This window comes from Furipterus horrens, unplaced genomic scaffold (assembly GCF_987537825.1).
Source record: "Furipterus horrens unplaced genomic scaffold, mFurHor1.1.pri manual_scaffold_10, whole genome shotgun sequence".
NCBI lineage: Eukaryota > Metazoa > Chordata > Mammalia > Chiroptera > Furipteridae > Furipterus > Furipterus horrens.
Window position 1 is genome coordinate 80059533 of NW_028327180.1, and position 72089 is coordinate 80131621.

The following is a 72089-nucleotide window of genomic DNA, read 5'->3' on the forward strand; positions in this document are numbered from 1 at the left end:
TTAATGCTACCTGGAATCATATTCAGTGCCTTTTTGATAACGCACTCCTAGGCATAAATTTACAAATCCCTCTTTGTAGTGAAGAATTCACCTTAAGTGACTCTTTTCTATAAACACAATGACAGGGTTCAACTAGCTGGTATGAAGCCTGATTAAGACCAGCTCTGCCCAAATGATTCCTGGGATTCCTCATTATTACATCACTTCCTTCAACTGCTTCCCCACTGTCCTTGCGATGGAGGCCGGAATCTTGACCATGGCTCCACAGTCTGGACCCGGCACGTCTCTCAACCCCATCTGATGCCCCGCTTCCTCTTTGCTCCCTGCCTTCTGGACACTCTAGACTTCTCTAATGAACATGCCTTTCTTCCTCTTGTCTTGTGACTTGTGCACACGGTGGTCTTTTTTTGCCTGGAATGATTTTGCTACCTCCTCCTCCAGGAACTGTGATAACTCCTACACTTTAAGTCCCACAGCAACCATCACTTTAAGGACATTTTTCCTGACTTCACTCAAGAGGTAAAATACTCCAACCCCTCCTTATACACTCTTATAATAACATGGTCCTTTCCTTAAGAATTTCCATCATAGTTGTGACTTTACATGCATTAGTTTGATTCTTTATTTTTTAATCTCACTCATGAAACTGGACGAGGACAAAAACTGTGTGCATATCGGCTCCCCGAACCCCGGTATCTGGCACAGAGCCACATCCATTTAAGACACTCAGTAGTTACTTGTTAAAATATGTCAATGGAGGAATAATTATTAAAATAAAGAAATAAACCAAAGAATCGCAGTTTTGGTGTCTAAGGGTCTCAGTCATCTTTGAACAGAATATCATCATCATCCCATATCCAGAGCTTTTTAAACCGATTATTTCCAGGCTCCCAATATGATGACATGTCCCCCAAATACGAATCATGCATAATTCGCATGTGATTTTCAGCTTTCAATGAGCTTTCACTTTCATTTCTACATTTCAATCAATGTACTGATAAAGGATCTGGAGATCAAAATGCCACATAGTTAACAAGACACAAAGTTAAGCCTAAAATTCTAACCACACCAAAACTCCCACAAAATATAAAAAGGGAAAGGTGAGGAACTGGAAATTGGGTCCTTATTCCAAAGGCCCAGGGGAAATGTATCTAAAAATATATCTCTCCAACTTCATACATATACCAAGATTTAATTTATTAATAGGGATGATTTCATTAAAATTGAGTGAGATTGGGCCACATATCTATCTTACCAGGGAATATATCTGGTATGAAAGTATAAAAACTCAATCATTCCAATTCATGGCTTAGACAACAATCTGTACCAATTTCTTCTTTGTATATCTGCTTTGTGCTTATTTGTTACACTGCATAAGCACCAACTTAACATAGACTCTCCTATTTTCTATTTGTCTACTGTGCAAGTTAGCACACCTTTTAGTGGCTCTCCACTAAAATAGAAATAGATAGGAACTATGTCTTAGAATAACTCAGTGCCCTGTCCTCAGAGGCTTAAGGACCATTTGAGCCAACCACCTCTTTTTACAGAATTCCCTGGGCACCAGTCAACCTCAGAAGAGTTGACTGAGAAGCTGAGCAGAGATTTTTGAGAGCGTTGAGTTAGAAAGACAAAAATGGGAGTCCTGAGGACACCAAGGAAGGGGAACCCTGGAAATTCCCCAGGCTTTGGTTTGAGTACCCATAAAAGGGCAATACACAATACATACATAAATCTTGACAATGGCAAAGTCCTGCTTCAAATCATCCCATCCTCAGATTTAGGTGAAGGTTATCCAAGACTTGTAGCGGCCCTAGCTTCCTGCTAGAAGCAAAAACATACCCTCTCTGAAGGAAGACCATCTTCGATCTCACTTTACCTGACATCATTTTTCAAATAGTTTCTGGAATTCAACAAGAATTCAACCAAGCAGAAGGAGAAATAATACAAAGGGGTCACAAACAGAAAAGAAAAATACAATGTAAATAAACTCTCACGGGATGCAGATAATAAAGTCATGAGACACAGAATGTTTAATATGATTAAAAAGATAGTAGGTATAATGGAAAGTTACACTGGGAGCTGGAAACTATTACAAAGAACTAAGTTGAAAAAGACATAACTGAATAATACAATAATCAAAATGAAGAACCCCAAGGTTTTTAACAGTACAATAAGTCCAGTTAAAGAGAGAGTTAAGGAACTGGAATATAGGTCTGAAAAAAACTATTGAGGTTAAATCATGGCTAAACTAAAGGATTTCATTTTTTAAATAGAGAAGAACAAAAACCATCCCATCATATTACAAATGTATGGAAGGGAAAGGTGCTGAGCTAAGTAACCATGGAAATGAATGGAGTCTGTGAGACTGAAGGCAGAAGAAACTGTGCATAAGTGCTGTTCTGTGGTCGGTACTTTGTGTCCCACAGGATACAGGTTAACATTCTGAGTTTGCTGTACATGCACACGGGAATTGGGCAATTAAGTAAATGAATGGCAGACAGCTGGAACAGTTTTCTCACTATTGCAGAACAAGTTTACAGAGAAGCAAGGGAAAATCTAACAGATTAGAGACCCTAGTAAGAATTCATATTTAGCTTAATATAGAAATAGCTGGGTATGCTATGTTTATGGTATTTATATGTATACTGTTATTCTTGATAGATACACATATATACACAGGTTAGTGTACACACACATATGTTCCTGCTCTGTCAGATGGGACTAGAAGCAGTGTCACATAGTAGCAATGGGCATACCTAGCACCCGGGTCTTGATTTCTAATACCATTATCCAATAAAAGAAACCAGGACTCCTTGGCAAGTACCATTTCTTATTCAAAGGTCCTGATCCTGAGGTTTGTTTACTTTTCATTTGAAAATAAAGATTAGTGAGGGCTTGAGGGGGTTAAAGATAACCTAGCACTAAACTGAGCTTCTTTTTGTAATAATGAAAAATACTAAAGTAGAATTGAAAAGGAGATCACAGTGTGAAAACGTGAATCTATGTGATTTCACCTTGATGCCCTTGCTACTTAGAATCATTGTGTATATTATGACGTCTCCCATGCTGTGAGGAACCATCAGATTAAAGCAGCTTCAGCAAATGGAGTGAGTACAAGGGTCTTCTAAGAGACCCCAGAATTAGAAACTTCACTATTTTGTTCATAAGGCTTCACAATGTTCGCCGGGGCGCGTACATCCTGGTTCAAGCCCAGCCCAGCTTTACACTGTTGTTGCAGCACAATCGTTCACCACAGTCCCTTTTACAGTCCAGTGTGTCCTCGTTGGGGACAATCCCCTGTATGGTCACAGGGATGATGATTCAGCTGTCCCTCGTTTTCCCAGCACCTACTCTGGACCTGGCTTTCTGATAATGATGGGAAATACAAAGGTGAACGATGTAGTTCCCAGTCCCCAAGACTCAGGAATGGACGATCAGGGCAAGGAGGGCAAGGGAACCACTGAGTGACAATACGAAGCTACGAGAGTCACATGCAGGTCTATGCCATATGCTGCTGGGGTCTCAGGAAAGGTGACAGATGAACCAGAGGACCATGGCATGTTCCTTGTGCCCAGGGCAAGAAGATCAGCTGATCAGTGACGTGATGACAAGCAATCAGCTCTGTAGAGGCAGGGAGGGCTTTCCCTTTGGAAACATTTGATTAATGTGCGTTCCCACATGTTCAGGGCATTGAGATGGTAAGGCTCAAAGTGAGAAAGACACACAGTTTCCACCTTACATTTCTTCAGGGGAGCAGGGGAGGGGACAAGGGCCCCAGGAAAACAGTCCACGGAGATGCAGGATCCCCTCCTGGCGTGAATCCCGTGCAGACAGCGCTGCAGCAGCTCGCACACCTCTGTCGTCCACCGGACCAGGTCCTGTCACTTGCAGGGTCTGTGTCCACCTCTGGTGCTGTGGCCGTCCACAACTTTAAAAATTATGTTGGCTTGACTCTTGTCCTTTTGCAATGGTGTTTGTGAGCACATACATTTCATGAAAAACCTGAGGATCCTCCTAGCCACCCCTTGCCAGCCCTGGCTGGGCCCTGAGGGAGAGTGGGGGTCCCATCATCAGGCTCTGCATCCTGGAGGTGGTTGTCATCAGTGGTTCCTTCTGGGGATCCTGCAGTGTTGCTGGTGGTGTTGCTGCTGGGGCTTGGGGTGGGGGCAGTGCCACCAGCATCACACTGGAGGGCTGGGCTGAGCGGGCTGTCCTGGTCTCTGGGCCCGGTAGGGAAGTGCTGGTCCTGGACACCAGGCTGGGTGCAGAAATGGTCATCCTCTCTTCCAGGCTGGATGAGGACATGGTGGAGCTGGGTGCTGGTGGTGGTTTGATGGTAGGGCAGGGTTATGGTTAGGGTTAGCGTAGAAACTTGATTGTTTGTATATAACAATATTTTGTTTTTGAAATGAATATATATGTAGCTCAAAGGCAAAGTTGGCTTATTTTTATCCTAAAGATTTCTGCAAATAGCCACTATTTATTCATTGTGTAAATGAACATAGTCTGATGATTTCTTAATGCTATGTGGAATTATATTCAGTGCCTTTTTGATAACACACTGCTAGGCATAAACCACGGAATGACACATACTTACTTTCACATTTAGAGAGGATTAAAACTAATTTTTTCAGAGAATCCTGTGATATCCTTTGGAATAATGAGAAGGATCCTGCAGTGTAACAGAAGCAGAATTAGGAAAGAATTGACTTCTATTGTTGCCTTGGGGATGTGTTTCCTGTACAAATCCAGTTCTAGAGAGGTCAGGAAAAAGGGGAGAAATCTTGGAAAGGCTGTAAAAGAACAGGGCAGAGTCAAAAAGTAAATCCTCTGAAGGAAAAAATAGGGCGGTAGAATTTTCTTTGTTGTTCCTTGCCAGCAACCTAAACTGTTTCTTCTCTGCTAAAGTTCAAAGTCCAGATTCAGAGGCAGGTCAAGTCCCCACAAATTCCAGAGTGAAATTTTCAGCCCACCCTTCTCATTTAATATTTTCATAAGCGTAATCAGGACTTTAAATGGATACATCAGTTTTTGTGGATTCTGGAGAAACATTGATGAGAATGATAAGCAATATGCACTTCATTCTCTCTGCCTCCTCATCCTCAGTGACTGGGTTACCATGCCATGGCCTGGCATTTCAAGCCTTCTCGAATCTCTCTGTGGTAGGCAGTCAGGCATAATCAGAGTGAGGATGATGGGCCAGGAACAGAAGGTCACCAGGGTGGAAAGCCTTGGTGCCTATCAATGGGCAAAACTGTGAAAACAAGGATCTCATCCCCCAGGGCAACCTCTTCTACCCTAGTACATCACTGGCCATGTGGTTTAACCCCCCTGAACTTTCAAATCACTATCATGTTGTTTGGAAGCTCTCCTGACCTTTCACGTTGCTGGTCATGCTGTTTGGAGCCTCCCCTGATCTTTCCTACCCAGAATGTCGCTAGGAACAAGGGGTCAAAGAGTGGCTTCATGCAACTCCCATGAGGGCCCTTGCACGACCAGTCCCTTAAGCATCAAGGCTTAGGAGTAACATCTAGGGCCTCAGTTGTGGTTCGGCTCCAGGCACAGAAAAGCAGCAAAACCAGACAAGTGATGCCTGACTGACATCAGGACCAGATGCATTGACCAATGATCCCCCTGCCTTGGCAGTGATCCATCAGTGGAGACCATGATACTGAAAGGACACATTTGGAAAACTGATGAATATTCCATCAAGATCCTCCCCGAGACTTCCCAAACCACAGGGAGAGATAGCCTTTAAGTATTCTCCTAGAGAGCTCCAGCTGAGCTCTTAGGGGGGCCTCTAGCCTGAATTGCCAATAATGCAACATCCATTTGAGCCTGACGTTAACTAGCCTCAGCTGACATCTGACCTCAACCTGAAACTGCCCAGCTGTGCCCCGTCAACCCACAGAATCATAACAAATTGTTTTAAGCCACTACATTCTGCAGTGGTTTGTTATGTAGGTACCGTAATGATGTCCATTTTCACCTAACAAACCTGGAGGTGAAATGCTTGATTGTGGTCTCTGTGCCAGTTAAGTGGAGGAACTCCTACTTGACCCACCTCCTTCTGGCCCCAAACTCTGCATTGCTGACCACTAAGTACAGGTTCTCAGTCAATACAGCTGTAATCGCAGAGTCGTTACTACTGTATTTCCCTGGCGTCAGACTCGAGCTGCTTCCGGCGCAGCGACACTGTCACGGGACAGGACTGCCCCTACCCTCTTCCTAAGCTGCCACTCTTAACATGGTGGCCGTGCGGTGACGCCTGCGTCCCACACCCACAGGGTCCGGGTGCGGGCCCAGCTCCGGGTAACAACACGCCGGAAATGCCCGGGCGGCGGCGGAAGCGGAAGCGCGCGGCGGTGGAGGCCGCGGGAAGCGTAGGTCGCGATTTTCCTTCCTACCGAAGCACAGATAACAGACGGAGGGCCGGCGTAGGTGAGGCAGCTGCCGGTGGGCCCGCGAACGGGAGGCTGGCCGCAGAGCCGGGGGCGCGTGCGGCGGGATGAAGGCGGCTCGATCGGACCTCCGGGGCTCCGGGGCTCCCGGGCTCCAGACGCCTGAGCTGTCGGTGTCGGGCCCCTGTCGGGCCTGTGGCTCCCGGGAAAACAGGGATTGGGTTTGTGGTTCTTGGCATTCTGGGCCTTAGTTGTGGGGTTTGTTTCCTTGTCTGAACCTGGCCCAAGATACCAGCATACGGAACACGCTCTTGCTCTCGATTTCTTGAACAAAATCGGGGTTGTTGGCCTGAACACATCGGGGGACCCCATCCCATTCCGGGCGTCACCAATACCACGATGTTAATGTTAGTTAAATCAGTGTTTAAGCCAGTCAGTTGAAAAAGGCCTGTACTCAGAGTACGCAGGGGATGTCCCTAAGCCGGACCCAACGGATACATCCTGGAGAGGCGGCCAGCCCTGGGATCCCGGGCCCCGAGTTCTAGTCTTGCCTCGTCCACCTTGCCCAGGTCCATTACCTTTTCTGTGGCACAGTTTGCTTATCGGTGCAATGAATGTGTTAAATGCTTCTGATGTCCCTCCTGGCTCGGAATCAGATTCTTCACTCCCTCGCAAAGAGTCTTTTCCTTGGAGACAGACCTAAAAAGCATGTGTTTCTAGCCAGGAGGTCACTGATGAGAGATGTCTACCTTGTTTTTCCCACATGCCAAGCCGGCGAGGGCAACTGGCACTTAGGACGGTTCCTGTGCAGTAGGAATCTCTGCCCCGAAGACTTTGTTTATAAACCAATAACAGCAATGTAAAATACACTAGTGTGAAAAGTAGGAGACCTTTTTTGTTTGTTTGCTTGTTTGTTTTTTCTGTCTTAAAACTTGCTCTTAACTTGTTGGTTCCCTTTGGGCAAATCTCTTTGTGAATTTGAGATTTTTAATCTGGCAAATGAAGGTATTGGATTAGGTCACTGGTTCTTAATCCACTTTCCCATGCACCTACCACAACTAAAGAATGAAATAATGGTTTTGTAAGGCCATGATTTTCTAGGGGAGGGGTAGGATGGGGATTGGAGGGTATATATGTAGTCATATAGATTAATCTGTGCTTGTAATTTTCACCTTTCATTTTTGTCAGTTACTAAGACTCTTTCCCTCTAAAATTTGCACTGCTGTGAGTCTTCTGTCCTCTTTAGGTGAAGAATATAGACGGGTGTGTGTTTGTTTAAATGACTGTGCCCTGGGGGTACACACTTTAGTAAAAAAGATACTAGCATAGAATGGGACAAAAAGAGCAGCTGTATTTCAATAAGGTAAAGTGACAGTGAAATAAAATTGGACGTGGATCCTTGCTTCATTTAGAAGTGGTATTTTCTGACTTTATGGCTCAGAGCAATACGGCTTACCTCTCTGGGCCTCGCTTTCTCATCTGGAAAACGAAGGGTTGGACTGGATGATTCTTGACCTTTTCCGCACTGTAATGGTTTTTGTTTTTGTTTTAAATGTGTGTGTGTGTGTGTGTGTGTGTGTGTGTGTGTGTGTGTTGTGTGTGTGTTGATCTAAGCAGCTTGGTGGATGTGGTGTGGCATTTCTTTAGGAAGGAGAGGCGATCCTAGGTAGAAGACATTAAAAATTTTGATGTGAGAAATGTGGCCAAATTAAGTGACACACAAGGTTACTTTACCATGAGTATGCTGAAGCCCATAGAAACTGAAGAAAGACATTAGAAACCTGAAGGGTAGGGAAGCCCTTTGACCAGATAGGATATTGAGAACATTGGGAAGTTTTAAATGGGAGAAGGTATTTTTGATGAGGGTAGTGAAAAGTAATTTATCATAATACTTGAAATGACTGAGTTGTAAGATACTGGTGGTAAAACTCTTAACTCCAGTTTGAGACTGTGAGCTTCATGGGAAGAATGACTGTCACCACCTAGCACTTAGAAGGATGGATTACTTAAATGAGGGATGGACGGATAGGTAGTAGCAATCAAGAAGGGGATTTCCACAGAGAGTTGTTATTAGTTAGATGCAGAATGAGAAATTGATATGCAATGGTGAACATTTTGTAAAAGAAGAAGTCCCCAAGTTTTCTGGTTAGTTGTAAGGTGTTTACCTCTGTCCTGTAAAGGGTAGAATAAGAGACAAACACATATCCTGGAGGGTCTGGTTGATTGAGGAAAGGAGTAATTAGAATAATTTAGGGATGGAGGAGGATGTTGACAAATTGAAACAGGGATAGGAAGATATTTAGTTGTGACATTGAGAGAATAAAGCAGCGAGTTTATGTGGGTCTCTTGTTGATGTCAGATATTGTGAGGATTGTGAACAAGAGCTAAAGCCTCTGTAATGGAAGTAGAGGGTTAAAGGGAAAAATAAGCTGATGTTGTAAGCAAGGAAATGTTGGTTCTCCTCTACAAGAAGTGGAGGTAGCCTTGAGGGCTAAGGATTAAAAGACTGGGACAAATTTGGGAGCAGCCAGAAAGAATTGAATGAGTAGAGAATAGTGTAGTTTTGTTTGGGATCAGAGGAGCTTTGAACTGGCAGATTGGAAGAAGACCATGCACACCTAAGAGAAATTGTGTTAGGGAAGGATCCAAGTTTAATGAGTACTCACAAATAACACAGGGTTGATACATACTTGGAATGTACCTGGGCCACCAGGACAAAAATGCTGCTTCCTGTGGCTAAGGTCGGCTAAACAGCCAGCCGTAGAAGTAGGCTACCCCGGGCAGTTGTAGGCTCCCGTGTGGAAACCTAAAGCAGATGGACCCAAACCCAATATGTGAAGGAGGATGCAGTCAGCAGCAGTTCTATCAGAGCACTCAGAAGTCCACCTCTTAGCATTGGGGTGCATCTCAAAAGCAGGGAGACGGCTGAGGTGCAGAGGACTGACTTGATAGGATGTGCAGTGTGGGTTGAGGAGTCTTAATCCCAGCCTGAGCTCTGACACTTAAACTATGCCCTCAGCAGGTGATTTACCTTCTCTGGTACTATTTGTCCATCTGACAATTGAGGATGCCAGTCTTGGATAGGGACCTCTGGGTGAGCTTCGCTATGTCTGGGAAGTCCCTGAAATTGTATGTATGTAATTCAGTGTACATGGGCCTGGGTATGTTTTGTTTTTCTCTTGGGGCGAAGATGTACAGCTTTCATCATAGTCTCATATAGGTTTAGGGCCCAGAAAAAATTAAAAACTGTGCATCTAGGTAGACTCTGAAGGCCTCTTTGACTTTTAACATCCCGTGATTCTGTAGTTCTGTCAGAATGACATTTCTTTGAGTTTTAGAGATAAGCCCCCAGAACCTGCTAACTTTGGAAATACCCAGTGCTGCACACTCCAGAGTCTCCACATTTTTATACTCACCTGTTGTTTATACTCAGCTCTCCCTTACCCTCCCTGACTCCTCTGCAGGCCAGCTCCCATGTGCATCTTTACTGCTGATAACTGCAGTTTCTCTCCTTTCCACTTCCCCTTTTAACCTGCTGCTGCTTTGACCTTTCCTACTTCGTTTAGTTTCTCAAGTGGCAAATGGTGATGCTTTGGAGATGAAGGTAGGAAGAAACCAAGACATAGAAAGCTACTCACGACAAATTTCTCTTCTCACCTTGCTTATATCTCTTGTTCCACTGCAATAAAAGCAATTAAGAGAGGGCGTGCAAGTGCAAGAGAGACACCTTCATCAGTTGGGACTCTGCGTGCCTTGCACACAGGGGTACCAGGCCTCTGTTACTCCGTGCCTGGGATGAGATGCTTAGCGTGGCTAGTTGATATTTCACATAAATGAAGATGAAGCTCGGGTTAGTTGAAACAAGTTTGGTGCCCTTTATAGAGTTTTAGTGGTGGCAAGGGAAGTCTTTTAATGTAAGGAAAGATAAGTTAGTTTTTAATGAGGAAGCTTTTTATCTCCTGGACATTTGCAGGGGCACCTAATTGGACTGGAGAGGACTGATGGCTTAGAGTAGGGGGGCGAGAGGGTAGTCACTGCTCGACCTACTGCCAGGTAGGTAGCTCACGTGACCAAGTCTTCAAGTCTAGCTACATGACCAAATCTTTAATTCTAGGCATTGTGTGGGAAATACACATACAATTTTACCTAATCTTTTGTTCGTCCTTCTCAGGTAGGCCCTTCAGTAGTGTTAGTGCCTCCTGTAGGTTAAACAGATTTTTGTGGGCTTGCTGAACCTGAATGTCTGTATCATGTTGTCTAATGGCATATCTGCAATTAAATGTTTCTCTAAGTTTCAAACAAGTGAACTTTTATCAACTCAGTCTACTTGGTTTAAAAATTCAAATGTAGGTTGTTTGCTGGGGCTGCTAAGTCTGATGCACACAAAACCACAGCCTTACAAAATAAAAAGGAACAATAAAAGGTGGAATCATAGATGAGGGTATAAATTATAAGTGATGTAGATTTGGTGAAGAAATAGAAGGGAGAAGGGCTAAGAAAGATTTTATTTAAAGGATGAAAACCCAAGAACATAGTTTCTGTGAACGGTTAGAGTTGTTAAGATTCTTAATGCTGAAATGTGTTAAAATATGCTAGCTAGAGAATTAATCCATGCTTGGATTGCTCTATACTAGTTAATAGTCTTGTCGAGTCATTAACATGCAGGGTAGCTGTTTGTGATGTGTCCTTACTGGAATAACATGTGATTGCATTTTTGCCAGGGTTAAGGCTTGTAGCTGCGATCCTTGGACGCTGTGGTAGCAAATAGGAACAGGAAATGGTCCTTAGGAGCCTTGGTGTGACTGGATGCATATGGAGTAGTAATGAGAAGACTAATGAGTATTCATACATCAGGCACTTGAGGATTTATTATGAGCAAGAACTTGTCATCACCCAGAGGCAGGAGGCTGAGTTTCTTTTCCTTTTCCTGGCAGAGCCACGATGTATAAAATACTATACAAGTTGCTATAGAAGATGCTCCTGGGGAGCTCAGAAGAGGGGGTGAGTAGGGGAAGTTTTCACAAAGGACTTAACATTTACACTAGATTTTGAAGGCAGATTTATAAAAAAAGAAAGAAAGAAAGAAATAGTGGATTTTTAGGCAAAAAAAACGGGGGGAGCATTCTAGTGAGAGTCAGGAGCTTCTTATTAGGGTTGAAAGATAATGTTTGGGGGTACTGAGTGTCTAGAGGAACAAGTGGTAGGGTTGAAAGATGATTGGAAAGGCGGCCTGAGACCAGATTGGAAAGATTTCATCCTAGAATCTGGGATTCCTTGTAAGCTCATTTGGTCATTGTTTGTTTTTTAAGATATATACATGACCAATCTAAAATTTTCAAACAATGGAGAAGAATATGAAGAGTAAACCTGTGTTTCCTACTTTCCCGAACCTCTATTCTCACTCTCCAGAGGTAAACACTGGTGATATTTTATCAGACTTCTCAAAATGTCCCATGCAAACATAAAATATATATATATTTTTTCTTTTATGAAAATCCAACATCTTGCTCTTTTCACTTAGCATGCAATTAGAGGAATGTTTTAAAAAGATAACCCTAGCTGCAGTGTGGAGTATGGTATGGTAAGCATTTATTCAGCAAATTCCATCTTGTAGGCCTACTGTGTGGCAGGCTTTGTTCCAGGCCCTGGGGATACATGGTGGACATCATTTAGGAAGCCATTGCAGTAGCTCAGGGAGGGCTGACAGAAGCCTCAAGGCCACTAGGAGTGGGTGCAAGAGCAATATTGTGGTAAAATTGAGGAGGAAAGCAAACAAGTGACTGGGAAGTGAGAGGTCTTACCTTGCATGTGAAGAAATTGATGCTTGGTGAAATTGAGTGAATTGTCTAGGAGTACAAATTAGAAGCCAGAACTCCTGGTTCCTTGGATTTTTGCTCATTTTAAATAATTCAGTTTCATATTTTCTGCTCTTCAGAAGATGGTCTGTGCCTTTGTGTAATTATTTATATTAATTTGAATGCAGTCTGTACTATTGTAATTACCTTTGTCCGTCTATATTTTAAAATAAGTATTGTTTTACCTAGGTTTTGTAGGGGTAATTTCTGCCTCTGGTTTGCTGCTTTAGTCTACTCTGTTCTCTGCTTGCGTTCAGGTACTTTGAACTAAAGTAACCAAGAGGGGGGATTTGCTCTTTGATACTGGAGGTAACGCAGCAATGGGTCCACGAAAGAAAAGTGTTAAAACGTGTCTCGTGAATAATGACATCGCTGAAGAAACAGCATCAGATGAAACGAAGGACTACATGAATCAACTTTCACATGAAGTGCTTTGCCATATTTTTAGGTAAGATTATTCCTTTTGTTGCAAAGTCCTGTTGGACAGCCATTCTCTAGACTGTGTTCACATTCTAGGCTTCTTGGAGTTGTTATTGACTGAAAGATTGTTGACTTCTGCTATTACAGACTGTGTGTACATAACGTAGTGTTTCTGACTTTTTCAACTATAGCCTACAGTGAGAAGCACAATTTTGCTCAGTAGACAGATATATGTAAGTGATTGAAACAGAAGTTTTGTGAAATAATACTCATCATTGCCATATGCTGTGCAAACGTGAATGTTGTTTTGTGGTAAACTTTTAAAAACTATTTTTTAAAATATATTTTTATCCAAACTGCATTATAACAATGAAGAACAAAAAAAAAAAAGAAAGAAAGAATGAATGAAAAAGAAAAGAAAACTGTCTTTCTAGTTTCCCCTGCTCTTTTCTTTCAGTCATTATCCATTCAGTAAACGAATCCTAATATAGTTTGTCTCTGAAGTTGGAGACCTGAGTTTGAATCCTGAGTCTCTCATTTACTAGCATTGAACCAATGATAGATATAAAGATGTTATAGTAAGGATTCAATGAGATAATGCTTTTAAAAGCACTTCAAACACTGCATGGCCTAAATGCTTGGTAAGTGATGATAGTTATGATTATGTTCTGCCTTTTTTATATTGCTCCATGGTCTTCATAATTATCACTTTAGTCCTATGACATGCTAATTAGCTTTGTCCTTGTTTTCTGACATCTGGATTGTTTCCAGTTTTTCTCTTACACAATTAACTTTTGTAAGCCTCTGGATATTTGATTATTTTAGATTATTTACGAGGGGAAATTTTCATATGAAGTTCTTAGAAATGTTTTGAAGTTTTAAAAATTATTGAATATTTGTAAATTAAGACTTTAAAAAGTAGCAGAGCTACTTTAGGGAGCCATGGCCACTTTATTTTTTTTTCCTTATATAAATGTGTATTAGTCTTTATCTTCTTCAGCTTGTTATTCTGTGACATGGTGTAGTTTTTGTTAGTTCAGTTCTGTTTGGGAATAGGAGGTCCAATTAAAGTAACAGATTTTTTCTTAAACATAACAAAATGATATTGAAGTTCATCTTACAGAAAAAAGTCTGCTAGAGTAGCCAAAATTTTTTGGAAAAAAATTTGAGTATCCTACCAGATACTCGAATATATTCTAAAATATTCAATAATTAAAGATTTGGAATTGGAGAAGCTATCCAGACAGTTGGTTAAAATAGACAAACTCCATATGTAGGCTTCATATGTAGATTCAGATATATTTGGGGATCTAGTTTATGATAAACTTGGAATTTTCACCAATGAGGAAAAGCAATGTGGATTACTCAGTGATGATGTCACAACCCGAAAAGCATTTGGAGAAAATAATAAAAGCATGTTCTTATATCTGACAACTAAATTTTAAATGCGTCAATGAAATAAACAATAAAGCTATTAAAATTCCAGAAGAAATCATAGGTAAAATTGTTTCCAGGCATGTGTGTTAGATTGTTAGATGTTTGTTGAGTGATAGGAGGACATACTATGAACAGATTGGACCATTTTTTGAATTGAGAGTGGATCAGATAACATTTTGCAGTTGAAACAATATTCAAGTGGAAGAGAGTCAAGCAGAAAGATGTTACTCTGGTTCTAATGGAGACTGCCAGAATGTAAAGAACTGAACTAAGCTGAATGCCTTAATTTTGTATAAGCTATTTATTCTTTAAAAATGTTTATTTTTAGGCTTCTAAAGTTTTTATCTGAGCACCTATGTATTAGTTTTTTGATAACTACTTAGCATGCTTTCATGAAAGAAGAAAAACCATGGTTTCCTTAAAGGAAACCTAATCTTTGCTGTGTGTGCCATGTTAAACACATCTTTTCTAAAATGTATTTGATCTGCCTTTTGAACTCAGCCCATTGACTATCTTATCTATGAAGAAAAAAAGAACTACTTTTTCTAAGGGTAAATGTGATATAAGATAAACTTCATGTGATTACTGATCTATTTGTATTTAAAGGGAGTATGATATTAAGTCAGGCAAATTCTTTGGATAACAATGATTTGGGGGAAAATGTTTTAGTGGCAAAACTTGATTTAGAAAACAAATTCAGTAGTTTTCATTGTTTATAAAATGTGTAGTTGTATAGTTTCTAAAAAGTATCCTATTATAGCTAAGTTATGGAGCCTAAATTAAGTTAGCAGTAATACTTTTATTTATTTATTTATTTATTTATTTATTTATTTATTTATTTATTTATTTTACTGTGTGGTTGCCTCTCACTCGCGCCAATACTTTTATTTAATAGAGAAATTGATTTGATTTAATTCTCTTTATTTAAATAGTTTTAAAGGGGAAGGGAGTGGAACCAGAGGTAGAAAAAAAATGGAGTAGAGAAATATTCAGCAGACACACATGAACTTTTCTTTTAGAATTAGCTTAATTTTTCGGAATTTAGACTCAGACCCAACTGTATGGGCATCTCTGCTCTTCCTTCCTCTTACCTAGCTGTGGACTTTTTGCAGGTTAACTTTTCTGAGCCAGTTTAACCACTTGCAAAATAGAATAATTATAGCACCTACTTTATCAATGAGGGTTCCATCAGGAAACAAGATACAGGCAGTTGGAATTTGAAGATAATTTAATGAAGGGACTATTTAGAGGTGTGGGTAGGGTTAAGGGAATCAATGAGGGAAGTTGAAGAATTCAACTAGGGGATTGACCAGAAAGAGCAAAAGCCTTTGCCTGGGCCTGACATTGGCCAAAGTCAACTGATAGCAAGAGGGGTAGAGAACACAGCAGAGCGGAGGAGGGAGGAAAGGCTGGGGGCGGGCTGGGTGGCAAACACTGAACAACCTACCTTGTAAAGTTGTGAAACAGTGACTTCTGTGTGTGACACCATACCAGCTCAATGAAGAGCAGTTTTCACGTTTTTTAAAAAATTAATCTTGTGTGTGGAGGGGTGTTGAGAAAGAGAGAGAATGAGATTTTCTGATCTTCAAAAATACATATATTAGTATTTCTAAAGACAGAACAAAAGTAGAGGTTAATTGAAAAGTTCAGGAAGGAAAAAGAGTGGGAGGTTGGAAAAGAGGAAGTTGCAGTTCAGGTGATGTGTTCTCACTTAATGCTTATGCAGTACTTTTATCCGAGTGTGTGATCTAAAAGGTAAAAGATCTAGGAAAACTGTATACTGGAAACCCAGTGTGCACATCTGTTGGTGGAGAAAATAGGTGAGTTTTTGCAGGGGGTGGGTGTTGAGGGAGCAGAGGAATTTTCTAGCCACTACAGAATATGGATTCTGTAAAAGCTATGAAATAATATTGGCCATGTTCAGATCTATCAGTACTCTCCATCTTCCCTTATCATCTTGCTTGGAAATGCACTGAGTTTTTTTTCTTCCTTTTATTTTTTATTTTTATTTTTAAATTTTCTTGGTCCTTAAAAACTTAAAAGGAGAAAGGCAGGTTCCATCAAATGCCCTATGGAGGAAGTGCAATACTTTATTTGCATACTTGAGTATTTGCTGACTTAACTATTTTTAGTAAAAAACCATATATGTATGTTATTCTTAAAACCCTATGAATATTCATTCCTAAGGTCTTATTTCATTTAAGGAGTAGGAGAATGGAAGAAGGAAAATAACCCATCAGGGAGAAGAAGTACTTAGCCAATTGATAAATCTGAGTTTCTTTCTCTCACAAAGGTACCTCCCTCTGCAGGATATCATGTGTTTGGAATGTCTTTCCCGGAAGCTAAAGGAAGCGGTAACCCTGTATCTGAGGGTTGTGAGGGTTGTGGATCTCTGTGCAGGGCGGTGGTGGGAGTACATGCCGAGTGGTAAGTGCATTTAACCTGTAAGTTTAGTTTCCTACTGGAGACTAACAGTAATGTTTCCATCAAAGGTTACTTGTCATCAAATGTTATGTGTTGTCTTGAGACAGGCAATTGGAATCGCCGTGTAGGTAGGGAGGCAGGGTTTTGTGTGAAATATTTTTCAGGGTTAGTTTGATAAAATACATTTTGCCTGATGCATTACTGTCTCAGCAGCCTCTTTTCATTTCCTGTTTCCTTAAGGAGCTGTATCAGCCTGTTCCACAAATATATGATCAGAGAATGTTATTGAGCCTTTTATTAACTAAATATATGCTGATCACATTAGACAAAGTGTCCTTTGTTTTATGATGCAGGTTTTCATAGTTTTCCTGTACCCCTTGATGGCATCTGCTGGTTAAACAAATGTTGACCAGTTCTTCTAAAGCTGCTCTAGTCAGCCACATCTGGAACTTGAATTTCTGAAGTACTTTTAAAAGGCCTGTACTAGGTCTTGGATATTTTCAAGTAGGGCATTGGCCTTGCACGTAAAGAAGTCAGAGTTAGTAGCCTGACCACAGCAAGTGGACCGCAGATAAAGAGACCACGAGGAAAGAAAGCTCATGATTTCAGTTAAGCAGAGTGTACCTGAAAGGGAAGAATTGAAATTAAGGGCCAGTCAGGCATTTTTTCAGTTAACATCAGTCCGTTAATTAATGCCGTTTGGTTACTGTTGTTTAGCAATTTTCAGTGTCTTTTTTAAATGTCAACAATATCCAGATCCTGATATTTTGAAAATGTGATGGGGCTGGGAACAGGGAGCCTTACTCAATGCGAAGGGCTGAGGAGATAATCATCTTGCATTGTCTTATTATGTGGAACAGGAGAGACTACCTCTGGAATATTGGAATATTGTACAGCTTGGGGTACTATATCCTTTTAAGAGCATCTTCAGTCAACTGGTAACTTACCAGTTGGCCATAGTTAGTTAACAATATATACTTTTTGCCCAGCAAAGACCTGAGGCTAGAGTTTAGCTTGGTAGAAGGCAAACCACAGTTGTTTTTAAATACTTGAAAGAAACCCTCCTAAGGGAAAAGGATTCATCTTATTCTGGGGAGTGATCATTTATTGCAGGAAAGAAAAAAATAGGGCAGTGTGGAAAAGACTGCTATTCCTTCTATTAGATCTGCTTTAATGGAGGTTAGGCCAGCGGGAATTCTGGAGTTGGGATCGATGCACTATATAAAGAAGCAGCATAGGAGAGCTCGCAGTGGGTACAGTTTCAGAAGAATTTGTATGCACACTGCTGACTTCTTTCCGACTGTGCTACATACCTGTGCGCTCAAGGCTTCCCATTCCTGCAATGAATGTAAAAAAAGGGTCAAAGCAAACCGTCTCTAGCTTAGAATAGGCTTTCACTCACTGCTTATTAATGCTATCCTGGGCTGTTCTCTGGTGTTTAAACCCCAATTCTTTATATAATAATGCTAACTAAGGTTTTATATCTTGATAGTGCATTATGGTTTTTATATGTGATCTCTTTGGATTCTCATACCATCTCTGTCAAGAAGGTAGAATTTTACCCACATTTAGTGCGAGGCAATGTGTAATGTACAACAAAGGAGGGTGGGCATTGGCAATGGTCAGATTTAGTTCTGCATTTGGGCCCTGCCACTTGGTAGCTTTAAAATTCTTTCAAGTTCATTTTTTTTACATTTGTAAATGGGGTGATAACCTTTTTCATTGGGCTGTGATAATAGATGAGAAAACATGTAAAATGGTTAACACATTGAATGGCTCAGTCAGTCGTCGTCGTCGTCGTCGTCGTCGTCGGCAGCCGTCCGTCTCGAGAGACGATGGTGTAGCTTCTTAAGTGTCTATCTGCACCGCCGAGAATGGCTGTGCAGTCCGACTCGGGAGTGACATGGCATCTGTCTCCTCCCGTGTTGAATTGACATCTTGCGATGACGCTGGAGTGTCCTCTCCAGTGGAGCTGAAGCTACAGAGCCTGGGCAGGGTGATATGGAGGGTCTGCTGTTGCCCATGCAGCAGACCCCCCCTCTCTTCGCAGCTGAAGGGTCCAAGGGAAAGACGGAGTCGATACAGCTTGGCTTCAGGTGCGCCGCAGGAGTTGCCGGTGTTGACTACAACGTCAAACCGCCTTAGGGACTCCGGCTCCGGATTTTCTGTCGGGGTTTACTCCCTTAGCCTTTCCCCAGAAGAGGTATGCCGCAAGGCAGCGGAGGTTTTTTGGAGTCAGAGTTTTCCTTCTCTGATGTACCCTGACTGGAAGATCGAACCAGCGACACTTAGCTCGCAGGCCGACGCTCAATCCACTGAGCTAAACCAGCCAGGGCAAGGCTCAGTCAGTAAAGATTACAAAACAGGGTAATAATATGAACTGTTATAATTCCAGAGAGACCAGGTCATTTCTGAGGTCCCTTCTTACTCTTTCGTTTTATGATTCTAAAGTTAACATATCATCTGGACTAGCCCTGTATAAACAGAACAACTTTTGAAAACCTGAGTATGGAAGACTTAGTGATTTGGGGCTTCATTTTTATTAATAAGAGTTAATATTTTTATTTGTCATTAGTGAGCAGACAGTTGGCTTTCTGACAGCCTACATTAAAAATAAAAGCCCCAGATAATAAAGTATCATCTGTATGAGACGTTTCTCCCTACTTACCTCACCAGCACCTCTGCTGTGGAAGTAACCTGCCTCCTTTTGTTCCCATATGGCTGATTCCCATTATGTAGCATGACTGGTAACACAGATAAATAGCTGTCTGTCAGCTCAGTATCCTCACAGCTTGGATCACTTATGTTTTTTTCACTAACTTGCATCCATCTATCTTTTCCAAAAGAATGAACTGTCTAAAACAGCAATGTTCAACCAGTGTGCCATAAGAATTTTTAAAACAATCAATACCTGACTGTTTAGTCAGGGGCGCTGACCTCTTTTCTCTTAGATTGTCAAAAAAAAATGGCATCAGCCAACACAACAATAGCCATCCAGTGCAAATGCCCTGTCTTGAACTATAAACATATAGGTTATATAATAGAGTTACATCTTATTGGTCACGTTGCATAATGAGTTTGCATCTGTTAATTCTTGGTACCAGAAATCCTTATATAAAAGTATAGGCAACTGATTTTTTAAAAAGTCACATTGGAGCAAAACGTATAGGTAATTGCTATTATTATTAATTTTTTTTTGTAAATAAAAATTATATCTTATTTTTTGGTCATATTGACAAAAAAATACAATTTTGATGTGTTTTAGAATTTTAGTAATTAGTTTGTGTGTGCCATGAGACAAAAAAGGTTGAAAATCGCTGTTTTAAAATGTCTAGGGAGTGATAGGTAAACACAGGACAGAGGAGTTATTAGGAAATGGTCAGACTGAGAGAAGCTAGGTTGGGATGGGATTTAGGTTAGAACTGAGCTTTCTGTAGAGAAGATCACATCTTACTCATTTTCTTAGTTGCCTGCTCCACAGAGCCCTTGAGGTTTTGCGGACTAGACAGTGCTTTTGGGGGAGGACAAAAGTGACTAATATATGTTGACAAACAAAAAAATGAACTTGGCTCTAAATATCTTTGAACTTCTCAGGCTTCACAGACTCCAGTTTTCTGACACTATTGAAGAAGATGCCAGATGTCGAACAACTATATGGCCTTCACCCTAGATACCTTGAGAGGCGAAGGGTGCGCGGCCATGAAGCTTTTAGCATTCCAGGTGTTCTGGAAGCTTTGCAGGCATGCCCAAACTTAGTGGTGAGTGCATCTAGCAGAACATTTGACATCAACTCATTGATGAAATAAATCGAAAGAATGATAACACATGTTCACTCACAGGCTGATTTCATCCATAACAAACTTAGGCTCCATTGCATGCTTAACATTTTATGATACAGAAATAGAAGCTTCGGATGCTAAGTTAAAAGCCTTTCTTATGATATCTTTGGCATTATTTTCTAGGGTGTGGAGACGTCTCATTTGGAATTAGTAGAATCCATTTGGACATATATGCCACATGTTCACATTTTGGGGAAGTTTCGGAATCGTAATGGAGCATTTCCAATTCCTCCCGAAAATAAACTGAAAATTCCTATAGGAGCAAAAATTCAAACTTTACATTTAGTTGGTGAGTACATGTTTCTTGGGTTACTGTGGCCCCTTAAAATGCCACATAACTGAATATTCACTGAAAGGAAATAAGGAGAATTATAGAAATGGCTTTGTTGATTAATGATGGTGAAAGATATGCTCGTGAAACTTGTATAAAAATTTCCCATTAAAGATCCCAAGGTGGGGGTGGGGGAAATACTGCTTTATAACCAGTCTGTTCCCTTTTTGAAGCTAGTTTGAGTAATTTTGAAAGTTGTTGTGGTCTTTTTTTATTTGTTTTTTTTCAATGAGCTAGAATCCTGTCATTGTTCTGTAATGTCCACCTTTTGGTCCTAGCTCTACCTTCTAGACCAGAGCCCTCCAGTATAACTTTCTGTGACAATGGCAATGTCCTATGTTTGTACTATGTCATATGGTATCCACTGTGGCTGGTGAAACAGAGGAACTGAATGCTTTATTTTATATTAATTTATAAAATAGCCACATGTAGCTAGTGGCTACTTTATAATGCAACTCAGCTCTAGAACATTTCATAACGAAGAGAAATATACTTAATTGTAAGGATGTTTTATTAATAAAAATTTTTATAATAAAAATCCTCATTATAGCTCTTAATCTACTTGTGTCTTCTCCAAGCAGAAAGTTCCCCTATATTCTTTAGCCCAGAGCTAGTGGAAAACTCTACTACTTCTCTGTCTCCCTGAAAAATGGGGAAGAGATGGTCTTTTTCAAAGTCACCTTATTTGCAGTCGTCACAGTATACATTCTCTGTCTAAATAGTCTCTAATATTATATCCCAACAATTTCAACCTCAGTAAATAATAAGAACAGATATTTTCTCAAACTTAATTTGTTGTCTTTGGCTTAGATTGCTGAAAGAAATTTGAATTACTCCTGTTACTATAGTCTAATGTTTAATATTCAGCAGATGCTGAGTATCTGCTGTGTACCAAGCATTATTCTGGGTATTTTGGGGATGGTCTAAACCTGAAATTTCTGAAACAGGGTCAGGTGGTGAAGAGATAGGAGTGGGTCTTAAATAAGACTTACGTGCACAATTATGGAAGAAGAGTAAAGTTCCCCAGCAGCCATTCATTTACAAGATCAAGAAGTGGTTCTGATTAGGGACCTGGATCTCTAGTTTGAAATTGGGTTTTTCGGTAATATAATATCTGAGGTTATAAGCTCTGTACAGTCAGAGACTGTATTTTTATATCTTTGTATTTTCCAGGATTCTTGTCATAATTCACTGCAAAAATAAGTACTTGGTAAATTTCTTTGAAATGCATTAGTTCATTTGATTAATTTAACAGTTTGACATTGTGATGGTGATACAAGTGTGGGTAGTACGTCAGTGAACATGCTGGGGAAGACAGGTAATCGTGTTGTTCACAGAATGGATCGGGGGCAAAATGAGGATTGGGCACATGATATCATTGTCTGAACCGTTCTCACCCTTGCTCCCTTGGGTTTCCTAATTAGAACTACTGTTATCATGGTAGATGGTAAACGTACCTTTGTGAATTCTGCGTCTTGAGTCTTAATCTGTACCTTACTTGCTCTGCTTTTCTTCCTTTCCTCTCATCCCCGATTTTGCTTCCTGTCTGTTGCCACACAATGTGTATGCATAGTTCAAAGTTAAAGTTAACCGTGCTTCTCTGGGAGGACCAGGTTCAGGAGTCATCCATACAGTAGAATTTAGCTCTGAAAGAACCAGGCATCCAGCCACTCCAGTACTGCTTTCTCCAGTTGTGTTGCTAGCAGGGCTTCTGTTGACTCAGGCTTAAGCGTCGAATTAAACTAATGCCGGCTACTGCTTGTGAAGTACCACTGCCCAGGACCCTTGGGTTTCTCTCAGAAACTTGTGTCACGTCCTCGGCTTTTCTCTAGCCTACAGTGTTTATATTCTTGGGCAAGTTCCTCAGGCTGCTTCCTTCCATTTAGAATTTACAAGTTACCTGTCTTCTTTCTTTTCCTATACTTTCTGACTCTTCCTCCCACCTTATATCCCCTCCCCTTTCTTCCAGACATAGTCCTCTGTGGGGATGATTCCTAGCTTTGAGCCACTCACGGATCAGAAGGATTTGAAATATTAAAGTACACGACTGACAGGTTTCTCCCTTTCTCAGCATCATGGTGACTGGCTCTTACCACACATTTACAAATCTTTAAGATTCATACATTTGTAGAAAGAGCTCTAATCTCTGTCTCTGGATATCATCCAGAAATCATGATATTTAGAGCCAGCTAGCCTGCCTTTGTGCTGAGAAGTTTTGTTTTCTCATTGGCAAGATAGTGGGCATTGGTAGTCAAATAGTAATTTGGTATATTGTTTCTATGTCTTCTGAAGTTTGCTTTCAGTAACCTATTTTCATTTTATATCCACAGGGCAAATATATCTTGGGGGGTTTATAGAGTTATGAGAAAGATTTACCTGTATAAAATATAGAAGTACTTCTTTAAATCCTATCTTCCTGTATGCTTTTTCTAAAGAAATAACAAAGTACTAGTCTGTTTATGGTTTTTTTTTCAATTGTTCTTTAAAGAAGCCAAACTTGATAGACTTTAATTAGGTAATTTGTTCTGATAAAAATACTCCTGAAGGATATATTATCAACTTGAACTTAGACACAGAATACAGACTCTTGAACTTAGACACAGGATACAGAATTTCTTGCTGATTTTCTTGTTTGTTCTTTTTTTGTATATGTTTTAGGGGTGAATGTTCCTGAAATTCCTTGTATTCCAATGCTAAGGCACCTTTATATGAAGTGGGTAAGACTCACTAAACCACAGCCGTTCAAAGACTTTCTTTGCATCAGCTTACGAACGTTCGTCATGAGGAACTGTGCAGGTAATGGGACATAGTTATGGTGGAACTATACTTATGCTATTCTAAAAATAACCTAAAGCAAAATCCACAGCTACATTTGTAAATGAAATTATATTTTGCTACTACTATATTATATATTTGTAACTTACTTTGTGAAGATAAATATGCTTTTTGTTTTAAGGACAGTGGATACATGGTTTGTGTCTGACCCGTAATGGGGAAAAGGCGACACCACATCTCTACATATTTCTAAGCACTTTGGCACTTTTACTTTTTACAGGATTGTTTTATAGATTTCTGTTTGCTTTCTTTGTCTCTGGTCTCCTAATCATTCTGCATGTAAGCAGTTGTCTGATGTTTACTTTAAAGCATAAAACACTGCTTTGATGTTGCTAGTTTTTTAATCAGAAACCTCCAGTGTCTCTATTTCCCGAGAGTGTCAGGTGGAAACGATTCTGCATTAAAGTTTGTAATAACCAAGGCCCTTCTTGATATTTTTGTTTCTGACGTCTTTCCAAGCTACACTTTCTTTTGTAGTCAGATTTGCCTCTGCACTGTCTACAAGCAAATCATCATTCACTTTAGGGTCTTTCTTTAGACTCTGTATTGTCTTTTTATCCTGAGTTCTGTGCTTCCTTCCTCCCCTGTACTTGTACACACCCTTCAAGTTGTGCCTCCTTCCACTTCCTCCTCCCTTCTTTCTTTTCTATATGATATAGAAGGTCTTGTGTTGTACTTGATATGTTCTGCCTTTTTATATTTCTATAATTTTTCATGTTAGTTTTATCTCCATGTCAGTCGCAAGCTCTTTGGTAAGACCAAATCTTTTGTGATGTTCCATACACTGAATACAACACGCATTACACAGAGACATGTTTGAGTGATTAAGCAATTTTACTTGAATGAAGGACCCAATTTTCAACTTGGCTTTTTCTCCCTTAGTTATTTTGAGCTCAGAACTATTAAGGCTTCAGGGAATTTATTTTTAAAAAATACTAAACATCTCTCCAATGTTACTGACAAGTTCTTATGCTAAATATATTTTGAACAGGGTAATGTTTTCACTCTACTATAATAAGTATAAACTGGAGAGAGCCAACTACTTGGTTGTCATTTTCCAAAAAAGAATTTAAGTAATTTTAGCTGCTGATTTGAAAATTTATCTTTAAGTCTGTTTATCTCATTTGATTGAATTTTTTTTTTTCCCCCAAGGTCCTACAAATTCCTTGAAATATGTCCCTTTAGTAACAGGCCTGGCCTCTGCCCGAAACTTGGAACATTTAGAAATGGTTCGAGTTCCTTTCCTTGGAGGTCTTATTCAACATGTAGTTGAAGACAGTTGGAGATCAGGTATTTTTATTTAGTTACTAAATATTTTTAAAATAATTTAAAAAAATCATTAAGCTTTTATTTACTTCTCTTTTGAATCTTCAAAAGAAAATTCTTGTTAGTAATGGCACTTTCTCTCTAGTGTATTTTATGGCTAATAAGTAACCATGAACACTGGCTAGTATTCATTTTCATTTTATGCAGTGTTAAACCTTTTTAAAGCATGTTTTCTGGTTTGTTAATACTTATTAGTTAGTAATACATCTGCTATATTTGGAATATATCTGAGAAATGTTAAACATGGATATTAAACATGGATGTCTAATGTACTTTGGATACCTTAGGCCTACAAAAGAACTCAGATATTGAAACATGTTTTTATGTTTATCACTTGGATATAGATCTATCCATTGATGATGGTTTTTAAAAGAAAAAACATTTTATTGTTGAGGTCCCTTAATCATATTTTAAATAATGATATAAAATAGAATGCTCTCCATGCTAATCATCTAATTGAAATAAAAACACCAAGAAATTTGGCTAGCTAGATAATTAGTAGTTGAGAACAAAAATCTAACTTTGAATATTCAAAGTATAAATGGAAAATCATCAAGTACCATTGTTAACAAACCCTATTAACAATAATAATGATAATAATACTTGAAACCCAACAGAAATACATACATATATATGTTCATGAGGAGAGTGTTCAAGATTGTTTATAGTAGCATTGTTCATAAATACCCCCAAATGGAAACAACCTACATGCCTACCAGCAGTAGCATGGAAAATTAAAATGTAACATGTGCTTGCAATGGAATACTGTATAACAATGAGAATGAACAAACCAGCTATAGGCAAGAGTGGATGAATTTCATAAACAAAATGTTTAGTAAGAGAAGCCAGACACTAAAGTGTATGTACTGTGTGGTCTTATTTATGAAAGTTCAGAAAAATCAGTCTTTTGTGAAAATTCATGTACTGTATACATTAGTAATTTATATACTTTTTATGCTCTGTATTTACTAGTTTTAAAAACATGAAACAAAACCAGCTGAAGTTAAAGTTGTGCTGATCTTATTCCTTGTAAATATGTTGGAGGTTCATACTTTGGCCACAAAATGTCAGGATCCCTTGTTTACAATTCCCTCGTGAGCTTCTGGCTTTCTGAAAATTCTTACTTAAAAATTAATAATTTGGGCTAATTTTCAGATGCTATCAGAATGCCTTTGCAGAATGACGGTATCTGTTTTCGATTTAGGAGTTGATTAGTAGTCATAATTGGTTCTGAGATATTAATTTGAGTGGAAAAATAAACTTAGATTTACTTTTAAACAAATAATTTTCTGAAGTGTGAATAAATGCTTTAATAAAAGTGCTGTGATCAAACAAAATGTCTTGTTCCTTTTCTCCTTTAGGTGGTTTCAGAAACTTGCACACCATTGTTTTGGGGGCTTGCAAAAATGCTCTTGAAGTAGACCTTGGTTACCTCATCATCACTGCTGCGCGTAGGTATGTTTCCCTTCACCTGTATCTTCTGTCATAGGATTCTGTGTTTTTTTCTTGTTTTTACAAAAATGTACGTGTGTGGATATGATCATGCCTTCTTGAGACCTAAAATACACAGGAATTGTTTAAATAGCAGCAGGGGTTCACTTGGTGGTAGTCTTATGTTACAGTGGAGGACCATTTAAGCTGCTCCTTCAGACCCAGCAGCTCTGAGAGGGGCTGGGCTCCTCAGAGAGAAGCAGTCAGCTGTCTGGAGGTGCCTGAGAGTCCAGCACAAGTCGGCGCAGACACTCGTGCCTCAGCTGCTCAGAAAGCGTTGTCTCAACTGTGATGGTTTTCTGAATCGCTTTAGTTACATTGGAGATGTTATTGGCTGTTGAGAAACAGTGTTTAAAATCAGCTTTTTCAGGTCCTGACCTTTTAACATCTTTATATTTTTAACACATTTCCATTTCATTTTATGCCCCATTTCCCATTTCCCATGTTATCAAGACGTTTACCTCTACTTTTACTTCACTATGTTATTTAAATTGAATTATTTTTTATTTTATTCAAAACAAAGTCTTTTCATCAGTAGAATATTAAGAATATAAATAAAACAAAACTGCTTCTAAGTTTGAGTAAGTAGTTATTGTTACCTACTGTAGAACTGTACTCTCTGTTAAAATGGGACTTAACAGTTAGCCTAAAAAAGATGTTAGAAAAATACCAGCAGCAGATTCTTATCTTGACTTAATCAGGTTTAAGAAAGCACTGGAAAGGATATACGATTCTTATGGTGTAATTCATTGTTATTTAATAGAACTTCATTGTACCACCTAAGATGTGCCCACACTTTGCAGAATGCCCCTTTAAAGGAAACATCTCTGATATTTTTTAATGGAGGGTAGAAAAGTTGTTTGCATTTGACACTTCAGTGAGGTAAACTTCTTTCGGAGCCTTACATTAGGAAGAACCTTTGATTCTGGTTGCTTTTATTGTACTGTGATACATATCTCTTGTTCATAGGTTGCATGAAGTTCGGATCCAGCCTTCCCTCACCAAAGATGGCGTCTTTTCTGCCCTAAAGATGGCAGAGTTGGAGTTCCCCCAGTTTGAAACCCTTCATCTGGGATATGTAGATGAGTTTTTGCTGCAGAGTAAGACTTATCCCATTTTTTATTCCCTAGAATTGCTGTAGGGAACTTACTAGACAAATAGAAACCTTTATCGGGATGTTCCATATTATCCTGAATATAAGACAACTTATAATCTTAGGTGCTCTCACTTCTTGAAAAAGAAATTATTCATTTAAACTTGAAGTGTCAGTGATTATTTTTTTCAATATTGCCTCTGATTTTAGCATGATACAGAAAATATAGTGATTATCAGTATACCTCCCCATCAAAAAATTCCTTATCTACATTTGATATTGTCTCCACTCTTGCTGCCCAAGTTTCTTTTCCATTCTGCTTCATTTTTTTCACAGAATGTCATCCTTGGTTCCATTTGTTGAATTTGATCTGCCACACTTCTTGAAGCTTTTGATGGTCCTCTCAGATGAGGTCCCATTCCCTGCCCATGCTCTTCATTTCCATAATAAGCCCACTGGGGCTTCTGGATTTCCCAGATAGTGTGAGCACATAATGGTCAGTATTCATTTAATGATGATTGCTGTTGGAAAGCTTGTTCACAGCATTTTCTGGAATGTATTTACAATGGGGAAACTCATCCCTTGGGTTTGAATGCATGTCAATTCATTATTCAAACTTTTTTCCCACATGACGTTAGTTATACATGTAAGAAACCAGCATGTTTTTATTTTTGCAAGAATTAGTTTCTTCCCCATGTAATTTACAACGAGTCTTTTCTTCAACTGTCACTATCATTCCAGATTTTTGTTTTCCTTTGAATCTAATTTGCGTTGTAGAAAACCATAGTAGACTTATTCTTCTGGTCAGGACAGTCCAGGTCACACAGCATGACTTGTCCTTTTTCATTTCTAATATATGTCATAGTAATAGTTTTCTTTTTTTTTTTCTTTGTTGTAGTTTTCATTCATACAGCTGAAGGATTAAAAAAAATCAGCCAGTTTAACACAGGAATCACTTTTAATGTATATGGCTTTGAAAAAGATCAGCTTTTCACCAACATAGCTTTAAAATGCTAAACTGGCATCGTAATTTCATATAAAATCATGGTACAGTAAATCCTTCCATAGAGTCCTTATTAAGTTCTTGGAACTTCAGCGAAACAATGCTTGTATGATGAAACCAATTTTACCATAGGCTCATTGATAGAAATAAGGGTGAAGTCCCTATGGTGTCTCATCAACATTGTAATGAAAACTATTCTAGCACCTGTTGTATTTGGTATCAGGCTTTTTTGGTTTTGAATTAAGTTGTTAACATTCTCTATTTCTACAGTATCTGTATAGTAACTTAAAATTATTAGTTTGGTAATTGGTGTTCTTTCTATGGTCTTGTGTTCTGTTCTTCTCAAAAGCTCAAAACTGCAAATTTTGTGTCTTTAAGATGACCACATTTAGACCCAGGGAAAGCTTGTCTTTGAGAGTCACCTTTATAACCAGATATTTCCTTGTTGTGTTTCTTTCCCCTCACCACACAGATAAAAGCACTTTACCCTTGACTACTATTATCTTAAACTTTTCAAAAGAACGCTTTTCACAGTCTTTTTCATACTTAATAGTCTCTTAGCTTTAACGTTTTTATAAGCTGTTCTTTTCTTCATATTTGCTGCAGTTCATCCATTTTTCTCTTATAAGGACCCTTCTCTGCTTCTCTGAGCACAGCCTAGGATTCTCTGTATCAGAATAAGATCCAGGTGCCTCTAAGAGACTATCCAGAGAGAAGCGAGAGGTTACAAGCCACACTCTTGCATTTAACGTCATCCTTCTCAGTTACTTAGATTTCGAAGCATCTCTCTGGGAGATACAGGTGGTCCCTGGTAAAACTTGAGTCACTTTTTCTTTTGTTACAAAATGTCTGGCAAAATATAAATGAAACATCACCTTTGTCCCTTATACATTTATGGTGGAAATGAGAGTGCTAGGTTGGGGAAATGGATGTGCCGAAAAGCAGGTGCTGTGTATTAGGAATATAAGAAAAGGTGACCCAGGGAGGAGCACTTAGAGAGGGTTCTATGTTTACATAGCCTTGTGATCTCAGCGCGTCATGTGAAGGTGATAGGATGTAACACTCATCGAAAACCAGAGCAGTATAGAGTAGTCTTTAGTGCTGAAGCTCTGGAGAGATCGCCGGCTTTGAGGCCTGCCTGTTATTAATCATGGGACCTTGGGCTAGTTACTTCTTTAGTCCATAGCTTCTCATTTGTTAAATGGGTTTATCTTCATTTAGCAAATGAGAAAACGTGAACTTTTATTATTACAATCTCTGACATTTAGAAAGCATTCAGTAATGGTAGCTTTTAGCATTCCTATTGGCTGAATTAAAAGAAACAAAAATGAGTCCTTGGTGATGTCCTCAGGGTTTTGAGGGAGACAATCAGGACACCCCAGAGCAGGAACATGGTGTTGTCTCAAAGCAGTAAATGAAGGACATGGATTTCTCATGCTAGGCTGCAGCGTTTGTGCAGATAGCACCCAAGGAACAGGATCAGTCCAAGATTTACCTAATCAGAGGGAGAAGGTAAGTTTCAAGTCCAAAGGGCAAGGAAAAACTTTACCAGGAGGCTAAAGAAAATTGCTCAGCTAAATTGTAAAGGATGGGTTAAGGTGAAATTTGCAAGAAATGTCAGTAAATACACAAAAGATGGTCTATAGGGGAGATACCATGAACTATATGGAAAGTGACATTGGAGTGGGTTGGTTGTTTCAAGCATGTTCCAAACTAAAGGATAAATCCCTGTAATGTGCCGGGCGGCTTCACTAAAGCAAGTGGGTTTCCTTTGTGCTCACGTCAGTCGGTAACGAGGACTGTGAGAGATGTTGTTTCAATTCCTATGCGCCTGTCCTATACTGGACATTGCAGCTGTAAATGTGAACTAGACATAGTTCCTTTTTTTCTTCAGATTGTTCAGAGTCACGTGTGCCATCGTGGACAGTAAAGGGCAGATAGATGGTAGAAACAATGATAGAGGACCAGGAATGAGGTGAGATTTCCAATAGCATAAACTAGAATGGAGGGAACCTCTTCTGCTTATACACACCCCCCTGGGCTGTGACAAGACAGTAGGCACTAAAGCCCCGGGGCAGAGAAAGTGGGTGTACTGGAGTTAGAAGTCCGTTTTCTGCGGATGGATGCAGATTTGCTAACCAATATGATGAGCTCTAAAAATTAATCTGAATTCCCCAAGTTTACACTTTGGTGCACATGGCCGCACCCAGCTCTAAAATTATGATCCTTACACTGAGAAAGTTTTATTTTAAGGTTTTATTTTTCTTTTAAAAACTAAAACTAAAACTTCACCATAAGTGTGCACTAATACAATGTATTCCTCAGTTTTGCTTTAAATTGGCTTTCTTTTTGCCTTTTCTAAACATTTGGAAATCATTTTTTTCCTATTAGGTGCCCCTTAACATTTAATATAAATTCTTACTTTGCAAAATAAATGCTATTGTTTGTATGGTGTACCTAAACAAAAAAGGTATGCAAACCTGAACCTGATGTTGAACAGATACAGAATGATCTGAGAGAGCAATCATACTGGATGTTACGATAAAGAATTGGGAATGCTCCTCCATGGCACTTGACCTTTTTATTTTTATTTTTTAATTAAAAAAATTGTATTTCTTTTTCTAGGCAGAATGGCTAATGCAGATCTGGTGAAGTATGGTTTGGCTGATGTGGTAGAAAATCCTGGTATTATCACCGATATAGGGATGAAGGCAGTCAATGAAGTTTTTTCCTGTATCAAATATCTGGCAATTTACAATTGCCCCCATCTACATAATCCATACAATTGGATCTCAGGTACTGTAGTCTTAAATATGTCTACATTTTATATCGAGATAGTATGTATATTTGTTTTCTGTCTGTGCTGTGAGTTGCATTCCTAATATAGAATGTAGATATTATATATGGATTGTTCATACAAGTTCTGGGGACCTTTGATAACCTACTTGGAAGTATATTCAGTGCCTCTGAGCTCCCGACATCTGCCTAGAAATTTGCACTGTCCAGGTCATGGATTCAAGTGCCCTGATTTTTATATATATTTCTTTGGGGCAGGCACGTATAATGAAGGTTTGAAATTGTTGCTTGGGATATTATAGTGGTTTTCTCTGAATTACCTTCAAATGACACATTATCTGAAAGGACAAGGACAGAATTAGAGTATATAAATATTTTCACACACACACACTGAAATTATATGATATATTACACATTAACTTGTATTGACATTTTTCACCTTAAAATTCTAGGCTGTTTGAGATCTCTTCCAGTGGTATTTTTCATTATTGAGGGAGTTCATTTTTCTCTCTAAGAGAATAATACTATTTGTTTCTATAAAGGTTCTTCTTAAATACCTAAACCCATAATCCTTTAAGTAAATTCAGAACTAGAGAATTTTCATTGTGATATCCTCTTTAACCAACCACGCCCCCCCTCACTGACACCTGCAGAACAGCCACCCCTGCTCTCTGAGTCACCGCCCAGGGATAGTGTAGCTCCTCACAAAGCCTGTCTCCAGGCCCGTTTTTGGGTTCTTAGGCACTGCTGAGGTCGATCACTCATTAGAAAGACCATATCTCACCCACTGGAAGTGAAATTTACCCCTGGCCCAGCTGTACCAAGACTTATTGGGATATACAAACTTTAGGGTGTAGAGGGCATAGATCACTTAAAACAAACAAACATTTATTGGGGTTTTGGTTTGTTTTCTTCAATACAGAAGAGGATAAAGAAGAAAACAAAAAATGGCCTATAATCCCATCACTCAGAACTCCTATTAGCACTTAAAATAATTAAAAGTAATACATGCAATTGCTAACATCATACAGTACAGAAAGGTACAAAATGAAAAGTCTCCTCTTCTCAAAGGTAACCACCATCAACGCTTTCTTGAATATTCTTCTGGACAGATTCCTTTGCACACGTTGCAGCCTGTACATGTATAGCATTGAAAATGATTTATATGTACAAAAGGATCCTGCTGTGTATACACTGTTCTATAGCTTGTCTTTTATAGTAAGTATTTTGAGAGCTTTCCATATCAGCAAGCATATTTAGTTCTTCATTCTTTTAATAGCTACATAATGTTCTATTAAATGAATGTACCAATATTTTTTTAACTAGTGTCCTACTATTGAATATGTGTGTCGTTTGTTGAGTGGATCACGTTTAAATCAAGGCTGATTTTGTCACAAGCTATCTAGTTCTCACAGTGAAATTAGGTAACAAACATAGTTTGCAGTCATCAGGTTTTAGAGATCAGGAGATAAGAGTAAACTTACAGGATTTGAAAGTCTTTGTGACCGATAGCAAAATTAATTAGTAATGGAGAGTGTTAGTTAAATTCTTTCTGGCCATTTCATCAACAGACCACTCAAGATGGACTCGATTGGTTGATATCAACTTAGTGAGGTGTCATGCTTTGAAGCTGGACTCCTTCGGCCAGTTTATCGAATTGTTGCCCAGCCTGGAGTTTATTTCACTGGACCAGATGTTTCGTGAACCACCTAAAGTAAATCACATTTGAGAAAGCCTTTGTTTATTTATTTTGGTACCCAAGGGAGAAAACAAAACAAGTGACTTTTTTCTTTCTAATAATATACCTTTACAGTGTTATAATTGGGTTTTCCTGCCAGCCTCAGTGGAGCCATAAAGGTTATAATAATGATGCATGGCCTCTTTTTCTTGTAAATGAGTATTAAGGGGTCCCTAGAGAAGGGAAAGAAAAAAGTTAAGTGGAAAAACTGTCTCCTTTGGTTTTATAAACTGAAGGTAAGATAGCAAAGGTGGAAATTAGAGCTAAGACAAATTATTATTTGGAGTAATTAATTGGAAGATGAACTCTAATCAGAAACCCAAAATACTAATAAGGAATATGAAATTATCTGGAAATATTTTACTTTGCTCCTTTCTTTTTTTATTTAGATGTATGTCCTGGGAATTTGAAATTGCCTAGTTGAAAAAATGTTAATTTATAGTCTCACTGTAATAAAAACATAATGCTTATGTTCTGTCTTGCCAGTTCTTAATGGTTACATTCCCACTGTTTAAGCAGAGCAATATAGTGGGGAATGCTCAGGATTTGAGGTCAGGATACTGGGTCTCAAGTCCCAGCTGTACCACGTAACTGGTTGGTCATGTGCTATTGGGCAGCTCTCTTCCCAATGTGCATCTCATCTGTAAGTCAGGCATAGTACCTATTTATCTTGCTGAAGTGTTGTGGGCCTTAAATGAAGTCCTGTATGTGTATGTAAAAGCATTTTATAAGTAAAGTGCTGTATAAATATTCTTATGTAGAGATGCAATGAAGGGTTATAAGCGTGTGGTTTTTGTCTTGCCTTAGGGCTGTGCTCGAGTTGGTCTGAGTGCAGGCACGGGAATTGGGGTGTCCTCGGCCCTTGTCAGCAACCAGAACTCCAACAATGACAATGATAACAACGCCCAGAATAATGCCAACATGCACGACAACAATCACCATCATCCAGATGACTCAGACGAGGAGAATGACTTCCGGCAAGATCTGCAACCAGGAGAGCAACAGTTTGCAGCCGACGGTAACCCAGATCTTTTGTGAGCTCCAGACAGAAATGATTTTTACTTTGGATCATGCTTCTCTGATTCTATTCTGTCCCCGTCCTCCCCCATTTCATTTAGTCACTTTACACATTGGGGTCCAAGTTGATAAGGTAAATGAAGGGGTGGATGGAATTCCCTGCCTGTTTGCTTGTTCCGGAGTTGTCCCTGTAATGCCTCTTGTCACAGGATCTATAAGGGTACTTACCGAATGGGAAGGACTCGTAGATGCTTTGGGAATTAGGTTACGATAGACTTTAGAGGCTTGGCTGAAGATTTTACTTTGAGGATTTGGGCAAAAGAACATTTCTTCATATCTTCCTGACCAATAGATAGGATTATTGAGTTTGAATGTGGAGACCATTTTCGGACGTCCCCAGAGCTGAGAAGGATACCAATGATGTGGTGGACGTTGTGCTGGGCATCTTTCACTTACCTTTCATCATTACGTCTTCACAACCATCAGCAAATTAAGTACATAAACTAATAAAGACCTGTTGGATTTCACTGTGTAATTATCCATCTGGTTCTTTAATATTGACCGAGCACCCTCTGTGTGCCAGCCCATGTGCTGTGAGGCTTCGTCGGCCCTTCTGTTGATGAGTGAAGAGAGGAGGGAGCAAATTATTTCCTTATCCAATTTTCCACTTGAATGAGACCCGTGAGAACTAGAGAAGGAATCTCGTGTAGCCATCTGTCTCTTGCCCCTTCCCCTGTCCTTGCGGGCGCAGTAATTAATGAGAATGGGGAGCCCTCGTGGCCTGGAGCTCCTTCTATGATGAACATGTACTGTATGTAGAGCATGATTTCCTTCAGGGTCGCTCTTGAAGCGGCAGGCCCTCATCCAGGAAGCATCTGTGAGCCTCGTCCCCACTTCCTCACCTCACATATTCTCTGCAGAACTCTCCATTTTGGTTCTTGACAAAGTCAACAGTGACTCTTAAAAAAGCTGGGGGTCATTTCTCCAAGTTCATCATCTTTGACATCTCAGCAGCGTTGTCACTGATGCCGCGTCTACCCTCCTGAGATAGTTTCTTCTCTTGGCGTCTCTGAAACCATTTTTCTGATTTCTTCCCAGCTCATTGAATGTACCTGCTCAGTGTTCTTTGACTGCACCACTTCCTCTATTTCATGTTTCTTGATCTCGCTAACCCTTTTTTTTCTACACGAGCTCTTTCAGTCTCATGACTTTCATACCAACTATATGCTAAGAATTCTAAACCTTTTTTGCCAGCCTTCATCTTCATATTTATTGAAGTATTGCAGTAATATCTAGCTTCATGCTTTTTATTTCCACATGAGTACGTACTCTGAGGCATTTCAAACCTATAGCTAAAACTCTCCCTTGACACTCCCTTCTCCCCTGCCAAAAAAAAGAAAGAAAAGAGAAGAAAGGTACACACCCAGAAGGTGCTAGGGGTTGAGGAGGGAGAGTGAGGTCAGGGCAGGTATTATCGCTTTTGCCTTGCTGTCCCTGAGTGCCATCATACTGGCCACTGGCACCGTAAGGAACTGGACTTCAGAGAACACAGCCCACCCATGGGAAGCTGACAAGCAGATATAGTACAAAACCGCCCAAATCCTGTGAACCCAGTTGCAGTTGTGTGGTTGGAGTTGATGAAATGGACAGATTGTAATCTCCACTAGAAAGTTACGTGGCCATAGGGCTTCTCGGTACATCACGGAGAGTGCCTTTCCTTGTGAAACCGCTGACAGGTGCAGCAGGGATCAAAACGTGCGGGAAAACTGATTTAGGAGAGAACAATGGAACTCATATCTGCTAACATGGAAACTGAAGCTTTTGGTTGATGCGAGACTTGCATATAAACCAAATACTCAAGGTACAGTATTGTCAAATAAGAGAGCTTCAGATGCTGTGAAAGGCTGAGAAACAAAGGAATGAGCTAATAAAGGCCAAGATTGAAGAATTAAACAGGTTCAACAAGAGGAAGTCGAAGAATGCCAAAGATAATGGCAACATTTGTAAAGAAATGAAGATTGGTATAAAACATTAGGTGCCATGGGTCTCCAAGTTGACAGTACATTCATTTGTATATATTATTACATACATATCAGTCACACTGATTCTTTTAAATAAAAAATAAGGAGCTGGAGAAAGGTTTTGTGACTTCCTCAAAACCAGGAGTGGAAAGAATTCAAATAAAAGAGAGAGAAACATCAAAACCAAATAAGAAAAAAAGTGGTACAGGGATTCAAAATAAAAAGGGTGAATGAGGATTAGTGCCAGTTGAAATGACTAACATTGATGCCCCCACTCTAGGTGCAAATTTAACACTTAAAAATTAGATTAAAATTTGTATTGACATGCTGACTCTCCTTAATGTAGAATATTAAACCTTTCACACATAGACCTCTACTTAGTTTTGGACCAACCCTGGAATGAAGCAGGGCCACGCACTCTTTATTATCCTCTTGTATTTAACTTCATCCGCTTGCATTAATTTGCTTGTCTCCTTAAGGAGATTCTTTCAGGAACAGGATCTATTTCTCCTTCACTGGTTTTGTTTTTGTTGTTTTTTTTTTGTTTGTTTTCATTTCACTCCAAGGGTTGGATTGTTGACTTCTCAGTAGTGATTACTGAGCGCCCCCAGGCACTGAGGATGTGGTGGTGGTGGGATGGATGTGTGCCGCCCTCTGGGTTGTGGCTGAGCTGTAAATGTGTAGGATAGCATTGGTATTATCCTGACTCAGCCTGGGGTCAGGCACCCAGGCTGAGGTGGTAAGGGGGGCTGGATTGAGTGTCTTGCAGGAGGTGGCTCTTACCACTTTAACGCAGATAGCTTAGAGGGAGGCAGGCAGTTGTCTCATGCAGCCATCCCTGGTCTCATCTTCAAGAACAGCCCTGGTGAGTTCTCCCAGCTGTGTGCCTTTGTCCCTGCTTCCGTCTTACAGTGGTGGACTTTCACACGCTCCTTTCCCATCTGCGATTTCCTTTCCTACAGAGTAACTGGCCACGTCTTGTTAATGTTGATCTAGTGAAGCACAGTTACATGCTGTTTTCTGTAGTTGGTCTTATAATCATGGGGCTGTTCGTTTCTCAGGGGTGCCCCAGTTTTGTCTGCCATTGTGGGTTCTTTTAGATCGCTCCTGGTTTGACTTGGACTGTTTATTTTGTTTAAGCATTGAATGAGATGGAAGACATGGTACAAGAAGATGGAGAGGTGGTGGCTGAGAGTGGACATGAGACTCCAGCTCACAGTCAGGCAGTTATTCCTGTGGATGTGGACGAGGAGCAAGCAGGTAATCATGTGACGTCCCACATTCATGGTTCTGAAAACAAGGGCCTGACTCTACTCAAGTGAAGCACTAAGAACAGTTAATGATACGTTCTATGCTGCTTATTATTGAGGGTGGTGTTATACTGATGCTCTCCTTCCTCCATGTATATGTATCTTACTCAAGTTTGTTTTTGATTTTTTTAACTGTGATAACAAGTCTTTATTGGCATGTGTGTGTGTAGAGAAAGAAAGCACTCAAATTATTAATAGGAAAATAAATGGCCTGATTAAAGATCTTGCTTATCCTCTCTCTTCATTTTCATGGCAATTGGGAGCAGTGGAGAGGTTGACCTGGCTTAGCAAATAGACCAAGATCTAATCTCCTTTTGCCATTGGGTGACTTACGGCTGGCCATGGAGTCAGAGGCCCTTAAAGATGACCTATGGTACAGGAATTAAGAAGCATAGTAGGAGGGAGTGGAATAGACAGGAAGATGTTGAGAGGAACTATATGCAAAGCCAATGGGCATGGACTAAGGTGGGGGGAACACTGAAAGGAGGGATGTCACTGGGTGGAGGGGAACAAAGGGAAAAGAAATTGGGACAACTGTAAGAGCATAATCAATAAAGCATAATTTAAAAAAAAAAAATGACCTAATTCAGCCCTTTGTGTTATATAAGGAAACTAACATCCTTTCAAAAGTTTGAATGTTTTGCCCAAGCCCACTCAGCCAGTGAGCAAGGGACAGAAGTGAGATTAGAATTCAGTTTAGCTCACTCCTTGTCTGTTGGAAGGCTGCCTTGTTTGTGAGTGCAAAATAGCTTTACCCTTGTGTTAAGTGTCTTACAGATGCAGGCACTTATTAACAAATATTGAGTGCCTGCTCTTTGCCAGGCATTGTACAATGTAACAGGAAAACACCCAGGTTCCTTGGAGTCTACATTTTATTGAGGGAGTGAATATCAGTCACTTTCCAGAGAGAATTGTTCCAGACAAGCTGAAGGTTTACAGTGTGTCCTGCAAGCAGATAAAACACTTTTTGCATAAATATAAATACTTATATAACCAAACTATAACAAGTGTCTAGCCTTTCAGGAACGTATCTTCTTCCTCTAGTGAGATAGGCCTCCCCTCAGCTGAAGAGTGCAGAGTGCTCACCAGGCTCCCAGGTGTCCGAGGTTCATCTTCATTTCCTTCGCCGCCTTTTGTGCATTTGCAAAATTGGAAAAATGCCTCTGTTTTAAATGGTCATCATGACTGTTATTATGATTATATTAGCATGACTTGAGACTTTTTGAAATAGTGAAGGTCTTGAAGGGGGATGCCATGCAATCTGTTTTTATTTGCCTTTAGAACTGTATAATATTGATGGGCATATTAATCATATTTAATGTGTATGTAATGCTTTAGAGTTAAAGTGCTTTCACAGTCTCTCATCCAGGTGTACATTCCATTAAAATGAATGATGAGGGAGGCTGCATGGAGCCAACGCATCTCTGTGAGCCCAGATTCCTAGAAATAGTACTTTGAGTGAGAGCCTTTCTTGGGCAAAAGTAACTGTTAGGCCTGTGCTTTTTGTTTTAGGCCCCAGTGGTCTTCAGCGTGTAGTAAAACCAACCCCAATTACTGTTCATGATTCAGAGAGCGACGATGAGGAAGACAGTCTAGAACTCCAAGAAGTCTGGATCCCTAAGAATGGTGCTCGGCGTTACTCTGAGCGTGAAGAAAAAACCGGAGAGCCAGTGCAGTCCAGGGAGTTGTCAGGTGAGAGATTATGTTGCCCTCTGACCTGTCAGCGAGAGTCATGGGAACTGACCCACAAGGCCTTTATTTATTGGAGGTGTCCCTGCCACAGCTTGTGGCGCAGGGAACATCTCCTTATCAAGTGTGGCAGGAGGCAGGAAGGGCGGTGGCCCAGGCAAGAGGGGAATCTGGGTGGTGCCGTCGAGGCCAAGTGAAGCACAGTAACCATATTATGGGACCGGGGCTCAGGGAGAGAAGACGTGAGGCTTGTGACTCCCAAGTGGAGGCCTTAGGAAGTGGTGACCTTGCGCTCGGGGATTAGTGACAGGGGTTAGTCACTGAGCCATCCAGGGCATTGAAGACAGGCATTCCCCAGTTCACAGTCTGTCCAGCTGTGCTTGGTGAACATAGGTGGCCACTTTGGTGCTTGAGGGAGTCCTCAACTATTTTCTTATAATCCGCTGCCTCCCTTTAAATCTGGGCAGCAGCCTTCTGCCATTTGCCTCACCAAAAAGCTATAATTCTCTTAAATTATAGGTTCATATTTTGTCCTTGTCTTTCCTTCCCTTCTGTCTCAGAACCATATGCTTACCACTTTCAGAAAAGAATGAGGTTTTTAGAAATTCTCCACTCATTTTTCCTTGGATACCCTACTCCTTGATATGTTAGAATGTTCAGTATACATTAACACCGAGCCCATAATATATATGCACTTCTGTGTATGGAGAGCTCAATTCTTTAGACTTGGAAAATTTACTAACCACTGACTGATCACTCAATTCTTATTTAATCCCTTTTAAGAAATTCAGATATCTTTACACTGTGGTTGAAAGGAGCTTTAATGGAAACTGAAATTTAGGGGAAGTAATATGACCAGCTGATTAACCTCATGTTCCCTAGAAAGTTAAGTTTCTGAATTTAGAAACTAGATCTTCTGTCAGCCTGACAAAACCTGAGTTGTCTGAGTATTTCCTCATATATTCATTGAGCCTTACTGTGCCCCAGGTACTGGTAGATGCCGTGAGGGTTGCAGGGATGAGTAAGTCATGGTCTCTAGGGAACCTCTAGTCTGGTTGAAGTGTCAGGTTCGCACCATGTGTAACAATGTTACAGGGAACGTACTACAGGGGTTTGGGGGTGGGTGCAGAAGAGCTGGGACAGAGACCCAAGGCTGAAGCATCAGGGAGAACAAAGCCCCCAAAGTAATAAGGCTGGGGAATATTCATTTTGGGCTGGGGTACAGAATGTATCCAAGGGGGAGGAGAGTGGAATGTAAGTGTGGAATCAGATCCCGGTGAGCCTTGGAGGCTGAGCTGAGGACCATAAACCAGGCGGGCACTAGAGAGGATTTTTGAGCAGCTGAGTGATGTGGTCACCATTATACTTCAGGAAAATTAGTGTACATTGTTTCCTGTCCGAATTTACTCTTACCTTTTGTCCAGAATTTGTACTGAAATCTTTTCTTTTCCTCGGGCCATTCTTCTTTTTCTGTAAGCAGTAAGTGGAAAAGGCAAGACTCCACTTCGAAAGAGGTACAACTCCCATCAGATGGGCCAGTCGAAGCAGTTTCCCCTCGAGGAAAGCAGCTGTGAGAAAGGCTGTCAGGTCACCAGTGAGCAGATCAAAGCCGATATGAAAGCAGCTAGGGATATTCCTGAAAAGAAAAAAAACAAGGATGTTTATCCCAGCTGCAGCAGCACCACCGCCAGCACAGCGGGAAACGCCAGCTCGCTCAGCGCTGCCTCTCAAAGCCCTGACTGTGTAAGGACGGTGGACAGCGGCGGCTCTTCCGAGCCTAGCCCTCCGGAAGCGGATGTGTCCAGGCAGTGTGTCTGCTCCCCCGCTGGGTCAGAGGACTCTGAGGCCGTGGAGGAGGGAGATGCAGAGCGTTCTGTCTGCCCCCGATGCTGCTGTCACAGGCCTCAGGAACCCCAAAGGAGAACTAGCAGGTGTTCTGATGAGGAACGTCCTTCAACCAGCCGAGCCTGTGTTGTGAATGGCCCGGATGGTACGAGATCCGCCTTTTCCTTTAGGACTCTGCCACAAGGGGGGTCTTCAGGCCCAGCACATGATGAGAGGACTAATGGGAGTGGCTCTGGGGCTACAGGTGAGGACAGGAGGGGGAGCTCCCAGCCTGAGAGCTGTGACGTGCAGTCTAATGAAGACTACCCTCGGAGGCCCCTAACAAGGGCCAGGAGCAGACTGTCCCATGTACCGCTGGTATCTGAGTCAGGTATGACAATGCTGCCAGGACTAGCACCTGCAGGTCAGGACTGGAGAAGGTGCTAGCTCTTTCCATAGGTGTTCCTGCGTAACGCCAGTTGGGCAGACTGAATTCTGTGTTGGGGTTCTGTGATCCTACAGGTTTGGAGCTAATTCTCAGCAGTGATGGGGGAGGGGAGGGTGTGTAAAACAGCTTGTAAAGCATCCAGCTCAGAAAAACTCAAAAAGTTAAGTTTCTCAGAAAAAAATACCACTGTATACATTGACCCCAATTACAACACCGATTCTGATGTGTAAGCTCCAGTAGATAAACTCTGCTCACATCCCACACTTAGGGAAGTCTTATTGTGGGTGAAGTTTTGAACCTTAGCCAGGAGATTGGGACCTGAAGTTGCTGGGGCTGGAACATATGTGGGTATTACCCCTGTATCTGCCTCCGCAGTTGCTCAGTAATTTTTTTCTGAAGCCTGGTTTCATCTCTAGTTAAGTTTGCCAGGATAAAAGCAGGTGAGTACTTCAGCTGAGAATTATTTCGGTGAAGATATACTGAAAGCATGTATATGTATATAATATCATTAACAGTATTTACAGCGTGTGCACCAAGGCATTGTGTTGGATGAGGGTGAGCTTATTTTCTTAACCATAATTCTGTTCATGTATCTGACCTTGTTTTTAAGTCATCTCCTCTGCCTTTATTAAGTCATGTATGCCTGTCAATGAATAATAATGTATTTTAATTTTATCCAAGTCTTCCTCAATTTCAAAATCTTAACATCAGCCCCAGAACATAGAGTCAATACTTTTTTACATACTAAGTAGAACTGATTTCATCATGTGGAATTAAACTAACAAAAATAAGCTTTTATAAGATGAATATGAGAACTTATGTGCTAATCATCATAGCATAAACTCATATTTAAAGATAGAAATTTTAATTGAAGATTTCATTATGCTTTGCAAAAATGAGTTCCACTGTATGATGAAAACACTTTTTCCCAGCTTCAAGTTTAAATGCTTTGTGATATTTTTATACATAACAAAAATTACCATTTTAACCATTTTGAAGTGAATGGTTCATTGGCATTGAGTATCACACTGCTGTGCAGCCGTTACCGCCGTCCACCTGAGCTTTTTCATCTTCCCAAACTGAAGCTCTGGGCCCTTTAAACAGAAGCTCCCCTTACGACCCTTTTGTTGCAGGTGTTTGTTTGTTTGTTCTTTGTTTTTTCATATTTGTAAAGTCAGATCTCTGTGTTTGTTTACCTTTATGATTTTGTTCTTTATTTTTATGCTGTGGAAGGCTTTCCCTACAACTGTTTCAAATAATTGTTCACATCTTTGCATTTTGTTTGTTTATTTTAATCTGTGGGATGTAACTTGACTTTTTTTTTATTCCAAATTATCACCAAGTTGTGTCAATACTGTTTATTGACATCCATTTCCATGCCATTATTTTGAAATGCTTTTTTGTCATGTATCTTCGGTACACCTAAGTTTATCTCTGGGCATTTGGTTCCAGTGCTCTGTCCTCTTTTATTATTCTGTCAGAACTTCCTTGATTAGTCATATATTTATTATTTCTTTTTATAGGTATATTTTATAATTTTGTCAAGCTCTAAAAACAAATCTTGGTTTTTGTTTGGAATTCTGTTACATTGATTGAAAAGATTGCCATTTTTCTAGCATTGAGTCTTCCTATTTGGAGACTCTTTTGTCTCCTATTTTTTCTTATGTCTCTTGGTAACACTTTATAGTTGTTACCATTTTGGGGGTCTTGTTTTGTTTCGCTTTTGTTTTTAGCATAGATCCTTTATGTTAACCGCAGGGGACTTTGACTTCTTTTTGTGTGTTCTGCTATCCCTTTTATCATTTCCTTCTGCCTTGTTTTGTGACTAGAACTTTTTTTTAGGTTAAATAATTCCCTAGAATTAAAAAATAATAATTTCACTGATATAGTGCTTTTTACTTTTTTTAGTAAATTTTATGTTACGTTGTGATTTTTTTTTTCAATTTGAGAAGACTTCTAATTATGTAGCTAATGTGCATATAGTAGGCACATTTTGTTCTAATATTTTTTAAACACAATACAAATGTCCATTTACTTTCAGTAACAACTTTTCTGGAGAAATGTCAAAGTGCTGATTTGAATATTATCCAGATCTCTCTTGGAAAGAAGAACAAGTTATATGGATGGTTTTCAACTTGTTATTTTTAATACAGTGTGTGTGTGTGTTTTAAGATTTTTTAAATTTATTTTTAGAGTGGGGGGCAGGGAAGGAGAAAGAGAGGGAGAGAAACATCAATATGTGGTTACCTCTAGCGCACTCCTAGCTGGGGACCCTGGCCCACAGCCCAGGCATGTGCTCTGACTGGGAATCGAACCAGCGACCCTTTGGTTCACAGGCCAGCATTCAGTCCAATGAGCCACACCAGCCAAGGCTAATCTAGCATGTTTTTGATATCTATTGCCATCCTGCTTTAAAAGTTTTAAGGAGAAAAATCCAAACTAATAAAGGAACAAACTTGGATTGAGTTTTTAAATTCCTTTAAAGAAAACATTTGAGTTTTTTAGTTTTCAATTTATGGCCTTATGTACTGTTAAAACCATGTTAGAAGGTAATATAGTTATTTGTCTTGTGGATTTTTATTTTGGGAATAAATGCCTATAAGTTTTTTTGTTTTTTTTTAATCCTCATTGTATAATACCTTATACAATAAATAGCACAAAAATAACTGATTGGATTGTCGAAGAATAACATTTAGGATTAATATGTTGTGGTTCTCATAAATACTAACCTTTTTCCTGAACAGCTGAGATTGGTCTGCTTTTCTGTGTTTCTGTAGCATCTTCTCTGCTAATGTTAGCTATAATGTGTTGTCATTTTGTGTATTACTCTCTGTCTTTCAAGTAGACCATGAGCTCCATGAGGGCAGGGACAATGTCTGCTTGTTCACCATTATATGCCCAGCTTCTAGAACAATGTCTTTCATGGTGTGGGACACAGTGAATAATTGTGAACTTAAAAGTGGTAGGACCCAGCATATGATAGATGGTAGATGTTGAAATCACTTAACAGTTGTCCCTAAACAAAGAGAGAGGCATTAAAAACAAACAAAAACAAGATGAACTCTGTTTTCCTTTTACATTGGGAAGCCTTTGTTTTTCAAGATTATCAATGTATAAAGTGTAAAAACATAAACCGCCAGTTTGGGCTCTCTGGAGAGCAGGAAATTGAGCTTGGAACCCCATATTCTAATCGGTTAAAGGGGAGGGGAGAGAACAATCCAGGAAGTGGAGAGTTTGAAAATTGGATCTTAAAAGGAGAATGCTAATAGAGGATTGTTATTTGAACACTGTCACAAAGGAATGGAAACCAACTTGCTTTTGTATGTTTGTTTGATTTCATTTTTGTGGACATGGAGAGGGGAACCAGGACCTATTACTGGTTGTAACAAGTGTGTGAATTACGCTGCCTTTAGGAGATGCCTTGTCAATGAAGCTAATTAGATTTTGCGTGAAGTTCCTGCAGGAATACAGTGGAAGGTGGCCTTCACTGGGTTGCCTAGCACAGAGTTTTCATGTATTTCAAGAACCCCAGGTTTTGCTTGGATTCAGGGACATTGTTGGAGGTTTGCTGGGCTGAACTCTTGGGTTCTCTTTTAGGCTTCAACCAAAGAAGCTGCTTTCATTTGTTCTGCGTAGTAAGATTTCACAAAGGTTTCGGGAGGTGAAGGAACGGCCCTGGTATATAAAAAAACAAAACAAAACAGAAAAAACATTTGGACTAACTCTAGAGTTTTCATCTAACCGCAAGCCTTTGGGAATTTGCCTATTTGCACCTTGTTTCCCTGTCTTCCTTAGTCATCTGTCATGTTTGAAGTTAGAGAATTGCCAGGTGAAATGTCATCATCTGGTAGTGGTATGTGAAAGAGTCATATGGTGGGATTTTACTCACGAAGGTCAGTCTTCATCAAGTATCTGCTCTGCTGCAGAATGATGATCAAAAATGAGGACCGACTTTTAGTGTCTTGTCTTAGAATATATCCGTGCTTGTTAAGTTCTACATATGAGTTTAGAACTTGTGTGTGAAATCATATTTGCTTTAATAATTAAACTGTATGTTTTAGAAGAATACCGGTAAATGGGTTAGAGTCTTTCTAATGAGGGCTTGGCAGATGAAAGAGTGCAGGTGCTGTAGCGTAGTGACTGCCACCAGATTGCCTGGGTTTGGCTCTTGGTTCCCCCAGTTTTACCTTTTCAAACTTCTGATGTCTTACTTTCCTAATCTGTAAAATAAGGAGAATAATAAATTATCTCAAAGGGCTGTTAAAAGGATTTATTACTTTAATACTAGTGAAACCCTTAGAAAAGTGCCTGACACACAGTAAGCGCTCATTAAATATTTGCTATTATTATTACATCGTTTATGTATCTGATGCATTCATTCATTCATTCAGTGAATGCTGAGTGCGATTCATTAAATAAATGTCCATTTTAGATCATTGCTATTGGCTGACATTGATACAAAAATGAAAAGACAATGTTGTTGCCCTCAAGGAGCTTCTTAGTTTAAATGGAGTTGTAAAAGAAGTATACAGGGAATTACAGAACCTTATATAATGTTTGGGAATTCAGGTGATTTGTCACAAGTGGTGGCTTTTGAGATGGTCTTTTCAGGGATGGGTAGTATTTCCAAAGTGAAGTCAGGGAAGTTGTTCTGGGCAGAAGGAACTGGAAAGGTTAATGGCTTCAGAGGCATCAGCAATGGGAGCTGGCTAGGATATAGGATGGAATAAAACTGAGCAGATGGGCAAAGCATAGCTCTAAAGCTCAGGCGTTGCAATGCATTTATTAAGCAGTAGTCTAGAATTTAAAGTTGCTTAACAGGAAATTGCTGAGTTTAATCCACCGGTGATGTTTCAGATGGCTTGAGTGCCTAGAGATGGGAATGTCATTTAGATTGTTGGAATGGTCCAGGGGTGAAAGGGATACTATGTTGGAGGTAATGGAGGGCGGTCTTGTTTTGGAACAGTCAGTTGGAAATAGAGGTCTGTCTATTACATTGGGGACCAAGTAATAGATCTGAGAGTTGCCTCGATGTAGTTGATACACACACAATTGGATGTGCTCTCTTGAAGGAAAGAAAGCAAGGCTAAAATTTGCATGTTCCTCTTGCTTTTTTTAGAGGTTGCTAAAACAAAGCCACGCCATTCTATGAAGCGGAAGAGGACAGCAGATAAGTCCACCAGTACCAGCGATCCTGTGATTGAGGATGACCACGTGCAGGTGAACAAAAAGCCCACTTACCTCTCAGTCCAGCCAAGGTCCTGAAAATGTTAAGAAACCCAAGTGTACATGATTATATACCTTCTTTGCTCTAAACAGAAGAAATTGGTAACAGCGACTTCTCACTTGTGCCAGTGAAAACATTTTAAGTTTTCAAGAGAAAGTATAGAAAGAGACATCTAACTTAAACTTTTTCTCCTCATAGGTCCTTGTATGAATAAAATTTTTCTCCTCATAGGTTCTTGTATTAAAGTCCAAAAATCTTGTCGGAGTCACTATGACCAACTGTGGAATCACAGATCTGGTGCTAAAAGACTGTCCCAAGATGATGTTCATCCATGGTATGTACCGAGGCCCATGTCATGCAAGAATTAAAAGAATTAACGACTCATACACACTACATTACTGTGTTGTTTTTCAAAGGAATCATTTTGTCCTGTTCTGTAGTTCTCAAGTAATTAGTATTTGTGAGGGGCCATGTATCAGACACTTGTTGGTTCGTCTTTTAAAATAGCCTCTCCTTCAGTTTCCTCTAAATGGTACTTGCTACCTGATCTGATCAAATCAGATAGACCTCAGCCTGAATCCTGTCTCTGCCATTTGCTAACTGTATGAAGTTGGACGTGTTTTATGTGTAAATGTTTTTCAGGGGGAGTGGTCACTGGGCCTTAACTGCTCTTGATTTGACTGACATGATTAATTATAACCTCAATTCATGGCACATTATCATTAGTCCAGTGGTCCCATTTGTCCCTCGTTGCCAGTCCCATCGACATCCACCCCTATACTCGTGCATTTAATGTAAGTCCTTCCAGTCCATCTTTCATGTATTTACTTATATACATGTTTGGCTCTGAAAAAATGTAGGGTGTTATTTTGTGTGAGCTTTTAAAATTTGTAGATATAGTGTGTCCTGTATACAATCTGTTTATTTTTCTATTTTCACTCATAATTATATTCTTATACCTATCCATGTAAAATTATGAAGATCTGACTCATGTCTTGCCTTGGGAGAGTTATATAGTATCTGTTTATTTTTTTTCAATCTGTAAAGTGTGCTGGTGATGCTTACCTTATGAAGCATTTATAAAAGTTAAATGCTGTGTTTGACGTGTGCTTACGTGCATGTATGCATATACATACACACACAGTACAGGGCCTGACCTCTGGTAAACGCCTAATAAGTGTTAATTTGTGTTATATTAGTATTGCAAAAATAATTAGGGGCTTTCTTTTCTTGCACTTCTATAATAAACAAAACAAGAAAATTGTTACCATTTTGTCATAAACTGTGAGAATCCCAGAAAGGAGAAATAAAACAGATTTAAACACATAACCTCTCCCCTGAATTCTAGAAAACACCAGACTTGGGGAACCTTAGGCCCATTTGCACCCTTGAGAGGTGGTACTACTCCATTCCAACCAATGAGGTCTTAAAACATCTACTAAATAACAATCTCCTATTGTAGTTTCCTCCTCAAACATCAGGGGCCCATTAAAGGCTCAGAATCAGAAGGTCATAACAGCAGGGGAACTCAGCCTGGCTCACGGCAGCAAATAAGGGCTTTCAGCTCTGCCCTCTGAGGTCTCAGAATCTAACGCTCACTCCACCTTTGTACTCTGCTGGTTGATTTCTCATCCCTTTCTCTACTCTGATTGCTCTGAGAATCTGATTGGTTGTCACCACTGCACTTGACTCCATGAGTCTCTGTATATCTTTGGAGACCTAGTGATGCATCACATGACCTCAGGCTCAGCCTTTTGCCCTTAAACCAAATTTTTTAGCTAATGGGACAGAGGACCTTAGATAGTAGCTCAGTTGCTAGAAAACAGCTAAGTTATGGCGGATGAGATGACTAAATGAAATCAGAATTGACCTTGGCCATGCCTGGTTTTACAGCAGAGAACCGTTGAATCCTGATTACCATCTAGTCCTCTCTCTGTCTTTCCTCCTTTCTTGTCTCCTCTCTCCTGCCATGTCACAGAAGGAGAAAATGAGTCTGAAAGGCAGGAGACTGACTTGCTCGTTGTTCAAAGATCAGGTTAGTTGCAGGGCCAGAGTGCTCAGGACGATGATATTTGGGTTAAAGGTGTTACAGAAGATACCCTTAATGAGTTAAAAAGAGCAGACATATCAGCCTTATGGTTATATAGCACCTTCCATCTGATTCTCTCTCTTGAGTTGGACCAGGTTATAATCTATGATAAAAATTAAATCAGATTGAAATTTGAGATGAAAAAAAAAGAGGAGATTTTTTTTTTTGAACTTGGCATACTATTTTATATCCGCAGTGTTTGTCATGGTAACCAGTGGCCACATGTGACTGATGAACACTTGAACTGTGGCTAGTGCCTGAGGAACTGAATTGTTCTTTAGTTAACTTATGTAAATAGCTACAGGTGGTAGTGGCTACCACATTGGACTGTGCACCTTTAGACCAATGAATACAAATATTTCTGGGTCTTTTAAGGTTCTGCTTTTATACTTGTGATAGGGATTAAAATCAGCTCTACTCATTTTCTGTGGGTGAGTGTAAAATAATATATGTGTTATTCCAGGCTTATTTGATCATTGTCATAAAACTGTAGAATTTAATAGTTACCATTATTCATTCTTTTCAATAAATATTTCCTGAACAGCCCTGGATGGTATGGCCCAGTGGACTGAGTGCCGGCCTGGGAACTACAGGGTTGCTATTTCGATTCCCAATCAGGGCACAAGCCTGAATTGTGGGCCAGGTCCTCAACTGGAGGCATGTGAGAGGCAACAGATGGATGCTTCTCTTGCACATCAGTGTTTCTCTCCCTCTTTCTTCCTCCCTTCCCCTCGCTCTAAAAATAAATAAATAAAATTAAAAATAAAAAGAAATGATTATTCTTAAAAAAAGAGAGAGCTGTTATTAACTATAAATATATATATGTATTTCCTGAACAATTCCTATGTTTGGGCAAGTCATTCTATGGGACTTAGATTCCTTGCTGGTAAAGATAAAAAAAGGTACCTGAACATCCACCCCTCTAGCACGTGGGTGCCCACCTTTTGAACAGGACAGAATCACATTTTCAAATTATTTCGATAACGTCAGTTGTACTTTATGATAGTACATTATGTTTGTTAGAGATGTTTATTACATCTGTAGAATTTTTATGCTAAACACATTGGGCCAGTCCTCCAAGGATGCCTCCAGATAGGCTATCCATTGCATTAATTATTTGTAGAGTTTACCGTTGTTTTCATTTTGTAGCTACCAGGTGCAGGGTACTGAAACATTTAAAAGTCGAAAACGCACCAATTGTGAACCGATTTGACTATGCACAATGCAAGAAACTAAACATGGATCAAGTACTAGACCAGATACTCCGGATGCCTCCTGAGAGAAACCGCATCATATACCTCCGCCCGATGCAGCAGGTACCGGGCTCGGCCCCTTCCTCATGACACACACACAGCAGTGACATTTCTTCTTAGTCTTCAACCTTTATGGGTGTGGCATTTACTCATTTGCTCCGCCCGCAGTGGGGGTTCTTTAGGTTCTACAGCGTTCTCGTAACCGAGCTAGGTGACCTCGCCAGTCTTCCGTCATTCTTCTTTGCTAGATTTTGATGGATTTTTAAGAAGCAAGTTACTCAGCAACTTTTCTTACCAACTGGAAGTTGCCTGTGGTTAAGGGAACAGACTGGTTTCTGCCTGACTGATGCACATTCTTGTTCACTGACCTGTAGCTCGTTACTTAACTTCCGTCTCAGTTTCTTCATCTGTAAAATCAGGAGAATAAGAACCTGGTGGTTAAATTCATACATGTGCTGAGCAGTTGTTGGCATGTAGTAAGCAATCATAGGATAGCTGCTATTATTACTGCCACTTTCATTATTATGAAGAACAAACATTTAATTTTACCTATACAAAATTATGGATGTTAGCCAAACCTTTTGGGCTAATCATTTCACAATATTCATAAACCAAATCAACATGCTCTATGCCTTTAAGTTATACAGTGGTGTATGTGAATTATTTCTCAAAACAACAAAAAATATAGAGTAAACATTATATATAAGGCTCTCTGCTTGATGCCTAAAGAATGTTTAGAGGAACTATTAAACAATCTTTGCAGTCAGCGTTGGAGTCTGGCCCCCAAAGAGGCATTTGAACAAATTGTTTGTTGAGTGTCTGTAACATGCTGGGGCTGAAAAAACAGAGGACATCATCCTTCTTTGAAGAAGTTTGTCTTCCCTAGGAGGAGGTAGACGTGAATGCCACCAAGATGGCAGAGTGGGATTTCACAAGTAGAGATAAGGAAGAGGGCATTCCCTGAGAAGACAGCAAGGTGAATAAAGGCTACAAGGGGGCAAGGAGCTGGGATAGGCAGTAGTCAGTTTGCATAGGGCATAGAGTCCTACACATTCATGGTTCTATAATGCAGTCAATACTGAAACCTATGAGGACCTGCTCAGAAGTACATTCCTGGGATCGGTTGCCTGATTCCAGGTTCTCTTGTTCAGTGGGCATTTCTGTAACCATGGAATGTAAATCCCTGAGCTTCCTAGACAGAAGAATTTGCAAAGCCTCACCGCCGGCATGGTAAGCTGTATTCGGGCCTGAATGGGACATTTGATTTTCTATCAGCCAAAGATTTTAAAACCTAGGTCCCCAGGAGAGATTGTTCAAACTTTAAGATGTAGATTTCTAAGGTATTCAGTTTTTTGGTCCAAAGCTCTCTGTGATGTCTTCTGTAGGTGGACACACTAACGTTGGAGCAGAAGCTATTTAGTGGTCCCTACCCCTATCACATCTGTATTATCCATGAATTCAGTAACCCTCCCAACGTCCGGAACAAGGTGCGCATTCGCAGCTGGATGGACACTATAGCAAACATCAATCAGTAAGTCCCCTGTTGCCCCCAAGGCCCTCCTGCCAGGGCTCTCAGAAGCAAATCCTGTTCTTTATTTTAAATGGTCTCATCTGGGTTTTTTCAGCACTGAAACACATGAAATATAACATGTGAAAACCTGAGTGAATGAGGACTTAAAACTAAAAAGCCTACATGTATTTGCAGCTTTTTATTTTCAAATGTAAAGAAAAATTCCAGGAACAGACTATATGTGCGGTTGACTCCCTTTCTTTAGCCTCAGGGCATGGGAAAGAGCAGATTTTTTAAAAACTGATGTTTGACATCTTCATAAAATCGGACTTCTTAGGCATTTGTTATGTAAACATATTAAGCACCAAGACATTTGATTAGAGAGTGGCTTGCTTTTTTTACTGATGTGATTTTTTTTTTAAGTTTACTTTTAAGATTTAATTTGCACCAACCAGCTCAAATATTATTGGTTTTTAGGTATTACATTTCCCTGAATGAAGTGCTTACTTTCTTTCTATTTATTTATTTATTTATTTATTTTTTTGTTTTTCAATTACAGTTGTCCCACTTTTCCCCCATTTCTCTCCCCCACCCAGCCCACCCCTTCTCCCACAATCATATCCCTCCCCGTTGTCCATGTCCATGAGTCATTTATACATGTTCCTTGACTAGACCCTTCCCTTCCTTATTCCCCTTCTCTCCCTCCCCCTCCTCCCTATTGACTGCTGTTCTGCTCCTTGTCCTATTTAGTTCATTTGTTTGTGTTGTTCTTTAGTCTCCTGTATCAGGTGATATCATATGGTATTTTTCTTTCTTTGCCTGGCTTATTTCGCTAAGCATAATTCTCTCTAGTTCCATCCATGTTGTCGCAAATGGCAGGAGTTCCTTCTTTCTCTCTGCTGCATAGAACTCCATTGTGTAAATGTACCACAGATTTTGATCCACTCATCTACAGATGGGCACTTAGGCTGTTTCCAGCACGTAGCTATTGTAAACAGTGATGCTATGAACATAGGGGTGCATAAGTTCTTTTGAATTAGGGTTTTAGGATTCTTCGGGTATAATCCTAGCAGTGGAATCGCTGGTTCAAAAGGCAGTTCCATTTTTAGTTTTTTGAGGAAATTCCATACTATTTTCCACGGTGGCCGCACCAGTCTGCATTCCCACCAAGAGTGCACTAGGGTTCCCGTTTCTCCACATCCTCACCAGCACTTGTTGTTTGTTGATTTGTTGATGATGGCCATTCTGACTGGTGTAAAATGGTATCTCATTGTGGTTTTTATTTATTTGCATCTTCCTGATGGCTAATGATGTTGAGCATTTTTTCATGTGTCTATGGACATTCTGTATGTCCTCTTCGGAGAAGTGTTTGTTTGATGTGATTTTGAAGATAGTGAAGAAAGTGCTTTTGACCTGACTAGATATGTATTGTCTATATTGAGTCTTCGTTATGTATTTATTATTTAATTTGAGATGTTCATTACAGTCTAGGCCTGGCGCAGTTTTGAGAGTTTCTTTCCACTCCATACCATAATGTAATTTCCAGTTTTGTAATTTTTTGATATTTTTGTGTTGCCTCCAGAGAGCTCATTAAGTATGAATTCTTCCCGGAAGCCACACGAACTGAAGATGACTTGAAAAAGTATCCCAGGTACCCCTGGGGCAGAGACATCTATACTTTAGAAGGTGAGCAATTACCAATTGTTTGGAAAGCTAAAGAGCTGTTAACTAACTAGATGGAGAGGCATGTCCTAGGGAAGACAGGAATGAGTCTTACAGTTCATCCAAATAATGGGTGCTTTGACCATCTGCAGGTGGCAGGGGCCAGGTCAGCACTGCCCTCCCTGCAGGTAGCGGGGGCCGGAGAAGTACTGCCCTGCAGGTAGCGGGGGCCAGGTCGGCACTGCCCTGCAGGTAGCGGGGGCCAGGTCGGCACTGCCCTGCAGGTAGCGGGGGCCAGGTCGGCACTGCCCTGCAGGTAGCGGGGGCCAGGTCGGCACTGCCCTGCAGGTAGCGGGGGCCGGAGAAGTACTGCCCTGCAGGTAGCGGGGGCCAGGTCGGCACTGCCCTGCAGGTAGGGGGGGGCCACGTCGGTACTGCCCTGCAGGTAGCGGGGGCCAGGTCGGCACTGCCCTGCAGGTAGCGGGGGCCAGGTCGGCACTGCCCTGCAGGTAGCGGGGGCCGGAGAAGTACTGCCCTGCAGGTAGCGGGGGCCAGGGAAGCACTGCTTTCCCTGTATGAGTCTTTACCATCCCTAAGATAATTAGAAGCAGTGTTGAAACAAGAGCAGAAGAAAATTGAGTCTTGCTACAGTTTGAGAGTTGGAAGTGACTTGAGAGTACCTGTCTCAACCTCTTTATATACATAGAGGGAGAAAAAAAACATACTGAGGCTTAAGGAGAGCAAAGGATGAGCAAGATCCCGTGACCAGATAGTCAGGTAGAAGCAGAACCAGAATTAGAATTTACATCTCCCGGTCCGGTGCTTTTTTGGCTAAGACGACGAGAGCACGTGTTATGTTCTGCTTACAAAGACCGCGCGTTGGGCCTGCTGGTACCGCCGCAGTAGCACTGTTGTCGTCTTCCTTCAGGGGTCGTGGACGGCGCCCCGTACTCCTTGATTTCTGACTTCCCTTGGCTGAGGTCACTTCGGGCAGCAGAACCCAACAGCTTCGCCAGATACGATTTTGAAGATGATGAAGAAAGTAATTATGATCTGATCTGATTTGTGTTCTCTGGTTTGAGCATGTCCTACTGTGTTAGAGACTTATATCTTGTTTGCCAGTTAGGAACAGTTCAGTTTCTAAATCACTTCCCATGTAAATGTTTTTATTTGTTTCTTGTTGCTGTTTGGGTCTCCTACAACAAAAAATACCTCTAAATTTGTAAAATAGATAATCAGTTGACTTACCAGTGATCGCTAAAGGTTGGTGGGAAAGGATTCCTTCAGACAGGTTTTCCTACCATGATTTTTTTATTACCTGTTTATAACTGTTGCTCCTTATTGTCAGTTATATTATTTCAGATTTATTCCAGTTACAGTAACTATTCTTTTGCTACTTATGAGCAACTTCTTGTTGGGTAGCATGGAGGAACTTAAGACTTGGGTGTGGATATTTGGGGGGAACTTGAAGGAAATTTTGAATGTTGTACTTCTAGGTGTTGGTCCACTTGAATGTCTACTTGTAGGATGTTTTCAAAAACGATTTTATGAGTAAATGAATTTTATAAGCTACACGTACATCTACAACTTAACCTCTCGGGTACATTTCCACCTCTGGCCTTTACCCATGTGTGCTGTCTTAGACATCAAACGTGGTTATGTAACTAAACTGATGGGGACCCATTCCATGATCTGTATGTACATCAAAGGCATTGCATTACTGTGTACGTATAGGCATATCTCAGGGACCAGCTTAATCGAGTGACTTTCCAAAGGAGTTTGATAATCATACATGTCTCCCCTTTTCTTTCTAATTTCCAAGGCACTATCTATGCTCCCCGAAGGAAAGGGCAGCTGTCTGCAGACATCTGTATGGAAACAATAGGAGAAGAAATTTCAGAGATGCGTCAGATGAAGAAGGGTGTGTTTCAGCGAGTAGTGGCCATTTTTATCCACTACTGTGATGTCAATGGCGAGCCGGTGGAAGATGACTACATCTGACTGGGCACGCCCCTTCCCAGCCGTCCTGGCAGAAAGCCGCTGGGACCGTCGGCAGCCGGAGCGCTGCACGGGGCCTGGGGCCGCCGCTCAGTGTGGTGCACGTGAAATGTGTGAGGAGCCTTGAAGTTGTATGCAAAGATTTGTACATAAAGGAACTATACAAAGACACTTCCTAAGTACCAGCTTTATATCATATGTTTATACAGTTTAATTTAAAAATTCATTTGAATGAAGGCAGATCATTGGAAAGAGTTCATTTTTTCTGACTCAGTTCATAAATGTCACTTTTTGGCTGAGCCCCCATTTACTATATTCTTAATAATCACTGTCATCCCCTTAAATCTGTGCCTTTTTCTTCTCGAGCGAAGCAGTTTGAGTAAATCTGTTGAAGAGTCTTTGTGTCTTGAGTGCTTTTTTTGTTACCATTAGAAGACCTGAACCCTATAGTCAGAGGTGGCTATATGTTTCTGTATAAAACTGTGTTGTTTTTTTTTTCTCTTGGTATTATAGTTGCCATATTTCTTAAAATCAAAAAGACTCATGAATTTAAAAACAAAAAAACTGAGTTTTGAGGGGGAAATGGAAAAGTTTCCAAAGCATTTCTAGCTATTTATTTCCACATTCAATTGTGTATATGCTTTATCTTGAATATAAAAATAAAAGTTTATTAAAAACTTTTTGCCTTGGACCTGAATCCCTCTTTTTAAAGAAGAACAGAAAATTATACAGAAAAGGAATGTTTAGAGTGGTGTCTGAGTCAGATTCCAGTGTAATTCACTTTCCAGTCTCGCTTTTTTAAGTTCAACTCACAGAACTCAACAGGACAGAAAGAACACAGAACAGCATTTCCCAGACTGTCTGGTCACTGGGAGATGGCCTCTCTCCTTTCTTAAGGAGAGCAATTAACCTGACATGGCAGAGATCTCTGCAGTTTTAGAATATCAGGTCAAGCCAAAACAAAAAAACAAAACCCAAAACAAAACCCAAAAAACCCCAATGCCTTTTTAGAGCAACATCTGCGTCTGAGGGGCAGCTTTGCCACTTGCCAGCTGAGTGAGCTCAGCAGACCGCTTAACTGAAGGTCTGGGGGGAATGTTACAGAGTCTTCACATACAGTGCTGGGCAGCATGACAGCATTTCAGTCGACGTTATAATGGAACAAAAACGTTCCTGTCCCCTAGTGATGTCGTCATCTGGTAACATCTCAGCCCAACTCATTACTGCTGTGGAAGCCCTGGCAGGTTTTTCTTGTCTTTTCTAATGAGAGAATGATGAAGTTTTGCCTGCAAGGCATCCATCTCAAAGATGGCTAATTAACCCTCCTCAGCCACAGCACCAGATCAAGGAGCTAGGCCGCGTCCCCGCCTCCGAGGCCCCTTGGTTTCAGTGTCCTCGGTTGACTTCAGTAACTGACCACTTGGGCTACTTGATCTTTTGGTCTTCCCATATTATATCCCTGCTCTTAAGGTTTAAATTCACCAATAAAGGAGACCTTCGAGACCCTGGACGCCCACCCTGAACCCCAATTAAAGCAGAACCTCAGGCCCATGCTGTTTCTCTCTACCCTGGAACTTGCCGTGTGGCCCCAGGCATTGTGCATAATTTCCTGGTCTTGGAATAAACCGCATCTTCAAGTTTACCTGGTGGGCGTTGCTGAGGGCCTTCTTGGGATTAGAAGAACCATAAGCCAGTCCAGTCGCAACACTGGTCGCTGATAGGCTGAAACCAGCACAAAGCAATTCCATGTTTGCTGGTGTAAACAAACCTGTGCTGCTGCCCGTCTTACAAAAGCATAGTGGGTAGTTTGTATAGTTACAGCAGTAGCTATAGCATGCAGGTGTGTGTAAGTGCACCCCGCTGTCTGCACAGTGACAGAATTGCCTAACAACACATTTCTCAGAACATAACCCCCTTGGTAAGTGGGGCGTGATGAATATGTAATTATGGGCTGTGTGAGGGGAAGGGCCCTTTATCGAGTACAACTCCCTCATTTACAGATTAACTGAAGCCCGGAGGGAAAAGCTCACCAATGGTCGAGAATTGCGTAAGGACAGATAGGACAAGAATCCAAGTGGGATTCCCATCCGGGCTGCCTAGATCTTATTAATGTCTATAGAAATTAAAGGATACCAGCAGCTTTTCCTAACACTAAAATATTGTGAATGATAATCAGTGTTTCTGCAAAGTCTTCTACAAGGCTTTAGAAATTTTCCTATTGCATTTGGGACAATGGTTGGTACTGCATTCAGTCATCTCTGTAGTACCTTGTTTTTAACTCAGCAAACCTCCCTTTTAACTAAGAGAATGATCAACAAAAGGCAGGAAAAAATATAAAACATTCTGCAATACTTCAAAATAATATACAATACCCCAACCCTCAGTTTATTCAATCCAGACTTTTTTCACTGTAACCTAACTAATGCTTAGATGAGCCACTAGAGGTCGCTGCTTTCTAACTTGATCCGTTCCACTGTGTCACTTAGTGCACTGTTAGAACAAGTACAGCAGGGGGTGCTGGAATCACTCTCCAGTTGCCCAGACAGGACCAGCTGAAAAAAAACGAAACAATTTGGAAGATACCTACTATAGACGGCAGTCGGTCATTGTCTGTGGGTTCAATGGCTCCATAGCGATCGTCCTACAGCGGAATCAGCACACTTTTTATGTATTGAGCCAAGTAGTAAATACTTTAGGCTCAGTTGTGACACCTACCCGCTCTCGTGGTGAGGGAGCAGCCATAAGAGGATCTATCAACAAATGGACTTGGCTGTGTCACAACAAAACTTTATTTATGGACACAAATTTGAATTACACATAATCTTCCCATGTCACAAAATACCTTTCAATATGCTCCCAGCCGCTTAGAAAGTAAAAACCATTCTTTGCTTACAGACTGGAGGACGTGCCTACACCACAGAGAACTGAGTTACTCTGTGTGTCCATTCAATGGTGTGGAGCCGGCATATTTTTTTAAAAGGCCTTAAGGAATGTTTTGTGGGTGGATTCATGAATTCATGCCCATGTTAGAGAGAGGACTGGGTTTCTCTCATAGTGCGTGTGAGTCCTAATAGCCTCTAAACAAGATCTGGCACCTTAGTTCTTTCTTAGAGAGCCTTTGCATTTGGACTCAGAAGGCCAGGCTTCGGATTCTGACTCAACTGACTGATGGGTGACCTGGAGAGGATCACCAGCCTGACTCTGGAGCCTCAGTTTCTTCATCTGTAGAATGGTTAACAGTGAACGCTATGCCCACTGCACAGGGCAGCGGGGAAGGTCCAAAGAGAGCCATCAGTATATGGAAAGTGTAATGAAGTGGAGCTGGTATTGCTCCCACTGTAACTCCCTTTATTAGGAAAGGCTTTCTCTTCTTCTAGTCTTTCCATAACCTTCAGTCCCTTTGACCACGTTCCAGGATGGTGGGAAGCAGAGAGAGCTGGTGATGTTATTCAGAGGAAATAATGATACGATGAAAGCGTTTTTAAAAGCGTTGGTACCAAGTGCTTTCTATACATCCTCATACTAACACTTCAAAATATGTCTGGTCCTTATGTCTCCTACTTTGCTGTTGGAGAAATGAGGGTTGAGCAGATTAAAAATCTTGCTCAGAAACACACACATAGGGCATGGTGGAGCCAGTGGTCTGACTCCACAGCCAGTGCAGATTGAATGCAGTGTCTCAGCCCCTCAAAGGGAGGGAAGGGGGAGGGGGAGCCAGGCAAGGGCCACCCTCCCCATAGGAAAGCTGCCAAGTCAGAGGTGCTGCCGGTGCTCAGACCTGAAACCAGGCCAGCTGACCTTCATGTGGTCAGCACAGTCACAGAGGAAGGAGGCCGCTGATCATCCGATGCCTGCAACACCCCACTCATACACGGGGTGCAGCTAGAACATAAAAGACAATACCACCCACTATATGACATCTATCATAGGAAATGCACACATGGCCACTAAAAGGAATGAAGAAGAATCATGTGTTGATGTGAAATGATGTGGCAGGTGTACCGTTGAAAAAGGCAATTTGTAGATTATTATACACAGCCTCATCTTATTTCTATAGAAGAACAAAACAAACCCCTCCATTTTATGTGTACACTTATACATGTGTAAACACACAGAACACCATCTTGAATGATAGAAGCCAGGTAATAAAAGCAATTACTTCTTGGAAGAGGATTGAGTTGGAGTCAAAAGGCATTTTGCTGTATCTATAATTTTTTTATAATGAGAATGGATTGCATAAATACATTATTTGTATAACCCATCATTTATATAGCCTTAAAATATAGAATTTGTATATTTAGAAATCAAATAAATTTAAAGCAGAAGAGAAAGAAAACACTGTTAGAATGAAGTGACCTGAAGTGTTTCAGTCTTGACTTCGGTCCGAATATACACTCTGCATCCTTGTACAAAGTCTGTTTCCTTTTCTATAAAACGAAGTCAATAATGCCCCCATTCAAGCTGCAGGGAGAGGCTCAGAGATCTCATTTTGCAGGTACAGTGAAACCAACGTGAGCATATCCACCATGTTCAGGTTCCAACTAAAAAGTGGGATATCAAAGTGCCTCCCACTGGGGACCAGCAGTCCCAGTAACAGTCTGAAATATAGAAGCATTAGCTCTCCTTTGGCTCACACGTCTGATTCTCATGGTTCACAGCTGGTTACTCATGACTTCAGGCTCCTACATACTGAAAAGGCTGTGAAAGATCCATGCGGAAGGGCCTTTCCTGCTGATCAGTAATCTACCCGTCTCTCTCCATTGTTTGAAGGTGGAAATAGACAGCAGTCGGGTGCAGAGGAAAGCAACAGAACAAGGGAGAGGCAGCGTTCCCCCCGGGACCCGGCATCCCCCAATTGCTCTCCGGATCCCAAGCTGATGCAGAAGGGAGACGATGCTCAGGCGACGTGAGATGAGGGAGACGACCACACCTGGCGGCTTGTTTGCTGCTGCCTCCCAGCATTGGGTCTGACGTGAATGTGGAATAAATTAAAAGCCCAACAATGAACAGGGCTGTGGACTGGAGCATGAGACTGCCAGGGGTCACAGTCAATTCCACACTTTCCAGGTCTGTGTCCTTGGCCAGCAGATCTCTCAGCCAGGGTTTGTGCGTCTGAAGCAGGGGTGATTTTGGTATTTACGTTGTGGAGTTTAATTGGGATTAAATAAATGAATCCATGTAAAGCATTTACCGCAGTGCCAGCGGAAAGGAGCTCAGTAACTGTTAGCCTCACTTCTGATTGTGACATTATTATTATTACTACTAAACCAAGAATTGTTCGTGGTGAGCTGAAAAAGGGAAAGAGAAATCAAATATAATAGTAGTTAAAAGATAAGTTTCACTTCCCTCTGTGTTTCCAAAAAGTGTGGAATACAACTTGCAACGATATCGCATTAACTGGTACAGTTTGGAACTTCATCTCTGGCAAGTTCTCTCTCAACCCTTCCTTGCTAAAGAGTCCTGCACCAGAGGTGGGTGCCTGGCCAGCTCTCTGACACCCACTCAGCTCTCCAGCACCCACTTGTCTCCCTTTTCACCCTGGGAGCTTGGGCACACTCCGAGTGCTGGCTTCTCTTCAGAATGGTACGGCCTGGCCTTGTTGCTGTGTATCTCCACGGCTGCTTTCTATTTATGGCAAGTAATACTAATTTTCCCTTTTGGGTACCAACACAATGTGTCCTCCTAAAATAAATTTATGTGAGTGAAAACTTGAATTGACTTAAAGAAAAATATTACATAAATCACAGTACCAGCAGGGCACATATTTGGTAAAAATCCTAATGGTGGCCCTCAGAGAAAGCATGTGGGAAAACTCACAACAGCCCTACCAGCTCTGGGATTTTTCTCCATTTTGTGGACGAGATGAGGGAGGCGAGTGCCCAAGGTGACGCCCTGTCCCACGCTCAGGCCTTCACCTCCACCCCTGATTCGTTTAAATTCAAACCAAATATTCAGCCTTGGTTTTCTAGGCTGGAGGAAAGAGACGGCAAATTATGGCCAGGAGAGGTCAGTGCATTTGCCTTGTTCTCCCTCCTCGATTAGTTGTTAAGGGAAGGATTCTGGCCAAGCAAAGCTGAGCAGTAGAGAAAAAGAGTAAAACCACACTGATCTTTTAAGAAACAGAGATACAACACCAAAGAGAAAAATGGGCAGGCAGACAGCACAGCACCAAGATGACGTTGCTGTTGTTCTGAACACAATATTAAAGGCAATTTAATTACAGCCTCTTCTGGTCCCTCCCTGGATCCCTCCCTCATCCACCCAATACCCACCCCCCCACCCCAGCTAGACAGTAATTTTCTCAGGAAACAGCAAGTTAGCAGCATGAAGAGGACATGTTGGTGAGGTGATGTGAAATCTCAGTTTTTCTACAAACGCATACTTGGGTGCCAGTTGAAGAAGTTGGTCTTTATCTCTTGTTTTCTAGCTGCTGACTGTGAGCTGGACAGGGGGCTTCTGGGCTGCTGCTGGGACAGCCTGCAGGCTGGAGAGTCAAGGTGAGAAGACGCACAGTGAACCCCCTTTATCCCAGGTATGGGGCAGTCTGGTGGCAGCATCTGTCATCCCAGTGATGGTCAAGGCCCCTCTGCCCCTCCGCCAGGGAGCATGTCTTCTTGACCCTGCACACTGCCTGGGAAATGGTGACCTTCTCAGAGAAGAGGGCCAGATCAAGGTCTTCCTTCCTTGGATAAGCTCCAAGTCTCCCTCTGCTGAGTCTTCCCCACACGTGCTCTGTTACCTGGATTCCCAGAAACCAGAAACTGAAGTACTGCCAGGTCAGCAGTTGTCCAGATGGAACAAATCTGGTCCCGTCTTGGGAACCACCAATATGGGCCTTTGAAGCATCACCACATCATCCCATCCCTGGTCCAAAGGGACAGTCAAGTCTGCTGATGACCCTCTCTGCCAAGGAGAGCATCTTCTTGACAATGACCCACCATGGCTGTCCTTTCCCTGGTCTGGGGTGGTTGTGACCTCTACAGACCTCGCTCATGGACTGGCCCACAGAAGTGTGTCCAGAGAGTCCAGAAGATAGGGACTGGTGAAATATGGTAAGATCTCATTTTCCTACCTATATTGTAATCTGTGGGTCCCTGTGCATCCGAGCTGCCCTGTAAGATGGCAAACTTGCCACTGAGAAACAAGATTTTATATAACGCTTGCTAAGCTCCTGGGACAAGCAGCATTTCAGAGGGAAGGACTCCTACTGTATTTATGTGTGTGTGTACGCACATATGTAGTTAACAGCAGATCCTATCAACTTCGGGGGCATTAAAGTTTACCAGGTGCCTCAAAGCACTGAACCTCTTCCTTCTCACTGTGATCTGGTTCTTATGATCTCTGTCTTAGTCCTTCCCAAAGAAGTGCTTTGTGATTCCAGAACAGAAACCACACCCAGGCAGCATGTGGACCCCCAAATGCACTCACCTCTGCCTTTTCCATAAAAAAAGTGAAGAAAGGAAAGCAAGCATGAGGAGGCTTATTAGTCCTTAGCACGGGGAGGGTCCCATCAGGGGGGTAACCAGGCAGCCCAGTTTCCTGAGACTAATGGGTCTTTGGGATGTGGGACTTCCAGTGTTAAAATCAGGGTGGTTGGTCACCCTAGTCCTACGTAGAGTCTGACCATCCTTCTTACCACGTCGGGACAGAGAGAAGAGCAAGAGATGACGGGTTCTGCCTTCACGGACGAAATAGGTGATGAGGGGCAACTCTGGCCACTGAGATTACTCAGAAAAGAAAGCAGGGTCAACAGACCAAGTGGAAGGACAAGGGGAGATGGTGAGGTTAGAAACTTGCAGCACATCTTTGCCTTGAGGGGTGTCTCCCAAATGCACCCCACCACCACCCATACTGTCTGCTCCCAGGGCTCTTGTAAGGGCCAACGGTCAATCCTTTCAAGGGGGCTTTGATCAGTAACCGAAAGAGAGTCCTCTGAGCCTCAAGCTGGTGGCATAATTCACCCCAAGAGGAGGAATTGGGTGGTAACTTTGACACTAGGGAGGCATCTCGTCAGGAGCCTGGACAAGGGGAGATGCTGGTGAAAGATGTAGAAAACTGGCAGCCCAGCAGCTTCCTTGACAGGGCCCAATGAGTCTTCCTAGAAAGTAAGTTGGTCCGAGGCTCTGTCTCTGTCTGCAGGAGCAAACTGCCCCAGCTGAGACGAGGCGCTGACTCAGCACGGGGCCCTGAAAGCCCCTAAAATGTGTGACCAGAGCGACTCAGTGTTGCTCCCCAAATCCAAGTTCTAGAACCATTCTCAACTGACATCCTTGGTAAAGGTGCAGGTTCCTTTTGCATTGCCATGGAGGGGAAATGAGTCAAGGTTCATTTAAAATGACCGCAAAGCCAATATGCCAATGGGAAGACTTCACCTTTAAACAGATGCGCACAGCACACCAGCTATAAAGATGCCTTTTGGTGACGGATCTGAAACCAACACCAAAACAGTTTCCAGAGTCAATACATAATTTAAAATAAAAAATAAAAGACAAGAAAAATGTTCATGTCTATAAACCAAAATACATTGCTGCTTCTCTTGTCAGGACTTTGGTGCTTCTGGACAGCCCTCTTGGCTTTGATATCAACCTAATTTTGTAAAAAGAGCCTTGGTTAATTCCGACACCAAAGCATGTCCAGAAGCAGATGGCCAGAATGGAGAGAAAACTGAAGCTGTTTAGTTTAGGAAGAATTAAAAGGGTGAGTGGGTGGCAGATCACTGTCTTCTGAGATCTAAGAGTTCTGAAGAGGAAGAGGTCGCCAACCACATGCCCTCAATGGAGCAGTGACAGACTTGTGCGCCAACAAAAGAAAGAACCTCCTCTGATGAGAGCTTCCCCGCAACAGAAGGAACTGCATTAGGAAAAATGCAGGTACCCGAGCCTCTATCTCTGGGGGTGTGCAAGCAGAGACAGACTACCTTCCAGAGGTGCCGTGGGAGGGTGCTACTCCTGCATGGGGTGGGAGGCTGGACCTGATGATGCTTGAAGTCCCTTCTCCACTCTGCGATCTCCGGGCTCTGGCCTCCGGTCCTGTCCCACGCGGTGCTCCACGTACCTGCCCTGGGCCCTCGGCCCCACTGCGTCGTGCCTCCCTGGGGGTGATGGGGGTCAGGAGAGGTGCCAGGGTGTCCTGTTCATGCAGACACGGATGGGAATGAACGGCTTAGTTGTGAGCCACGTCCTCAATCAGAAGCAGGATTCCAGGGACTCTGGGTCTCTGTGTATGGGCAGTTTCTCCAGTTCTTGGTGATGTCTACTGTGCAGAACTGTGTACCTAGGAGGAAGGACCAAAAGCGTGAGAGCTCAACAGGCATCTGTCAAGTGCACCAAACAGAGCACTCGCACCAACCCTGACCTTTCTACTGCAGGCTTCTGAGAGCACGGTGTAGCGGGGCTGAGTATGGTGGGAACGGGCACTTCACCAAAGCGAAGTCCAAAGAAATGCTTCCAAATAGCTCACTTTAAAGCTGAGGAACTGAAGGCCTGGAGAAAATAACAGGCCCAGGGTTACTCAGAGAGTGAGTGGCAGAGCTGAGACTAGAACCCAGATTTCTTTCCTCCCTGCAAAGCCTGGGGTTCTCATGTTACGAAAATGGACCCTATGTTCCACCTCAAGCTGTACCCACATACCTCCACCAGGGACGGTTCTGGGTTCAGCAACCTCAAAGTGCTGACTGAGGTCACTAAGCCACTCAGAGCCTGAAAGACAATGCCACTGCATTTGTTCCTTTGATTCCTTTGGGTGATATTTGGATCTGTAAACCCATTAGATGAACCAAACAGCAAGCTGACTCTAAGCATCACAGTAAAACTGATTACTTGACAAGCGTTTATTATTTTTCTGCAGGATCACACAGTTGCACTCAATATGTTAATTGCATTTAGATCAGTCTCAGTTGCAAGCGGGTCTTGTCATCAGTAACCCAGATTTCAGCATCTGGCCGTCATTGTTATGAAATTTCTAGAGACTTCAGGGGCCCCACTGCCACTCACTCCCCTGAGGCCAATGTCAAACCCATTCAGTAACACACACACACACAACACACACACGCACACTCACACTCACACTCACACACACCAGTTAGTTATTAGACTTTGTATGTTGACAACCAATTTGATGGTTTGTCATGAATTACATTAATGCTTTGCTTTGAATTATAATAAATAATTGCTGACTTGTATTGATTGGTTGCTATGTATCAGGGACTGTACTAAGCCCTCTCCATGCATTAACCTTATTTAACCTCACAGCAGCCCTATGAGATAGTATTAAGTTCATTTTTCAGTTAAAATGACAAGGGAATATAGGTAATATGTGAAGATACAGCCAATCATACCAGGCCTCTCTGATGACCCCCATACACTTACCTGGTTCCCACATAGGCATGGACCAGGTGTGAACTTAGAAAAGTGAGTCTCAACAGCCGCACTGAGCAGGCATTTCTGGTTGTCACGGTAGGGGCAGTGCTCTTGGCATCTTATGGGTACCAGGGAGGCTGCTAAACATTGTCTGAAACTCAGCACAGTCTCCCACAACAAGGAATTATCTGGCCCCATATGTCCATAGTGCCAGGACTGAGAAACCTTGATCTAGACCGAGTTCCCAAACCAGGCTCTACCACGCATCGGCTTTGAGATATTGAGCAAGTTACTTCCTATCCCTCTGCATCCCTTTCCGCGTCTGTAACTGAGGGTGAGGATGCCTGCCTCACAGTGCCGGTGTCTGGATTAAACGGTGCCATGTATGCAAACATTAGCACAGGGCCTGGCACAGAGTAGCATCTCTATCTACCGAAGCTAAAATTACTCTATGTATTTCTTTCCCTCAACATCTCATTTAGTTGTCAGTGTGTAATAATGATGATGATGATATATGTACAGCAGTTTATTGTTGAAAAATATTTTTCTCCTTTATTTCCTTTATGGTAAAACCTGAAAGACATAAAAGACTACTGGATGTTGTTCTCTTGTTCCCTGACCAAAGTTGCCAGTCCTTGCTTAGCAAGCTGGCATATTAAAGCAGAGCTAATTGATTTTTCCACTCATGACTCCTTTAGAAGTTGCTCTTCAGGCCAGGCCAGGCCAGGCAGTAAGACGGATTACAAGGAGGAGGAAGTGAGGCTGGCGGCAGTTGAGTATTTGGGCCCCATGGTAAGTGAGTGGCAGAGCCTGGCCAGGACCAGAGGCAGACTCCTGCCCACTGCTCCTGCCCCATCAGTGGCTCTGTTAATGACTTAAATACAGGTCTTCAAGAAAGGGCTTTGAACTTAACACCCCATGAAATGGGGCTGCACTGCAGTATGAGGTACAGTTTTAATTTGGTATTTTCCCTTTGGTAGGCCACCTTATAAATCCACATCATCTTGTGAATTCAGGTCACATGTGCATTCAGGTTCCCCCCTCGATGTTGCAGTGACAGTGGCTGACTTTATGCAGCATTTCTCTAACTGGGGTGTATGAGCCCCCAAGCAGTCCATGGGCCATCTTCATGGGGACCTACACATCTCCAATTGGAGCAATAACGGGGAGAAGAAAGTACACGTTACTGCAGGCGAACAGAACAGCATTAAACTCTGACCCTACCATTGTCTAGTTGTGTGACCCGGTCAAACAGATTAGTTCTAGGGTCCTCACAACTTTGTTGTGGCAGTAAAATTAACATCTTTAAGGGGCTTAGCAAAGGGCTGGATATAGAGTGAGTGCAGGAATCATCACTGTTGAAAAAAAACAAGGTTCAGAAAATGTGACCTTCCCAGGGTAGAATGGGTAGGAGCACAGACTCTAGAGGCAGAACGTGTGGGCTGACACCCTGGCTCTGGCGCCGATGAGCTCTGTGCTTATCCCCAGCGTTCTGCGTTGTCATGGGCGTTACATGAGATCATGCCCATAAAACGTTTATTAGAATAGTGCCAACCAACTGGTAAGTCCTCCATAAATGTCAATCACTACTGTTGCTAGTTAATGATCAAGGTGAGGCTCAAATCCAATACTTCATTGCTGATTCAGTGCAGAAATCCATTCCTTAGTAGTTGAACAAATGTTTGTACATTCAGCAATTGATCATAGGACTGAAAGAAACCTTCAAGATGACTTTACAGATTGAGAAATAACCCCCCACAGAGGCTGGCATCTGTTCAGAGTGGCAGTGTTGGGTCTCTGTTTGGTGTAGGGTCTTACTTACAGTCCTGCAGCTGCGCTGGTGGAAGGAAGACCCCAGAGGTGTGGGTGTGCCCGGACAGTGCCAAGTCCAGATGAAAGGCAAGGCAGGAGGCGGCTCCCTCCCAGCTGGGTTCTTCCTCTCTTTGCATTCATTTACTCAAACATGGCGGGAGCCACATTAGGTTTGGCAATTACCTGATTCTACTATTCATTCACTGAGCAAATTAGCTTCGCACTCAGAGCAGTCTGCACGTGGTAATTAGTGGCATCCTAATAGCCCCCTCCTCCTGCTCAGCCTGGCATTATAAGGAAATGATTAGACTTTATTTCATATCACACCCTTACAGCAGTGATCACACAGGGCTGCTTGTGAGGAGATGTTTTAATTATTAAAATATAAGGGGCAGAGATTTAAAGAGATTCAACCCTAAGGCAGAGTTTTACGGAAGCTGGAGCCCCAATACCTGGAAACAAGGATCTCACACTGGGTGTTTTCTGGATGTTTGGGAGGAATGAGATGTTCAGATCCTAGACATTTATTCATTCTGTCACTTACTTATTTAAAACCATAGTTTGAGTGCCTACCACAGTCCAGGCACTGCGCCATGCCCTGGAGCTATTAAGGCAATTAGAAAAATCAGCACTGTCCCTGTCCTTGTGGACCTCATGGTGGAGTATGGGGAACCCACAGGTAGATGCAGAAGTGCAGCCATGAGAAGTGTTAGGGAGGAGAGGCAGTTGGTGACACTGTGAGAGCATGTCACAGGAGATGTGGCCCAGGGTAGCTCAGTGACCAAGGAAGTGATGGAGATGAGAATTGAAAGGTGGGTAGAGGTTAACCAGGCAACAGGAAGGCGAAAGCCAGCAAAAGGGTAGCATGTGCAAAGGCCCCCTGTGTGGGGCAGAGGGCACTGAGGGACAGAACAGGGCAGTGCCAGTGTAAGGTGAAGGTTAAGACTCGGGAGGCTCCCCATGCGAACGACTGTTGTGCTCATCCTAGAAGCGGCAGGAGGCAGGCCAAGGCTGTAAGTAGAGTGGGTTCATGAGGACTTCATGTTCAGAAAGGACAATCTAGCTGCAATGTATAGCACAGACCGGAGTGAGGTTGGCATGGGAGCCCAGAAGAAAATTAAGAGGTACATTAGCTTCCTATTGCTGTTGCAACAAATTACTGCAAACTTATTGGCTTAAAAGAACACAAGTGTATTATTTTACAGTTCTGGAAGCCAGAAGTCCAAAATGGGCCTCAATGAGCTAAATCGAGGTGCTGGGTAGAGCTGTAGTCTTTCTGGAGGCTCTAGGGGGGAACACTACTCCTTGCCCTTTCCAGCTCCTAGGCTGCCCACATTCCTTGGTTTGTGGCCTCACTGCTCTGACCTCTGCTTCCATCATCGCATCTCCTTCTCTCTCTGACGCTCTGGCCTCTCTATGACAAGGATGCTTGTGATTGCGGTGGGCTTACCCACGTAATCCAGGAATATCTGCTTCAGATGAGTAGCTTAATCACAGCTACAAAGTCCCTTTCACCATCTAAGGTGATATAGTCCCAGGTTTGGGGGATTGGGGTATGGATCTTTTTGGACAGCCGTTATTTTGCATGTCACAGGTGATTTTCAAGGGGTCCAGAGGTGTTGGGGGCTCAAAGATGTGGAGAAGTAGTCAGACTCGGGGTGCATCTGGAAGATAGAGCTGGTGGGACCGTTGATGCATTGGACATGGGGGCAAGGAGGGCATTGGATGGATGACACAGGCTAGGCAAAGGCACAGAGGCAGGCAGGAGCCCCGAGCAATGAGGAGCTGTCAGTGCTCTAAGAGTGTGTCCGACACAGTGTGACGCTGATGATATAAGGGTTCTTATAAGAAGAGGAGGTGAGACCAGAGCATTTGCACCCTCCCCATCAATCCCACGTGAGATGCAATGAGAAGGTGTCTGTCTGCCAGGCAGGAAGCATGTTCTCGCCAGGAACTGAATGTGCCAGCACCTTGATCTTGGACTTCTCAGCCTCTAAAACTGAGAAATAAGTGTCTGTTGGTTAAGGCCCCCAGTCTATGGTATTTTGTTACAGCAGCTGAAGCTGGCACATACATGAGGTCTCAAGGAGTCAAAGAAAGAATGTATATGGGGACAAGAAACTCAATCTATGACTTCTTGCCCTTAGCTATTAATTTAGGAAAACCTGAGTCATCAAGAGAAAATGAACAATCAGAAGGGCATGTGTATGCATGTATTTCTGTGAATCATTCACTAGCACCACTTGATTTATTCAAAACTCAGACATCTAGTGACCTTAACTATCCAGAAACCTGCCCTGAGCAGTTTTGTTTGTTTGTTTGTTCTTTGGAAAGGTCTCTGAATCATCAGAGTAGTTGTCACAATGAAGAGGACTTTTCTTGCTGCCTTCCTCCGTTTTTCACTTAGAGCATTGAAACTTGCTTTGCATACAGCTGCCCAAAGTTTGACTCTTCCACACACAGCAGCACGGAGACCAGGAACTAGCAGGGACATACGCAATGCAAGTGGTGAAAGAAGTGATTACAGGAAAAAATGACAGTCGCTGTGTGCAGTGAGAAAAGGATCAAGAAAGTCAACCAAAGTCAACACAGCAAAAGCAACAGGGGCCCGTTAGAGCAGAGGAAAATATTTCAAACATCTCTCAAGGGCATTACTGTCGTGTAGAACAACTAATATTAGAAATTCAAAATAATACCTTTGAACCATGTTTCTTGAAGTCAGATTTGTTACTGGGGGAATCCAAGTCAAGTCTGTAGTTCACTTAATAGTATCAGATAAATGCTAATTTTCCAGCTTTGATAAACATTCCATGGTCATGTAAAATGTCAGCATTGGGGGAAGCTGTGGGAATGGAATGCCCATACTATCTCTGTACTACTGTTCTACAGATATAAATGTGTTTCAAAATGAAAGGGTTTAAAAAAAAACAGTGTTTAAAACTTGCCCTGGCCAGGTGGCTCAGTTAGTTGGAGCATCTTCCTGTACACCAAAATGTTGCAGGTTCGATTCCTGGTCAGGGCACAACTAAGTTGCATGTTTGATCCCTGGCCGGGAGGCAACTGATTAATGTCTCCTCCCCCTCCCCCAGTGCCTTCCTCTGTATCCTTGGGTGAGGATTTTTTAAAAGTTTAAAACAAACACAAAACAACAACAATCAAGGTTTAATCACAATCATTTGTTTGAAAAAGATGAAGAAATTCACCGCCGATAGACAGTGAGATTCAGGATGAATTGGGGATACCCCAGAGGAGAGAAGCTCTGAGTTCCGCGATCATACTTGCTGAATTCAGCGTCCCCAGAGGACTTGGGAGGCCTGTGCTCCCAGAACAGGGGAGAAGCCCCAAAACAGAACTGAAAGATTAATGGGTGTAATAAAGCTTCCAAAGCATATGAATCTTTAGCCTTCAGATCAATAGTGATCCAGGCCAGGATGACCTCTGGGCTTGACGGGGTTGCTGCCTACGACCGTGATGCTTCCACGTTATGTGAGGTGCCCACTGGACTCAACCTGGTCCCGGGGAGGACAGAAAAATACGGAGAATCCAAGGATATTTTGTAGGAAGAAGTGAGTGGACAGACACAGACAGATTCACAGCACAGTGACAGACTTACACAGCACGCTCAGAGTTAGACAGGAGCTGGTCTATTGCAGAAGAGCAGGAGGAAGCTGGAGATAGAGGAGCAGCCACTTTTAGTTGAAACAGAAAACAGCCACAGACGAGGAAGAGCCAAACAGATGTGGGGAAAGAGAAAAGAAAGAAAATGCAGAGGTTAGTGGACAGGTGATCTTGGCCTGAATGAGCAGTCTAGTAGCCTCACAGTGCCTTCGGGGGGGTGGGGGGAAAGGAGGGGTGCCTAATAATTGAACAGCATGGTTATGCCACAGCATCCGTCTAAAAAGCACTTTTATAGGGAGCATCTCATTTGAATCTCACAACAACCTGGGAAGTCCACCGTATAGGTTACTACCTTAATTGGCTAAGAAAGGGAACAGGTGCAGAGGGGGAAGCAACCTGTCCAGCTAGTTAGCAGCTAAGGAAGAACAAAAGCCACGTGTTCTGAGTTGCCTTTCATGGAGTGATGGTCGAGGTATACACGGAGAGACACCCTCCTTTCTCCCCTTCCTCCTCCTCATTGCTAGCCAGGCCCCACTCTGGATTCCTTACATATATTTTCCCATATAATATTCCCTTTCATAATGTCCCCATATACAATTTCCCATTATAATATTCACGTTTACCTTGTTAGGACGGTATGTTAACCCCCATTTTTCTGATGAGGAACCTGAGGCTTAGATGCAATGTGACCAAGAAGATCTTCTTAGTGAGAAGGAAGTCCGTCGCTCAAACCTAGGGCCCTCTGACTCAGAAGCACAGGCCTTTAATCTCTGAGCATCACGATTCTTGGAGCCTCGCTTCCAAAAGCCTGACCTTGTGACCCCAAACCTTTGGTCAGATTCTGGGCCAGGCCAGCAATGAGACTCTATTTTTCTTGAACTCTGGGTCCCATTCCAAGAAGGAAGAACCGTCCATGGCTTCCTCAGGTTTCTCAGAGATGCCCAGATCCCTGTATTAGGAAACCCCATCCATATGTCCCCTTCATACTTTCATGGCTCCCGGTTCTATAACACTCCCCTAACTCTGTCTGCTGGTTGCCTCATCAAACATCCAGTTCCATTTCAGATGAGGCAAGAGGCCAGGCAGAAAACTAGGACCCTGGAATTAGGGTTTTTAAGGGCAATTTGATTGAATCAACTCACCATGAGGTTAAAAAGCACAGACTATTCCACCTCGGGCCCTCTTCCACAGCTCAGCTCCTGTGATACATCTACGTTGAAGATCTCTGAAGTATAATGGATGTATATGGCCACCTCCCCCA

The 72089-nt window shown here is 41.6% G+C and overlaps 1 protein-coding gene across 5 annotated transcripts; it reads left to right on the forward strand.

The window, feature by feature from the left end:
* Positions 1-6353: 6353 nt before the first annotated feature.
* Positions 6354-55438, forward strand: LOC150000823 (F-box only protein 38). Of its 5 annotated transcripts, none has more exons than XM_090288349.1 (22): positions 6354-6444; positions 12517-12707; positions 16410-16543; positions 20135-20298; positions 20503-20668; positions 23369-23506; positions 24698-24835; positions 26233-26326; positions 27332-27462; positions 31084-31254; positions 32826-32968; positions 33800-34010; positions 37171-37290; positions 38853-39032; positions 40510-41244; positions 46421-46521; positions 46760-46862; positions 49767-49933; positions 51256-51401; positions 52963-53066; positions 53971-54084; positions 54865-55438. In XM_090288349.1, exons 2-22 carry the CDS (start codon positions 12580-12582, stop codon positions 55041-55043), a joined length of 3567 nt encoding a protein of 1188 aa, XP_090144475.1. In that variant the 5' UTR covers positions 6354-6444; positions 12517-12579; the 3' UTR covers positions 55044-55438. The 5 variants fall into 5 exon arrangements, with proteins under 5 accessions (XP_090144475.1, XP_090144477.1, XP_090144478.1 ...); XM_090288351.1 differs by having other exon boundaries at positions 40510-41118; XM_090288352.1 differs by having other exon boundaries at positions 40510-41019.
* The last annotated feature ends 16651 nt before the right edge of the window (positions 55439-72089 follow it).

Bases quoted from the DNA above. Each gene is read 5' to 3' on its own strand.
- LOC150000823 (XM_090288349.1), top strand. From the start codon at position 12,580: ATGGGTCCACGAAAGAAAAGTGTTAAAACGTGTCTCGTGAATAATGAC. The intron at 39,033-40,509 runs GTGAGAGATTAT...TTCTGTAAGCAG, and splicing joins GCAGTCCAGGGAGTTGTCAG to TAAGTGGAAAAGGCAAGACT. The intron at 46,522-46,759 runs GTGAACAAAAAG...TTCTCCTCATAG, and splicing joins TTGAGGATGACCACGTGCAG to GTTCTTGTATTAAAGTCCAA.